General features: G+C 41.6%; 1 protein-coding gene and 1 pseudogene across 1 annotated transcript; one reads left to right on the top strand and one right to left on the bottom strand.

Moving 5' to 3' along the window:
- Window positions 1–24,667: 24,667 nt before the first annotated feature.
- Window positions 24,668–25,831, bottom strand: LOC121449122 (annotated as a pseudogene).
- Window positions 25,832–27,431: 1,600 nt separating this feature from the next.
- LOC121449593 (leukocyte-associated immunoglobulin-like receptor 1) lies at window positions 27,432–41,637 on the top strand. Its single transcript, XM_041654138.1, has 8 exons — window positions 27,432–27,508; window positions 32,753–32,788; window positions 33,975–34,304; window positions 39,825–39,944; window positions 40,039–40,081; window positions 40,167–40,204; window positions 40,376–40,425; window positions 40,823–41,637. The coding sequence occupies exons 1-8, from the start codon at window positions 27,475–27,477 to the stop codon at window positions 40,967–40,969; spliced, it is 798 nt and encodes a 265-aa protein (XP_041510072.1). The 5' UTR covers window positions 27,432–27,474; the 3' UTR covers window positions 40,970–41,637.
- The last annotated feature ends 30,452 nt before the right edge of the window (window positions 41,638–72,089 follow it).

Below are 72,089 nucleotides of genomic sequence, written 5' to 3'. Positions count from 1 at the left end.
TCACTTTAAGAAGAATGAACAAGCTCACAGCAACCTGCCATCTGTGGGGAATTCATTTCAAGGCACCCAACAGATGTCTGAAACCACATAGCGTATTGAATTCCATATATATACTATGCACCCACCACAAAGCTCAGTTTATAAACCAGGCCCAAGGACTACCAGTCGTCCCTAAAAATAAAACAGGACGACCATAAAACAGTGTAATAAAAGTTATAGAGAATGGGGTTCCCCCCTTACATATCTTATTAGCATTGTTTGGAGGGATAATTACTTTGAGCGAAACTTCATCAAACTACTCAGAGAGACACGCGATTGAAAAGGTATAGTCTTTTTACTTCTGGTATTTTCTGGCTATGGTCGACAGTGGCTGATGAGCTGCAACGAAGCACTGCCATGGTAAGGAGGAGTCCTGCTTTGTGTCTGTGGCTTCTGATCTTTCTCCTGTCTGCCTGCAAGAATACAAATGCATCCAGAGTAGGGTTGTCTGTCTGCTGTCTATACTGATGGATACCAGGAGCCTGGAAAAGTATTTGACAGATCACCATATTTTACTAAGTTTACAGAGCACACACACACACACACACACACACACACACACACACACACGCATAGGACTTTAGCAGTTTTAAGACTCTCTCCCCCAATCACTCTTTTTCATCCACCTCTCTCCTTTGTTGAAAACTTTCTTCTTCCTGGCAAGTCTCTCTCTACTTTTCTTTTTTCCTTTTTTAATTTATTTAATTGTTTTTGTTGAGCTATATATTTTTTCTCCACTCCCCTTCCTTCCTCCTCACTCTCCTTCTACCCTTTCCCATGATCCCCACACTCCCAATTTACTCATGAGATCTTGTTTTTTTTTCTATTTCCCATGTAGATTAGATCCATGTATGTCTCTCTTAAGGTCCACTTTATTGTCTAGGTTCTCTGGGATTGTGATTTGTAGGCTGTTTTTTCCTTTGCTTTATGTCTAAAAGCCTCTTATGAGAGAGTACATATGATATTTGTCTTTCTGTGTCTGGGTTACCTCACACAGCATCAATGTTCTCTAGTTCCATCCATTTGCCTGCAAATTTCAAGATGTCCTTATATTTTTCCGCTGTGTAGTGCTCCATTGTGTAAATGAACCACATTTTCCTTATCTATTCAGATTCTGGCTATGACAAACATTGTTGCTATGAACATAGCTGAGCACATGGCCTTGTGGTACGATTGAGCATCCTTTGGGTAAATACCCAAAAGTGGTATTGCTGGGTCTTGAGGTAGGGTGTTTCCTAATTTTCTGAGAAATTGCCATACTGATATCCAACAGGGCTGTACCGGTTTGCACTCCCACCAGCAATGAATGAGTGTTTCCTTTACACCACATCCTCTCCAGCATAAGTTGTCATCAGTGCTTTTTATCTTGGCAGTTTTTAGAGGTGTAAGATAGAATTTCAGAATTGTTTTGATTTGCATTTCTCTGATGGCTAAGGATGCTGAACATTTCCTTAAGTGTCTTTCAGCCATTTTAGATTCATCTATGGAGAGTTCTCTGTTTAGTTCTGTACCCCATTTTTTATTGGATTATTTGTTCATCAAAAGAACGTTTTTTTGAGTTCTTTGTGTATTTTGGAGATCAGCCCTCTCTCTGATGTGGTGTTGGTGAAAATCTTTTTCCATTCTGTAGGCTGCCGTTTTGTCTTGTTGAGTGTGTCCTTTGCTTTACAGAAGTTCTTTTTGGGTGTGCCTGTCCTACTGCAGGGTTGCTTGCATGAGTATATTGTTTGAACAGAAGAAAGTGTAAAGTGGCAGGAGGATTAGGTATGGGAATGGGATGGAGGGGCAGGGGGAAGGGGCAGAATGGACACAGCACTTAAAAGGGATTTTCCCCACTATGGCCATTAGAGGGAGCCCAAGACACAGATTAAGCATTTGCAATGGGAAAGTGGGTGGTGGGGTACTTCAGTCTAGCGACTTTTAACTGAACCTTCTGTCTCCCATAATCCTCTGTTTCTCCATCGATACTATGGAGACTATAGATATGAAGAAACTGCAAAGTTTATTTTGTCTCCACTGGGCATTGAACCTCACGCATGCTGGTTAAGTTCTTTGTCAGTGAGTACACTTCCAAGATACAGTCGCCAGCAGTGAAAGATCTAACGCATAACAGGAGGACCGGAGTTAATAGCAGTGTATTGTATCATAAGCTTTGATATGTGAGTGGATTATTGCTACTTACCTGGGGGAATGGATTACTGTGTAAGAAGATAGATGCAATACTTTCTTCCATTATGGTAACCAATTTGTGGTATATATTTGTTAAGACGTCTTCTTGTATTTATTGTTAATATGCGCAAAATTTATTTATTTATTTATTTATTTATTTATTTATTTATTTATTTATTTGACACAGGCTTTCTCTGTGTAGCCCTGGTTGTCCTAGATCTCATTGTGTAGATCAGGTTGTCCTTGAACTCAGATCTGCACGCCTTTGACTCCCACTTGCTGGGATTAAAGGTGTGCACCGCAGCCACCACCACTTGGCATGAAATTTGTTTTAAAGGCGCTTCATGTTGTAAACGTTAGCTATATACAATGCTTGTCTAAATTTACCAACTTTTATAAACATGTGATGTCAATGTCTCTATCTAATGTAATTTGTAACAGGCTCCCAGACCTTAGCACACTGATTCCATGATGGAAGTACCATTCAGGCTATAAAACTCAGCACATAGACCGCATCCACTGCCAAAATAAAAACAAAGACCTAAACCATCAAAATCCATAATTTTTGGAAAATCTCTAAATGTACTAATTTTGCTTTTTCACCTCTGTAGTTCTGTTTCTGGCTAAATGTTCTTGTTAACTGAAACATGTCAACCTAGGATATGGTTTCTGTGCTTAAAAATTCACCCTGAGAAAGACTCAGGGCTACACTGGGCTCTTGAATACCCAGTATGGTTACAGCCACCTTCTCTGGTGGATACCCCACAACAGTGTTCACACCAATTACAGCTTTGTCCCTTTTGCACTGATCATAATATTCTCTTGGCTGGACCACCAGGAGAAGTATTCCCCCTCTGGCCTGGGTGGAAATGGTTGGAGAGACAGCCCACTGTAGACTTTGCAAACAGTGATGACCGGGGCTGCACCTTCAGGAGCCAGAGTTGTGTGATGACAGCAGGCAGCTGCAGCTGTTACACAGCTTCCTTAAGTTTGTGCAGAGTATTCAAAGTAATTTGTGTTGGTAAAAGGATAGCTGGGCTGTCTGTTTGACTCAACAGTTGTCAGTTAGGTAGTCAGATTGTCCATATTTCCCAGCATGTTTGTTTATTTTTAAGAAAATAAGTATCAGAGGGATGCTTGCAATGTCACATGACTTGACATCAATATTGACTGACATATGCCATGGCATCCAGTTACACATCTTTACTTATATATTTATTTATTTATGCTTTGAGATATGGTTTCTCTTATATAGTTCTGGCTGTCTTGAAATTCACTATGTAGACCTGGTCTGACCTTGAACCCAGAGATTGTCTTGCCCCTGCCTCCTAAGGCTTGAATTAAAGAGGTGTTCCTCCACACCTAGCACTACATATATTTTTCATACTAATTATTTACTCTTTGAAAATGTCATACATGTAAACAATGTATGCAGATCATATCCATTCCCCACTACCTCCATCCAGTTCTTCCCATGATTTCCCCTGACATACTTCCATTCCGGTTTTATGTCTTCTTTTTTTTAAATTTTGTTTTGTATTTAGTTTTTTTGTTTGTTTTAAATCACTAGGTCCAGGTAGTGGCTGCCCATGAAAGAATGGGTGAGAAGTCATTCGCTGGGGCACAGACAGCCTACTATCATTCCTCCATAGAACAATAATTCTTTTTTCCCAAGAAACCATCAGTTGCCAATAACTCCTCAGCTAGGGGTGAGGTCTTGGCAATTTATTTTGTGTGTGAGAGAGAATGCCAGTGTACTATGTGTATGCTGTGGCATGTGTATGGAGGTCAGAAGAAAACTTTCCTGTGTTGGTCCTCTCCTCTCAGCTCAATGAGACGGGGTCTCCCTTGCTGTCTCCTTGCTTATGAAAGATTCTCCTGTCTCCTGGGCAGCTCATCTAAATGTAAAAGTACTGGGATTGCAGACATGAGCAACCATATCTGGCTTTGGGGGATGTTAGGGATTGAACTCAAGGTTGTCCTGTTCCTTAGAAACTTTTGCCCACTGACTCATCTTCCCAGCCTCTCCTTCCTGCTCCTGACAAAGGCTTGCTCTCAAAGGAATGATTTCCAAGAATGACAGACACGAAGTTGGCGCATTGCCCTCTCTCATCTGGTTGAGCACAAACTCAGAGGCAAACTAGGCTGGCACAGTGCATGGGTGTCGTTCCTGGCACCTCATAGCTACTACTTCATCTGTCACCCTGTCTGCCAGGATGGCCCCACTTCTCAAGAGAATTGAGAAATGTTTAAGAGACTAAGTGTGCCACCATATCGAGGATAGATTAAAGGTAAACGTTTTAGGAGAGACCAGGGGGAGTCCTTGCAGTGCTACATGTGATAGGTGAGCGTGGAAGCGTGGAGGGTATAAGATGCATGCCAGCTTTGGAGAATTGTGAGCAGGAATCCACATAGTCTGCTGAGGTATGAGGAAAAGGAAGTTGAGGAGAATAGTGCTATATTTTATTTTAGACTGTAAAATCAGAAGATTGGAATTCTCATCTGACACAGGAAGGACCCTAGGGAGAGCAGTTTAGAAGTGTGCCTGTCTCATTTCCATATTCTCTCTCTCTCTCCTTCCTCTTTCTTCTTTCCTTTCCATCTTCCCTCCATTTATATACATGTAAGACACCACCATGTCTGCATGTCTGATACTGTCTTTGCAAATTAAAACTGATTTTTATGTGTCTGTGTGCCTGAGTCTGAATGTATGTATGTTCAGGTGCTCATGGACTTTGGAAGGGGGCATCGCCCCTGGAACTGCAATTACAGTAGTCACCTGATAGAGTGCTGGGAACCAAACTCCAGATCCCCTATATGTGATCTTAACTGCAGAGTCATCTCTCGAGCGCCATTAAAATGTTTTGGTGCATGGATGCTTTCCTTGCTTGTAGGTCTCCACACTACATGCATGCCTAGTGCTCATGCAGGCCAGAAGAGGACACTGGATCATCTCCAAGTGAAGTTGTAGACAGTTGCATTCTCTGTATGGATGCTGTGAATTAAATCTTCATCCACTGGAAGAATAGCAACTGCTCTTACCCATCGAGCCATCTCCAATCCCCAGTTTTTTGTTTTTTAAAGATGTAACCCAGGATGCCCAACTCTTGATTCTCCTTCCTCTGCCGCCTAAATGATGAAATCACAAATGTAACTGGACCTTTTTGTTCCCATTTTATTTTTATGCCTTAGTTTGAGCACTGTCTTTTGTTTTCCTCTCTAAAACCAAAGAGAAGGATAGACCTTATCTCTGCTTCAATTAGTCCTTTCTCCCCACTTGAGCCTAAGTTGCTGTGAGCCTCACCTACTGACGAAGTTTTATAATTTCAGTGGCTACATTGTTCATATTTGATGTTTCTGCCTATCTAGTTTTGTGCCTTCTATTCCTTTGCTGACACTCCAGGTTCCATTCCTTCTTGGCTCTTTGTCCCTTGACTCCTACTTTCATTTTCAGAAACAGGAAACCCTAAAGCCATTTTGACCCCAAGCATGAACTTCTCTCTGAATTTCCTTCCTTGTTCTAAAATTGCAAACATTTCCTCTGTCTGCCTTGGAGAGACTCCAAGGTACAAACAGATGTTCTGTCTTCTATGTTCTTTTCCCCTATTTTGTCAATGTTGGGAATCAAGCTCAGGGGCTAGAACATGCTAAGGCAACTTGCTTTATCACAAAACTGCATCTCTATCCATTAAAAATAATTTTTATGTGTATGGATATTTTGCCTGCCTCTATGTCTATGCACCACACATGTGCCTTGGTAACCTTGGAAGACAAAAGAGAGTGTTGGATCCTCTAGAACTAGAATTACAGATGGTTGTAAGGCATCTTGTAGGTTCTGGGAATCAAATTTACATTCTCTCATAGAGCAGCCAGTGTTCTTACCTCATGAGACATCTCTCCAGTGCCCCCATCCATTTTATTTTCAACAGTGAAAGGCTTAGTCTAAAGTAAACGAGGGTGTACTTTAGGACCATTAAGATCAAACCACAGGATGGTTAGTCAGCAGTGCCTTTATTGATAAGGGGCAAAGAAGTCAGAATCAAAATGAATTGATAATGAACACAATGGTACAGAAAACCAGGGAATTGTGAATTTAAAGTCAGCTTGAACTATGTAGCAAAACCAACTCAAACAATGAAATAATAACCCCCTTCCCAATGGAGAAGAATGGAGTCTTGGGGCTGGGGATGTGGCTCATTTGGAAGAGTGCTTACTTAGAAGGTATGAAGGAAGCCTTCAGTTGTATCTCTTCTACTGCCTAGAGTGAAAGTCATGGTGAACACCCTAAAGAACTCAGGAGGTGGAGAAGGCAGGAAGACCACAAGTTCCTTGACCACATAGCAAGTTCTAGACCAGCCTGATCCTCACAAGAGCCAACCTTAAAACAAACACACAGGTGAAAAACAAAAACACAGTTACTTGTATTAACCCTTCAAAACTAACTGAAGCAGAGAGGTTCCTAGGAAGTGTATCACATGGTTACTTGATGCCAACTGCAGTCTTCTGACATCTGCTCCTTTTTTTGGTGGGGGGGGGTGTTTCAAGACAGGGTTTCTGTGTGTAACAGTCCTGGCTTTGTGGACCAGGCTGGCCTCAAACTCACTGAGATCTGCCTGCCTGTTTCCCAAGCGCTGTGATTAAAGGTGTGCACCACCACCACCACGCTGATTTCTGCTACTTCTTTTCCCATTTATAGTATTCTTTTAACACAGCCATGTTTCATGAATTTTCACATCATTCATCAGTAGATAATACAAAACCTACAAATTCCCAAGACAGAGACCAAACATGAAAGGAGTCAAGGCAGCCTGGTCTACATAGTGAGTTCCAGGACAGCTAGAGCTACATAGACTAGAAAACTAGCCCAAATCTATTTTGAAATCAGGAGCCATTTTGATAGTCTAGCTTAGTCAGGTTTCTGCTTACTGTAAAACTTAGCATGTATTACATAAGCTGGGAAGCACCCTACCCGTATAGTCATAGACCATTCTGTAACAAATCTTACAGGAAGATTTCCTTAAAGGCCTGGTCTCACTTCTGTAACCAGGCTTGCTTGTAAAATCCCCCATCCCTGTATGCTTTTGGCCTATAAAAAGGGCTTGAGCACTCACTTGGCCCTAGCTGATCTTTTGAACCCTGTCTTAATGGAAGACAACCACTGAACCAGCTCTGGTGTACAAAGAATAAAGCTTGCTTTGATTTGGATATGTGGAGTCAATGGTCTTTCTCCTTGCAAATGTGGGATTAATGGCTGAACATTTTAAGAAACAGAAGAAAAAAAAAGAAAAGAAGAGAGATAGTATCATGACCTAAAAATTAAGAATTCTCTAGGAAATTCTGACCTGTGACATCAGAATTTTCTAATATGGGATAGAGGGGCTGTGTGAGGAGAGGTCTATGTGGGGAGCTGTGGAGGGGAGCTGTGTGAGGGGAGATATGTGTGGGAACCTGTGGGGGCGCTGTGTGAGGGGAGATATGTGTGGGAACCTGTGGGGGCGCTGTGTGAGGGGAGATATGTGTGGGAACCTGTGGGGGCGCTGTGTGAGGGGAGATATGTGTGGGAACCTGTGGGGGCGCTGTGTGAGGGGAGATATGTGTGGGGAACTGTCCCATAGGAAAGGAATTTTTGGTAAAATTTGCATATAAATATTTCATGGATTTTTTTTAGAAATTTCTTTTTAAAATACTCATTATTAATATGCATTCATGCACATGCTGTGTGTGTAAGTCTGCATAGGCGTGTGCCATGGTGCACACATGGAAGTCAGAGGATGGCTCTCAGGAGTCGGTTATCTCCTTCCACTGTGGAATCTGAATAGGGTACTCGGCTTTCAGGGCTCTACCTAGGGCCCTTACCCACTGGTGACTTGTTTAATCTTCTCTAGAAACAGAAGCACGATTGAGGGTATGGTGGAGAGAAATAGATGTTTTTTTTCTCCTTCCTCTTCTGACTAAAACTGTAAACAAATCCATTTCATCTAACACAAACTAAAACTAAAGGAAAAAAATAACCTAATCAGATATTTCTGGGAGCCAAAGCTTCCCCCAGGTTGTTTCCCCAGGCAGGAATGTGTGTGTATGTTTACGTATCCACAGTCACCATCTCAGTTTATGTACCTAAACTCACTACTGGGAGGCAAGGACCCCCTCCCCACTTCGATTACTACTGGTTTCCTCCCTTTCATTTAATAAAGGTAATGGCAGAGTAGTAAAAGGTTAGGGTAGAACGTCCGAGCAGGTTGAAATCCAGTCCCATGTCTTCATGCACAACACAGATCAAATGAATGGACCTTTTGAACTCATCTATAGAGTATGCTCATCTATAAAGGGGATCTAGCAATTGAAACACCTTTCCCAAAATAGAATAAAAATTGAGGTTGGGTATTGTGGTGAATGCCTGTGATCCCACTGGTGTGTGAGAATTGTCTGTATTCTGTCAATCATGTTTTGAATAAATGCTGATTGGCCAGGCATGTAGTATAGGTGGGTCAACCAGACAGGAAGTAGAGGTGGAACAGTAAGAACAGAATTCTGGGAAGAAGAAAGCCCATTTCCCCCAGTCCTGCCCAGACCACAGAAGAAGCCAGATGCAATCTACCCAGCTGAGAAAGGTACCGAGCCATGTGGCTAACATAGATAAGAATAATGGATTAATATAAGCTACAAGAGCTAATAAGAAGCCTGAGCTAATGAGTCAATAAGTTTATAATTAATGCAGACTCTCTGTGTGATTTTTCTTTAGAGGCTTACCGGCTGTGGGAACTGGGCAGGACAGAAACCCCACAAGCCGGCCCCTCATGATACAACCTGGGATGCTGGGAGTGGAGGCAAGACTGTTGTAAGTTTGAAGGAAGCCTGGGTGGTATGGCGTTTTGTAGTGAGATTTAAGTAAACTGCCTGTAGGGGATTAAAATGTACCTGGAATGTAGAAAGAGCTAGGAAACAACAGCTGCTCTTTTTGTTGCCTTCCACAGTTCTGAGTCCATGAAGTGGTGCCACAGATATATTTAGAGAAATAACATGATTGGGCAACATGTTTGCTTAGAATCTCTTTTATTTTCTTAAAGATAAAGCCCAATGGGGGTGGACTGAGAAGCTGTTGATAATAGCACTGGGACCTGTTTCTACTGCATGTAGGCTTTTGGGGACCCTAGTCTATTTGGATGCACACCTTCCTAGGCCTGGATGGATGGGGAGGCCTTGGACTTCCCACAAGGCAGGGTACCCTGCCCTCTCTTAAGGAGGGAGGGGGAGGAAGGAGGGTAAGTGGGGGAATGGGAGGAGGGAAGGAAGTATAATTTTTGAATGAAAAAAAAAAGATAAAGCCAAACCACCAGAGAAGTTCTTTTTAATGCTGTGGGCATCTATTAACATAGAAACATATAACTGACCAAAGTGGTCAGTGTTGATGGACAGCTCAGCCTTCAGTTGGACAGCTTGTCACTCCCTTCAGGGCTCAAGGAACACCACAGAGGGGCTGGAGTGATGGCTCAGCAGTTAAGAGAACTTGCCATTCTTGGTTGAGACCCTCATTTGGTTGCTAGTACTCATATGGTGCCTTCCAACAGCTGTCTGTAACTCTAATTCCAGGGCACCTGATGCCCTTTTGTAGCTACTGTAGGTACTACATGTATGTGGTACGCATAAATGAAGGCAAAGATAAAGATAAAAATGAAGATAAAGTCAAATAAATACTAAAATATAAAGGAACATTTATAGAAGAGGGAGCCCAAAGAATCTAGGAGTCAGAAGATGGGGAAATAGTCACCAAAAGGATGTCATCTGGGTATAGTCTTTGCCTGTGTGTATTCACTGAAGCTATGCTTACCTCAGTTATCCCAGGAATTCCAGATGCCAGTCTTAATTTCCACATGGTGGCTTCACAGTACCAAATAAACAAAGCCCACCTTTGTTTACCTTGTTTACTTAAGATTTTATTTCTGTCTATGCGTGTGCTTGTGTGAGAGTGCATATACATATAGGTGTCTGTGGAGCTCAGAAAGTGGCATCATGCCACTTGGAGCTGGAGTTAAAGGTAGTTGTAGCCTCCTGATGTAGGTGTCCTCTTGCGAGAATAGTAAACATTCTTTATCACTTAGCTACCCTTTCCAGCTCTAGGCTGGTTCAGTTTTAAAGAGTCTAGTACTACTTCAAGTTACATAATTTCTGAGGAAGTTTGTTGTATATCTTTTTCAGACTGAGAGTTTCCTTGTTGCGCATTTCAAGTGTCATGTACAGTGATGATGTAGCCACGACAGTGATGATGTACCAGTTGATCAGAAAAATGAACACATCTACTCAAGGTTTCATGAAAAGGTGGCTTACTTAGTGTTCCCCATTTTATTAGGCATGCTGGCACAGTGATGCAATGTTTAAATTCAACCCTCCTTCAGATTTGGCAAGTAGAATCTCTCTTGGCAGGTCAGGATAGCTAGTGTTACCTGATACTTGCAGAGATGGTGTTCATGGAGGACATGGGCAGGCACAAATATACTTTAACAGAACAGTTCTCTGCTATGTCCCAGTCAAGGTAAGGAGGAACCAAATCAATGAGAAACACTTTCTAAGAAAGGGGAAATGCTTGATAAGAAAACCATAGGTAGTTATGACGGAACACCTGATGGCCATAGCTTGTACAACTGTTGGCCAGGGTGAGGCTAGGGAGACAGCACAATGCTTCCTGTGTTTACTTCCTGGTTTTCCCTTGGTAAAGTATAGAATTATGAGAGTCCATAGGGTGTGAGTTTTGGGCACAGGGAAGATAGGCCCCTAGATCCAAGTGCTGCTTGCGTTCATGATGTTGGGATGCCCTGATTCATGGGGAGAACAGATAGTGACCAAAGGGCAGTATCTATCTAGGCTTCCTGTTCCCCTGACTCTAGCTAGGACCATGCTGAAAAGCCAAATGAAGCCCAGATTTTTGAGTGAAATCCTGTTGAAAGTCTGAATTTCTTTTGAGGGCTGAGTCCATGTAGCTTGAGAACAGAAGGGCAGGCAGGTCCTTAGAATAAGTTGTGAAGGTTGGCTCATATTAGGCAAGAGAGGTGGTGTTAGAGGGACAAAGAGTGATAGGGTGACTGTGGAAATGATCTTGGAGTCTAAACTTGTATTTGGGACTTTAGATTCTAGCTCCTCTCTAGAGTAACCCTCGTGGCCACCTTCTGGGTCCTATGGATTTTGTCTAGATGGAGAGATACTTGTTTTTATGTACATATCTCATTTTTTTCCTCTCCCACTCCTCTTCCCTCCTTCTCTGTTTCTCTCTGTGTGTACCTCTCCATATATGTATCTGTCTTTGTCGTCAATCTGTCTGTCTGTCTGTCTGTGTGTATGCACGCACATGTGTATGTTTTTAGTATCTGACAAGGTCAGAAGAGTGCATCAGTTCCCCAGGAGCTAGAGTTATGGGCGACTGTGAGACACCAAACATGGGCAATGGAATTTGAATTTTGATGCTTTACGTGAGCTGTAAGCACTCTTAGCCACAAAACCATCTCTTTAGCTTTGAAAAGACCATTTCAGATCAAGGGTAACAATGCTCTGGACATCATTAGGGTCCTGAACAATGCCAAAGCCATCCATCTTTTTCCACAACAGCAGACCATTCAGGATTCTATCATGGTGACAGCTGATGTCTTTTAGTTGGACACACCCAGCAGTTGCCCAGCCACAAGTTCGACTCTAATGTCCAGAGAGGGTATGACGATTAGTTTAAATTGTGAACTAGACAAAACCTAGAATCATCTGGGAAGATACTATCATTGATGGATTTTCTACATTGGGCTGGTCTGTGGTCAGGTATTGGGGGCTTGTGTGAAGATTCAGCTGGCAGTGGGTGGCACCCTTCTTTAATCAGGGGCTCCTGAAGTAAGTAAGAGTGGAGAAATCAAACCAACACTGACATTTATTTCTCCCTGTTCTTAAATATAGATATGATGTGACTAGGTGCTTCAAACTTGTGCCACAGTGAGTTCTGAGCTGTGGTGGACTGTAAACTGGAACTGCAGCCTAATATTTAATATTTTTTTCTCCAGATTTGCTTTTTGTCTGGATCTTTAATCATTGCAATAGAAATGGAACTAGAACGGATAGGAAAATAAATTTTCCCATGTAAAAAATTTTCTGTGTTTAAGTACAGAACAAGGGCATTGAGAGAGAAGGCAAAACAAAAAACCAACCAAACAAACAACAACAAAACAACAACAACAAAACAAACCTTATATACAGCTAGTACTCCCTATAGTACAGGGACTACCATTAGCTTCCAAGAGATTCGTGCTAGTTTCTTGGAGGAGCTTGGGTATGTCTTCCTTTGGTGATACTTAGGGTTTCAGGTTGCTAAGTTCCCACAGAGTAAAGGGTCAAGGTCTTAAGGTTAGGTTGTTTGTGGAGAGTTAGAGCAGCATGTTTTCTGTGACTGACATGAGCTCAGGTTTTCAGCACTTGGTGACCAGTGGGAAGTCTATGAAACCTTTGGGATACGGTGTCTTAACTGGTAGACATGGGCCACTGGAGGTGGGCCTTTGAAAGTTATAGCCTGGTATTTCCAGCTATGATCCCAGTTTCCTGATCCACTAAGATGTGAACAAGATACACTGAAAACTCCTGCTATACAGACCTTCAAGTGAGCCCACAACTTCAGGCATGGATCTTGTGATGGGCAACTGGTGACTCTTTGTTGATTGATTTCAGAGAAAGGAGAGTCTCATGACTAAGCTAGTCTACAAGGGGAAGTGACTTGCTTAGGTCACTGAAGCTGTGGGAAACTGAACCAGAGGAGGAACTTACTATAAATATAAATCCCGACTTTAGAGACAGTGTTTCTGTAGCCCTTTTAGCTGTTGATGCTGTTTGTTAGTTTGTTTGTGGAGACAAGGTTTCTCTATGCATTCCTGGCTGCCCTGGAATTCTCTCTGTAGACAAGACTGGACTTGAACTCACAGAGATCTGCTAGCCTCTGCCTCCCAAGCTGCAGCCCTTCTAAAATTTCAGTAACCAAGTTTTCATTGAACACCTGTTCAAGTGATCAAATTCATAGGAGAAGCAACTATGGACAATGGGATGGATGCAGAGTGGTGGGAATGTGGCTATGGGCTGTGAAGAGCCAATGTGGTATGGCAGTTACAGGTACAGTGCAGCTATAGCTTACAAAGGCAAGAATATTTTTTATAACACCAAGCAATCTTTTTTTAAAATTTGTTTTTATTGAGCTATATATTTTTCTCCATTTCTCTCCTTTACTCTCCCCTCCCCTTCTACCCTTTCCCATGGTCCCCACGCACCCAATTTACTCAGGAGATCCTGTCTTTTTCTACTTCCCATATAGATTAGATCTATGTATGTCTTTCTTAAGGTCCTCATTGTTGTCTAGGATCTCTAGAATTGTGAAATGTGGGCTGGTTTTCTTTGCTTTATGTTTAAAAACCACCTATGAATGAGTACATATGATATTTGTCTTTCTGGGTCTGGGTTACCTCACTCAATATGATGTTTTCTAGAGCCATCCATTGGCCCACAAATTTCAAGGTGTCCTTATTTTTTTTTCTGCTGTGTAGTACTCCATTGTGTAAATGAACCACATTTTCCTTATTCGTTCTTTGGTCGAGGGGCATTTAGGTTGTTTTTAGGTTCTGGCTATGACAAACGATGCTGCTATGAACATAGCTGAGCACATGGCCTTGTGGTACAATTGAGCATCCTTTGGGTAAATACCCAAAAGTGGTGTTGCTGGGTCTTGAGGTAAGGTGTTTCCTAATTTTCTGAGAAATTGCCATACTGATATCCAACAGGGCTGTACCAGTTCGCACTCCCACCAGCAATGAATGAGTGTTTCCTTTACACCACATCCTCTCCAGCATAAGTTGTCAGCAGTGGTTTTTATCTTGGCATTTTTAGAGGTGTAAGATAGAATTTCAGAATTGTTTTGATTTGCATTTCTCTGATGGCTAAGGATGCTGAACATTTCCTTAAGTGTCTTTCAGCCATTTTAGATTCATCTATGGAGAGTTCTCTGTTTAGTTCTGTACCCCATTTTTTATTGGATTATTTGTTCATCAAAAGAACGGTTTTTTTTTTGAGTTCTTTGTGTATTTTGGAGATCAGCCCTCTGTTCGATGTGGGGTTAGTGAAGATCTTTTTCCATTCTGTAGGCTGTCGTTTTGTCTTGTTGACCATATCTTTTGCTTTGCGGAAGCTTCTCAGTTTCAGGAGGTCCCATCTATTAATTTTTATCTCAGTGTCAGTGTTACTCGGGTTATAATTAGGAAGTGGTCTCCTGTGTCAACGTGTTCAAGCATACTTTCCACTTTCTCTTCTATGAGGCTCAGTGTGGTTGGTTTTATGTTGAGGTCTTTGATCCATTTGGACTTGGGTTTTGTGCATGATGATAGATACGGGTCTATTTTCATTCTTCTACATGTTGTTATCCAGTTATGCCAGCACCATTTGTTGAATATGATGTCTTTTTTCCATTTTGTATTTTTTGCTTCTTTGTTAAAAATTAGGTGTTTGTAGGTGTGTGGATTGATATCCGGGTCTTTAATTCTGTTCCATTGAAAACCAAGCAGTCTTGATCCTTGCTATCTGCCATCCCCCCGCCACAAAACTTGCTCATTGAATTGGAGAAAAATGTACATTACTAAGTGAAAGAAGCCAGTCTCACATGGTACACAGCACAATATGAGCTACAGATCCTGATGACAGTAATGTGTATCTATATCTTTTTCACAAAGTAGACTACTCTGGTGGGGCAGAGCAGGGCAGGGAGGACACCAGAAACGCTATTCACCTTCTGTTCAGTTTTTCTGTGAACCTCAAGTCTCTATTAAAATGTGGCTGGGACAGTCTGAGGGGCCACTGACAGTGGGGCCAAGATTTATCTTTACTGCTTGAATTGGGTTTTTGGAGCGCGTTCTCTTTGGAGAGATAACTTGCTCAGCCTAGATATATTTGGAAGGGTCTTGATCCTGCTTCAAAGCAATATGGTAGACTTTGTTGACTCCGCATAAGAAGCCTTACAGTCTCTGAGGAGTGGATAGGGGTGGAGTGGGGGGAAGGTGGAGGGAGAACGAAGGGAGGGAGTGGGAACTAGGACTGCTATGTAAAATTTCAATTAAATAATAATAATAAAACAAACAGAATCAAATGAGTCATCTGAGTTTGACACCTTGTAGTGAACGTTTGTTTGGCCTGTGGGGCTTGTGACACAGCAAGAATTGCTCATTGTGTGGAAAATTTCTCAATGTGGTAAGACCAAAGGCAAGAAGAGTGAAATTTGAGCCAAGTGGGTGCTTCTGCTCCTCTGAGAAACCTGCAGAGGAAAAGAGCACACTGCCCTGCCTAGAGCATCATTTCCTATACCTGTTATTTCAAGTCTCAGAAATATAGTGTCTATAGAGTTAGGCCTAGTAAAGATAGTGCTAGTTGGAGTCTTCCTGTGGTGGGAACTGGCCCTGGGCATGTAGACCACCTACTCCTCCACTTAGTAGGGGCTGTGGGAGAAGAAGGATGACAAAACTCAGGTGAGCGCGCTTCCATTACCAGGTTTATGTGCTACAGCCTGGAAGGCTGGATCCATATCTACGAAGGTGTAGCCAAGAGTGGATGGTGGATGAGGCGGGGGAGCACTGCACCCTATTGGTCTTCATGCCCTGTTTCTGGTTTAGCACAGCTGGCACAGGAAAATCCTTCCCCTAATATTTGGAATCTGTTCTCCTTTTATTTTTTTTTTATTTAAAAGTTTCTTTTTTATTTTACATACCAAACACAGTTCTCCCTCCCCCCTCCTCTGACTCACTTCCACCTCCCCTCCCCCCAGCCCCTCTTCCACTTCTCCTTTAGGGTAAGGCCTCCCATAGGGAGTCTACAAAGTCTAGCATATCAAGTTGAGGCAAGGCCAAACCTCTCCCCACTTTACCATGTTTGAGCAAAGAATGTCTCTATAGGCTTTAAGAAGCTAGTTCATGCACCGGTGATAAATCCTGGTCTTATTGGCCCCCACAGGCTGCCCAAGCTACAGCTGTTCTCCTGTCTTAACTCGGAGATCCCACTGCAGTTGGTTAAAAAGAAGAGCTGGTGTGACTGGAGTTTCTCTGGGAATGGCCCTGAAGCTAAAACCAGAAGACATGCTGATCATTCTCAGGGACTTCCCCTAAATCTACGGTTTGAGCTGAGTGTGTGTAACCAGAGAAGCCGTATGTCCACTTGGTGCAGGGAGCTCATAGATCTGTGCGCTCTTCAGATTAGGAGAAGACAGGTCCCTCAGTCAGATTTCTGACACCTCAGTCACATTCAATATAGAGATGCTTATGAGCACGTGATTCATTATCACCTCCTTCAGATTGGTGCTGCTAGTTCTGGGACCCCACCACTTCTCAGCTGCAAGTTCTTCCTCTGTGAACAGAAAAGGGAACATTAGCTCTTCACTAGGCCCATGCTGCCCTCAGAGTCCAAACATCAGGAATCTAAAGGGAAATTCGATTTTTCTGGTGCTCTTGCTACATTCTGGATCACGTACAAGCAGTCTCAGAACACCTACAATTCAGGCTGACTGCCAGTGAAACTCCTCCAGTGCTCTTACAAGTTTAACTTGACAAGACAGAGCCGTCAGTCTCCAAGCAATAACTCATGCTATAGCGGTGAACAGATAGAACAAAGGGCTGTTTATGCATTCTCATAAGTATAAATGCATCATGCAGTAAAAATGACTGCATAACAGAGACATATATGCAGCCCTCTCCATGATGTTGAGTGGCCGCATGAAAGTTGTGATGTTTAGTGTTGTCTACTAGAGAGAATCTGGCATCATCTAGAAGAGGGGTCTCTGGGCATATCTGTGAAGAATTACTGTGATTTTGCTCATTGTGAGGGGAAGAATCACCCACTGTGGATGTCTCCATTTCCTGGATATGATCTGGGAATAAACAAAGAACAAGCTGAGTAGCAGCAAGCATCCATGACACTCGGCTCTCTGATTGTGGGTGCAATGTAACCAGATGACTCAAACTCCTGCCTCTGTGACTTACTTACCATAATATGCCTTGAACTGTGAACTAAAATAAATCCTGTCTCCATTAAGTTCCACTTGCTGAGGCGTGCTATCACAAAAAGAAGAGAAGAAACAAAATGCTTACGACTTCTCTCTTGTGTCCAGTTCTTGTTGGTAACATGTGAATAGAGTCATTCATACCTTTCTCCAGCTGGTGGTTTCATTCCCCACTGAGTCTTGAGTGAATTATTGTGAATGCAGTGGTTTAGTTTGGAAGGTCAGAAGTCCTAACTTTTGTTACTTGTGGGGGTGGGGGGGGCTATCCAACATAGAGTCTCCTTCCTTTAATATCTATGTTCTAGAATCTTCAATGGAATTTAAAAATTATTTTAAAAAGTATTTTTGTATATATGTGTGTGAATTTATGCCAGTTATTCACAGAATATGTGTGTATGTGTGTGTGTGCACGTGTGTGTGAGAGAGAGAGTTTATACAATGTGTGCACAGATGGCTGTGGATATCAACAGAGGATGTTGAATCCCTTAGGCCAAGAGTACAGGAAGCTGTGGGCTGCCCAACATGGATCTCCTGCAAGAGCAGCAAGCATGCCTAACCAAAGAACATCTTTCAGGCCTCCACGATATTAGGATTCAACATGTAAGCTTTGATGGAGGAAGGCACACAACTGTTCAATTTATAAAGAGAGTATCAGAGGAGACCTCAAGAAAAAATTTTTTAAATCAATTTTGCCAGTGACCATGTCAGAGGAGCAGGTGGCAATTGAAGTCAAAATTGTCAGTCAAAGAGGAGGAAAATCCCTGATGGGTGATTCTCAGATAGGCAAGGCCCCCGAGACCACAGACTGTCTTCTGTTTCTGCTGTGCCCTTACATGTTTGCCACTGCTATATTTCTTTGGTATCTGACATGGTGTGAAGGGGTGTGGGGAGATTATCACTGCATGTAATGTAGTGTGCTTATCTCATGGAAACATCCTGTTCTATTGGATATTTTTACCAGTGTATTATTATGATTATTTCTTCTTAAATTGTATTCTCTAATTGATAATAATAATGTTAATTTAAATTGAATTTTCATGATAAAAAGTCAAACAAGGAAGTGACACACACCTACGACACATGAGTTTCTATTGAGGAGCCATACAGACTGTTGCTCAGGTCAATAATTAGAAAAAATAATTGAGTCCCCATAGCCCAGCTAGTTGAAATTCTTCTAGTCTTAATGTTGGGAGGTGTGTTCACAGGCTTTGGAATGCATCATAGCTGAAACAAAGCTTTGAAAATAACTTGAGGTTAGACTAGATATTTTGGTCAAATAGGTTTGAGATGAAAAATCATAGAAAATAATCTAAAATTTACAAGGGCATATAGCTAAATTATAGATCCATTAGGTTAGGGTCACAAACACAAAGCAGCCCAAGTTTTACTAGATGATGTACTTTCCTTGCTAGAATTGGTTCGTGATCAAAGGTGATGATTAATTCCTTGTACCTATTTTGCCCTCAACCTCCTGACATAAGGAACTATTGATGAGTGGGCATGCACCCTAAAGATTTAAAGTGAATCTAAATATTTTCCATATATAAAAGTTTAGATTTGTGATTCCTTTAAAATTTCTTATAAGATTACCTTTCAAGATAAATGATAAAGCTATTGATTCTTTCTTTGTAACTGTAATACACAAACTGCCAACAAAAGAAGCCAGAAGATGGGAGGAGTGCTGTGAAATGCTGAAAAGACAGGGCTATTAGGTCATGAACTTTGGTGACTTGCATAAGATCAAGCCAGTTGAAAGTCCAGTATGGATGGGGGAAAGGCTCTCTAGGTCCCACTTCCAGCTTAGGTTTGATTGGCAATTGATGGCTTCCATGAGAGGAAGAGTAAGTTTACTTTAAGGATGTGATTCATGGTATGTTGACTATGCTCCAGTGGATGTCTCTACATCTATGAATATTTGGGTATCACTAATTTTATTCAGTGTCTATAAACAAAAAAGCAAGCAAAGAAACAAACCCAACACTGCTTGGTGGCACATTCCTGCCATTCCATAACTTGGGAGGTAAAATCAGGCAGGTCTCGAATTCAAGGTCATCTCTGACTATATAGTGAATTAAAGGCTGCCTAGCTATATGACACGATGTCTTTAAATGAAGGAGAAAAAGAAAGAGGCAAAAGAGGAGGAGGAGACATTAAAAAATGCTATTATATATACATATACCATATATACAATTTAGTTTCGTTCTGTAGAGTCTATGAATTTCTCTGTTGAGGCTTGAGATACATGGTAATCTACAGGTATAACAATAAGTCATTAGGAGTTGACTTATACTGCGTTTTTTTAATTTTCATACATGCAGCCAAAACATACACATCTAACAAAATGAAAAATATGTTAAAAAGATAAAAAGTTTAAAGGGTTTAAACTCAACAGTAGAGTTCCTGCCTGGCATGTGGGAGACCCTAAACTTATTCCTTACTACTGAAAGAACCAAGAGAGGGAGTGCAGAAGTAGAGAGTAAGGGAATAAGCGAAGGAGGGAGGGGTAGGAATTCCAAAGTTCGGAAAGTTTCAAGTTTAACAACTCAGCAATTTTCTAGGGACCCCAACTCTCATGTTTGGTTAGTATTTTGGTTAATGTTAATCCATTCTGTTTCACAATGACTCTATGTGTGACTTACGGACATTACATCTTGATGATGTTGTTGCCAATGATAGAAGTAAAGGAGGGCAAAGGTCTTGTGAAACCTCTCCCTCTTTTATTAAGGAATGGATTGATTACCAGTAACCTTCAATGCATAAAATTTACTTCACCATGAGTATTATTTGGCCTTACTGGTCATATGAGATGCTTTGGAAAAGCTGGGGCTGCGTGGTTAGGTAGGACCATTGCAAGATCAAGACTTCTGTGAACCACAGGTTGGACTGTTAAAATGTCTCAGTTGAAATTTCATTTCCTGGGGCTGGAATGATGGCTCAGTGGTTAAGAGCATTGCCTGCTCTTCCAAAGGTCCTGAGTTCAACTCTCAGCAACCACATGCTGGCTCACAACCATCTGTAATGAGGTCTGGTGCCTTCTTCTGGCCTGTAGGCATACATGCAGATAGAATATTGTATACAGAATAAATAAAAAAAAATTTAAAAAATTTCATTTCCTTCCTGTTCATGTTCCCAGGCTCAGAACAGAGCTTCTTACACAAAGCTAGATTTTTATTAGGAGGAATATTGAGCACAAACTGTTTAGTCAGCCACCACCAGTGTCAGGAAGTGGCAAGGTGCACAGGAGTCACCATGCCTGTCTTCAGATGCAGAAGACCTTAGAGATGCTGTGGGAGGATATCTCTCCTCTCCCAGGGCTCATGGCATGCAAAGCGCTACCTTTTCTGGTCTTGACATAAAGGTATCTATCCGACCTCAAACACTAGGTCTGTCTCTTATCTATTCAGTCCCTTTAGGATTTTATGTTACTCTGTCCCCCCTCCAGTTTTTTATTTTATTTTATTGAGAAAAGGAAGAAAAAAAAACAAGTTTCCACCTCCTCCCAGCCTCCCATTTCCCTCCCCCTCCTCCCACCCTTCTCCCCCCTCCTCCCATCCTTCTCCCCCTCCTCCCACTCCTCTCCCCCTCCCTCTCCAGTCCAAAGAGCAGTCAGGGTTCCCTGCCCTGTGGTAAGTCCTAGGTCCTCCCCTCTCCATCCATTTCTAGGAAGGTGAACATCCAAACTGGCTAGGCTCCCACAAAGCCAGCACATTAAGTAGAATCAAAACCCCGTGCCATTGTCCTTGGCTTCTCATCAGCCCTCATTGTTCGCCATGTTCAGAGAGTCCAGTTTTAACCCATGCTTTTTCAGTCACAGTCCAGCTGGCCTTGGTGAGCTCCCAGTAGATCAGCTCGACTGTCTCAATGGGTGGGTGCACCCCTCGTGGTCCCGACTTCTTTGCTCATGTTCTCCCTCCTTCTGCTCCTCATTGGGACCTTGGGAGCTCAGTCCAGTGCTCCAGTGTGGGTCTCTGTCTCTGTCTCCATCCATCACCAGATGAAGGTTCTATGATGATATGCAAGATATTCGTCAGTATTTCTAAAGGCTAGGGTCATTTCCGGTTCCCTATCCTCAGCTGCCCAAGGAACTAACTGGGGACCTCGGCTTGGGCTCCTGGGAGCCACTCTAGGTTCAAGTCTCTTGCCAACCCTAAGGTGGCTCCCTTAACTAAGAACTGTGCTTCCGTTCTCCCCTATCCTACCTTCCTTTATCCCAATCTTCCCCCAAGTTCCCCCCATCCTCCCCTTCTTCCTTTCCTCTTCCCATCTCCCCTTACCCCCATCCCACCCCATCCCCAAGATCCCAATTTTCTCCCCGGCAATTTTGTCTACTTCCCATAGCCAAGAGGATAACTATATGTTTTTCCTTGGGTTCACCTTCTTATTTAGCTTCTTTAGGATCACCAATTGTAGACTCCGTGACCCTTGTTTACGGCTAGAAACCAATTATGAGTGAGTACATCCCAAGTTCATCTTTTTGGGTCTGGGTTACCTCACTCACAATAGTGTTTTCTATTTCCATCCATTTGCATGCAAAATTCGAGAAGTCATTGTTTTTTATCGCAGCGTAGTACTCTAATGTGTAGATATTCCACACTTTCTCCATCCATTCTTCCATTGAGGGGCATCTAGGTTGTTTCCAGTATCTGGCTATTACAAATAATACTGCTATGAACATAGTTGAACAAATGCTCTTGTCATATGATAGGGCATCTCTTGGGTATATTCCCAGGAGTGGTATTGCTGGGCCCAGGGGTAGGTTGATCCCGAATTTCCTGAGAAACTGCCACACTGATTTCCAAAGTGGTTGCACAAGATTGCATTCCCACCAGCAATGGATGAGGGTACCCCTTCCTCCACAGCCTCTCCAGCAAAGGCTATCATTGGAGTTTTTTATTTTAGCCATTCTGACAGGTGTAAGATGATATCTCAAAGTTGTTTTGATTTGCATTTCCCTGATCGCTAAGGAGGTTGAGCATGACCTTAAGTGTCTTTTGGCCATTTGAACTTCCTCTGCTGAGAATTCTCTGTTCAGTTCAGTGCCCCATTTTTTAATTGGGTTAATTAGCATTTTAAAGTCTAGTTTTCTGAGTTCTCTATATATTTTGGAGATCAGACCTTTATCTGTTGCGGGGTTGGTGAAGATCTTCTCCCAGTCAGTAGGTTGCCTTTTTGTCTTGGTGACAGTGTCCTTTGCTTTACAGAAGCTTCCTAGTTTTAGTTGGTCCCATTTATTCAATGTTGCCCTTAATGTCTGTGCTGTTGGGGTTACACATAGGAAGTGATCTCCTGTGCCCATCTGTTGTAGGGTACTTCCCACTTTCTCTTCTATTAGGTTCAATGTGTTCTGACTGATAGTGAGGTCTTTAATCCATTTGGACTTGAGTTTTGTGCATGGTGATAGATATGGGTGTATTTTCATTCTTCTACAGGTTGACATCCAGTTGTGCCAGCACCATTTGTTGAAGATGCTTTCTTTCTTCCATTGTATACTTTTGGCTCCTTTATCAAAATGAGGTGTTCATAGGTTTGTGGGTTAAAATTCGGGTCTTCTATACAATTCCATTGGTCGACTTCTCTGTTTTTATGCCAGTACCACACTGTTTTCATTACTGTAGCTCTGTAATAGAGTTTGAAGTCAGGGATGGTAATGCCTCCAGACAATCCTTTATTGTATAGGATTGTTTTGGCTATCCTGGGTTTTTTGTTTTTCCATATAAAGTTGATTATTGTCCTCTCAAGATCTGTGAAGAATTTTGCTGGGACCCTGATGGGGATTGCATTGAATCTATAAATTGCCTTTGGTAGAATTGCCATTTTTACTATGTTGATCCTCCCAATCCAAGAGCAAGGGAGGTCCTTCCATTTTCTGGTATACTCCTCAATTTCTTTCTTCAATGCCTTAAAGTTCTTGTCAAATAGATCTTTCACTTCCTTGGTTAGAGTTACCCCCAAGATATTTTATGCTGTTTGTGGCTATCGTGAAAGGTGAAGCTTCTCTGATTTCCCTCTCTGCTGCCATATCCTTTGTGTATAAGAGGGCGACTGATTTTTTGGAGTTGATCTTGTATCCTGCCACATTACTAAAGGTGTTTATCAGCTGTAAAAGTTCTTTGGTGGAGTTTTGGGGGTCGCTTATGTACACTATCATATCATCTGCAAATAACGAAAGTTTAACTTCTTCCTTTCCAATTCGAATCCCCTTGATCCCCTTATGTTGTCTTATTGCTATTGCTAGAACTTCAAGCACTATGTTGAAGAGGTATGGCGAGAGTGGACAGCCTTGTCGTGTTCCTGAGTTTAGTGGGATGGCTTTGAGTTTCTCTCCATTTAATTTGATGTTAGCTGTCGGCTTGCTGTATATAGCTTTTATTATATTTAGGTATGACCCTTGTATCCCTAATCTCTCCAATACTTTTATCATAAAGGGATGTTGAGTTTTGTCAAATGCTTTTTCAGCATCTAATGAAATGATCATATGATTTTTTTCTTTCAGTTTATTTATATGATCGATTACATTGATAGATTTTCGTATGTTGAACCAGCCCTGCATCCCTGGGATGAAGCCTTCTTGATCCCCCCTCCTGTTTTATTTCCTCTACAGTATCTTCAGCACCTGAGATTCTTTCTTCTATCTCTCATATTCTGTCAGTTATATTTGTCTCTGAAGTTCCTGTTTGTTTACCCAGATTTTCCATATCTAGCCATCCCTTGGTTTGTGTTTTCTTCATTGCCTCCATTTCAGTTTTCAAGTCTTTTAATTTTAATTTTTATTTATTTTATTCTCAGTTATTTTAAAAGAAAACTATATCTGATAAGTGAAGAAAAGCAACAGGTCTTCTCTAACACCAAACTCCTCAGGAAAAAGGAGTAACCATTAATCTGAGGAGGGTGGATTGCGACGCATTGAGCAATGCCCATATGTGTAGCTGGCTGCTTCTATTAAACATCTAGAGAACAGGCAATGTTTTTTTTCTTTTTTTTTTTTTTTAGTTTTCAAGTCTTGAACTGTTTCCATTACCTGTTTGATTCCTTTTTCTTGGTTTTCTTGGGTATATTTGAGGGATTTATTCATTTCTTCTACCTTTTTGTTAGTCTTCTCATACATTTCTTATATTTCTTTTTCTTTTTCTTTTCTTTTTTTTTTTGAGAGCAGCTACTGATCTTAATTCTGGTCAAGATCTCACAGGCCAACAGCCAACGGGCCAGGCCCCCTTGACCGTGGTCACGGTTGCATATGTGATGTTTAAAAAAATAACTATGAAAAGGCAGCTCTTTCCTGTTCCTGGAGTGGTCTGACAGCAGCTACGTGTGTCTACGCATCTGGCACAGTTCCAAAATTGCACCAAAAGGATCTGGAGGCACTTGGTTTGGTCTGAGACAAAACAGAAGGCCACGGAGGAGGCCGGCCTTCTGGGCTCACATGTCCGAGTCGGCATACATGCCATTGATCAGGTAGTCCACCTGTGTGTAGTCCTTCTTCTTATAGCTCTCATAGGCTTGCAGGGCAAACATCGCTAGGACTGCGATGAACAGGGTCACCAAAAAAACGAGCACTACCAGAAGCAACATTTTGTTCACTAAGGATGGGGTGAGGGGCTCAGGGGTGATCACTAGGTACTGGCCTTGGGTGCTGAGCTGGCACGAGTCTGTGGTCCCCGGAGCTCCTGGGTGTTGGCCCACCAGAGGCAGTACCAGCTGTGGCTTTGGTCTCCACCCTCTCCGTTGTCAGGGGTGTGCCTGGCCCACTTATCCCCTGGGTAGATAATGCAGGGCTTGACTGCGTGATGAGGGTTGTGGCTTCCACTCTGGGGTCGGGCTGGTAGGAGGCACTGGCATTGTGCTGGCAGTTGGCTCCTTGGTTTGTATCTGAGTGGTGGTCACTACTGCCGAGGACGTTGAAGCCACAGAGCGAGTGGTGGTGGGCTCCAGGGTGGTATTTGAAGGACCAGGTGTTGAGCTGCCATGCACTGGCTGTTCTGTTGTCACCTGGATGGTGGTACCTTGGGTTTGGGCACCTGAAGTGGCGATGGGGCTCATGGTGGATGTGTTAGTAGGTGTGCTTTCGGCAGGACTCGGAGTCCTTGTGGAACCGCTTGTGTTTATGGTGCCTGCAGCAACAGTCGTAGTATGTGGGGCCACTGTTGCCACTGTGGCTGTTCTTGGTGATGTGCTGGCATCTGTACTTGGCACTTCTGCATGTGGTGTCCTGTGAGAGGGAAGTCCAGCAGTGGTGGTGTGTGGAGATGGCCCCACAGTCGCGGGCCCTGATGATGGAGGTGGTGTAAGCTAACTGGAGGTCACACTGCCCGTCGTGCCTTCTCTGGTGAGTGCTCGTGCTTGTCCAGTGCGTTGTCATCTCTGCTGTCACTCTGGTCGAGTTCGGGATAGCTGCCCAGGTCCCCGTGGTCGGCGTGACAGGAGCAGGCGGCACTGTGGCTGTTCTTGGACCTGTGTCCCTAGTCACAGTTTGCTTCACGGCCGCACCTTGGTCGCTACTAAGTGTCGCGGCTCCTCAGTCACGCTATGGCTTCTAGATAAGGGCATGGAGGAAGTCCAAACCAGCACCAGGGCTGTCCACATCTTGCTGGCGAGCTGGAAGCAAGGCTGGTGGTCTCTGAGCCAGCCAGCCCTTCAGGCTGTCCACAGTTGCCTTCTGCTTGGCCCAGGGATCAGAGGTATCTGCTCAGTGCAGACTGGGAGGCCAGACTGATGATGTCCTCCTGGGGCAGCTGTGGGCTTGGCATCCTGTACTTCGCATATTAAGTCTGGCTTTGCAGGTGAGAGCAGCTGGGCAGGGCACTCCCAGGCCATGGCATTGGCTGAGGCACATGTAGGACAGAGGCAGATCCTCCTCTGCGGTGCCAGACACACCCGGACGCAGCAGGTGAATATGACTACTTAACATACCTCATGTGAGGGGAACAATGCAGTGCCTTCCCTTCTGAGGTTGTTTACTGGGTCAAGCCGTTTCTTGAAGGTCCAGCCATTCTTTGGACAATTTCCCCATCATAGCTCTTGTGAATAGTGTTGCAATGATTCCATAAGTGCTGACAGCTCACTTCCATACTTTTATTCCCTTACTTGGGTTCTATTTTTAATTTCTTATTTTGTGAAATCTTCATGCTATTTCAACAGAGGAAGAGCTTTCCCCCCTCTGATTTACACATTTTTTCCATCAGTGGCATGGAAGGAAGGCCTCAGGTCCCTGAAAATGATTGTGACTCATTCTCTCAGAGGCAGCTTTTCTTATAGCAGTTGGGGCCCTGGGTTCCTGTTAAGAGCATGAAAAAGATCCAATGTCTCTACTCCTGGCAATATTTGTTATCTTTAAAAAATATCATCTGAGGCTGGAGAGATAATTTAATGGTTAAGAGCACTAGTTGCTCTTCCAGAGGACCCACGTTCAATTCCCAACATCCACCTGACAACTCAAAACTGTTTGCAACTCCAATTCCAGAGGAAGCAGCATCCTCACACGGATACATAGACAGGTGAGACACCAATGCACATAAAATAAAAATAAATCTTAAAAATATCATCTGGGTCAATGAGATTGCCCAGTGGATAAAAATGCTTGCTCCCAAACCTGAAAACTCAAGTTTCATCCCCAAGACCTATATAGTAGGATGAAAGAACCAACTTTGCCGAGTTGTCCTCTGACTGCTACACACACTGTGAAGCACACACACACACACACACACACACACATATACACACACAGACACCAATATTATTTAAGAAGAAAGGCCATTATCTGTAGCAGGGCATATTTAACACGTCAAGTATCTGTTTAGGCTCTTCCAAATACCATAACAACAAACATTTAGGGAAGGCTTTGTGATTTTCATTTTAAACATTAGGAAAAGTGAGCTTTGGGTGTTGAAATGCCCAAGGATCAAGGGTCATTTATTTCTACAATAAGGACTGATGTGTAAATCTTATACTTCTGTGTCTCACATATTTATAGCAAGACAAATATGTTGAGGAATGAATCCAATTGCACCCAAACTCAGAGGCCTGCTGTACTTTTTAGAATCGGAACCCTTCTCAAAGAGGCAGTGACTGAAGGAAAGAGTAGAAAGCTCAGAGGAGAAACCTCTTCCTCTTCATGTGAGGAAACTAATAGAGAAACCTTGTAATGAGCCCCAGCCCATACATCCTGCTTCTTGTGTTCACTGCAGGGCTTCAGCTCCAGACTGCGTCAGACTGCTGAAGCTTGAGTCATGTCACTTCATTCTGCCATGGTGGTGGCCCTCGGTGAGTCCGGGACAACTGGAGGGATGGGGCAGGTGATTTGGGGAAGGGAGTCTATTTCCCACTCAGGCCTGAAACCAGCCAAGCAGATTCCGGAGTCCCCTGGGAGGAGACTCTCTCCACTCTGACCCCTACTTGGGGTTTTCACCGCAGACTTATTGCTAGAAACAGAGATGGGGCATGTGGCCCAGTTCAGCTTTAAAAGGAGTGAGAAAGGGCCTGTTTGGAAGGGAAGATGACCTGAGAGCATTTTTCCCCAGTGTTGGAGCTTGAGCTCAGAGCCCAGTACAGTAGTAAACACGATACCACAGAATCCTATTTCCTAAATCCAAATACTCTTTTTATTTAAGATCACAGATGTTACATACTATTGAGTACCCTTGTTCAGAGATTCTTTTGTTTTTAAGAAACTTTTATTAGTTCTTTGAGAGTTCCTTACTTGACTCATACTGAACTCTTCCAAGATCGACCCCTCTTCCCTACCCACTTAACTTTGTGTCCCTCTTTTTCTAAAAACCTTTACTACCAATCTGTGCTGCCCGAATATTCTTTAATTCATGGTCTAACACTGGAGCATGGTTGACTTAATAGAGAATGCACTTCTGCACTTCTTCATTTTTTTTAAAGAGACGCTGTCTTACTGTGTAGCTCTGGCTGTTCTAGAACTCACTATTGAGACTAGCTTAAATCAGGAACTCACAGAGATTCACCTGCCTCTGCTCCTCAAATGCTAAAGGTGTGTTCCACTACTCCTGATTCCAGGGGCTACACTCTTAAAGAAAACTGAGTCTCCCTCTTCCAGCATCCAGGAATTCCCATTAGCTCCAAGGCTAAAACAGGGAGAATTTGCCTAAATTTCCTTTCAGTTCTGGGATTTTGTCTGGCTTGGTTATACACAGGTCTTGTGCATGCTATGAGTTAATATGTGCTGCTGCCCTCTGTGTTCAGGACACCCTGTAGTCCCCCAAAGACATCTACTGCTTCTGGCTTTTGTGCTTTTTCCACCACCTCTTCCTAAATGACTTCTGAGTCTTGGGAGGAGGAGATGTATGGTGTGTACGCTCCCTTTAAGGTTGAGCATTCTGCAAACTTAGTCTCTACCCCTTGGTCAGCTATGTGTCTCCGTGTTAATCTCCATCAATTGCAAATAAAAGCTTCTCAGATGAGGGGTACGGAATGCATTTATCCATGGGCATAATGAGGAATATATTTTTGCTATTACATATGTTTAAAATATCTTTTTGAGAATTTTATAGGTGCATGCAGTATGTTTTGATCATATCATCCCCATTCTTGCCTGTAACACCACACCAATTCCCTCTCCCCTTATACTCTGTGTCTCTTTTTTACAAACAATAATCCAATGAACATAGTTTATGCTGCTCATATACTCAAGGAAATGGGGCCATCTGCTGGACCCTGGTCACACCCTTAGAGAAAATTGACTCTTCCTTCCCCAGAAGCCACCAACTTTCAATAGCTTCTCAGCTAAGAGTGGAGACCTTATGAACCTTTCTCCCATACAATTCAGCCCTCATTTTACTTTTGCTCATTTTTTTATTTTACTTATGGGCCTTTCATACAGTACATCCTGACAGAAGTTTCCTCCCTCCATCGCTCCCATTTCCCCCACCTACCTCGTCTTCCCCAGATCCTCTGCTGTGTCCCTTTAGAAAAGTGCAGTTCTCACAGGGATATCAACCAAATATGGCACAACAGGATGCAATAAGACTGGGAGCAAACCCTCATATCAAGAGTTGACAAGACAACCTAGTAGGATTAAAGAGTCCTAAGGGCAGGCAAAAGAGTCAGAGGCACATCAGCTCCTACTGTTAGGAGTTCCACAAAAACCCCAAGATAAGCAACTGTAATGTATGTACAGAGGGCCTATTCAGACCCATGCAGGTTCTGAGGCTTCTGCTTCAGTCTCTGTGAGGCCCTATGAGCCCTGCTTAGTTGATTTTGTGGGCCATATTCTTTTGGTGTCCTCAACCCTTCAGACTCCTGAAATCCTTCTTCTCCTCGGGGGTTCTCTGAGCTCCACCTAGTGATTGACTGTGGGTCTCTATATTTGCTCCTTTCATCTGCCAGAGGAAGTAAACAACTGGGCTAGGCTCTGAACTAAACCCATTTTATTTTTGGTTTTGAGACACGATCTCACTAAGATTTTCAGGCTGACTTTGAACTCACTTTGTGGCCCAAGTAATACTTGAATATGTAACTCAGTTGAGTAGCTGGGATGCCAAGTTTCTTTCTCTACCTTAAGGATATTTAATAGTTCTTTCACAAGAAGAAGGAGGACTATACTCTGACATTAATGTTATAGGAGGTTGCTTGTTCATTTCCCAGCTGCTCAGACTCTCAAAATAATCACACATAAACTGTATTAATTAAATCACTGCTTGGCCAATCACTACAACATATTCCTAGCAAGCTCTTACATATTAAATTAACCCATTTCTATTATTTTATATTTTACCATGAGGCTCATGGCCTACCATCAAGGTTCCAGCTAGCAGCTTGTGTCTTTCCCCTCTTGCGGCTACATGGTGTCTCCTGTCTTTGCCTTCTTTCTCCCAGCATTAAGTTTAGTTTCCCCCACCTACTTCTATTCTGCCCTGTACAGGCCCAAAATAGTTTTTTTTTTATTAACCAATGCTATTTACACCACACAGAGGGGAATTCCACATCACCTATTCTTTTTGTTTAAATAAAATGGAAGGTTTTAATTTTAACATAGTAAAATTACATCTACAAAACAGATACCAAACGAGAATTACAGTTACAATATTTGTATCTACTTTATCTTTTATAATAACCAAGGAAAGCTATAATTATAACTATCTATTCTTCAACTCCATCAAAGGCAACAAAAGGATAATAGGAAGTGCATTATAAGCCACTTCCAAAACTCTAGAATTGACAGAGGCATCTTGCTACCTGGACAGTCACACAAAGTTCTTCTGTATTATTGGGGCATCCAATCTTCAGCCTACAGGACCATAGTATCCAGCAGACTTTTACATGAAGCAGGAAATTTCAAAGACAGTTCTGCTTACATTGGCAGCTTGTCAGTCACTTTCTTCTGTGTTCTGCGAAATGTCTTGTAGACTCTTTTATGAAGCAGTAACCCTGAAAGACAATCTCACCTTTAGGCAAGATCAGCAGTCATTTCTCTGTGGGTCCTGCATGCCCAGTTAATACAGCATAACATCAATCAGTCCAGGCAAGAGCAGTTTTTTGCCCAAATGCCTAACCAACTCCATAAGGAGCTTCTTTGATGCCCATCAGCCTCTTGAAGTAATTAGTGCTGGCAAGAGCAGACGTGTCTCATTGTCCTGAAAAGTCTAAGTTATTAAAACATTTTAAATGCCATATTCTATAGCTCTTTGAAGTGGTTGAAGAATGCCTGTCTATCTGAAATATATCTCTCTACATCTAGAAAACCTAGCTAACATGTTTATAAACTTGATTATTATAGATGACTCTCTATGAACCTATGTTTCTTAATTATACATTACATTTTAAAATGAGCTGCACAAACACAATACCTTAATCAAGAGCAAATATAACAAAATAGACCTTAAATTTTAATCAATAGATCAAGATCCATACCAAAGCAAATTATTCATATCTATAGCATATCCCCCTTTAAATGTAAACAAACATTTATAAACAATATTTTGGATTTTGGGCATAGGTCTCTCCAAACTGCTTTCTGCTTTTTGTCGGTCAAAGTATTTTGGGGGTGTTTATGGCAACCTTTCAGGGGGTCTTGATCCACCAAATAACATTAGTCTTGAATTGATCCACAGGTTCTCATCTTCTGTGAAAACAAAAGCAGAACCTATTTTCCAAAGCAACAAATCTTTAGACCCAAATTCTGAAGTCAGGATACTTTTAAAATATATATGTTGGCTTAGCTTAGCCGTCCATACAATGAAATGTCTCTCTCTACATAGCTGCTTCACAGCCAAAAAATATAAGGAAAACACAATAATATACATAATCCAGACTTTCTGTGTGGACATCTTTACATGGCTCATCATTCTTATTCTATTACTTTTTCTACAAGTTTACTCTGTCTCTTTAAAGACTTTGTTTTTTTTTAAATAATTTACTTTTTTATAACTCTCTATATTCTTTTTCTTCTTTCTCTCATGCCTACGTACATTTTTTAAAACACAATGTGACCCATTTTCATCTGAATCTGTCTTTATTGTGTATCTGTAATTATTTTCTGAACAGAACTATTTCTTAAAATGCTAGGTGGGCATGGCTAGGGCAAATATGGCCATGCCTGCTTGCTCTGCCCAGTCCAACATGATGGAGACATGTTTGCTGCCTCTGAGAGTCATGCTCACAGCCCCATTTTTAGGCACACAGGAGGTCTATGTTACAATTAAGCAAGTTGTAGCACTCTGCTCACATATCCCATTGAAATGCGTCATAGCTGGACCTCCTGAAAGAATCAGAGCCATTTGTGCTGGTGAACCAGGAAACTGCTGTTTTGAAACTGAGGGGTTTTTTTTGCTACTGCTGAATCAGGAAGACCTCTCTTAAAGGAATCATGCCTCTGCTTGCTTTTAGCCATCAGAACAAGAAGTTGCATGAAACTCTGTTTGTGTGTGTGTGTGTGTGTGTGTGTGTGTGTGTGTGTATGTATGTATGTCTAGGAGTCCTTTTGAAGCTTTCCCAGGTTTTATGAGTACATATTCAACAATGTTTTTGTGCCAATTTGTTATAGGAGGCTGCTTGTTCATTTCTCAGCCACCCAGACTCCTGAAATAACCATACAGATACTGTATTAATTAAATTACTACTTGGCCAATCATTATAGCATATTCTTAGCAAGCTCTAAAATATTAAATTAAACCATCTCTATTGTTTTATATTTCACCATGAGGTTTGTGGCCTACTGGAAAGTTTCCAGGTGACAGCTCATACCTTTCCCCTCTGGTGGCTACATGGCATCTCCTGATTCCACCTTCCTTCTCCCAGCATTGAGTTTTAGTTTTCTCTGCCTATCTCTACTCTGTTCTGTGCAGACACAAAACAGTTTCTTTATTAACAGCAATTGTATTCACAGCATACAGAGGGTAATCCCACATCACATTAATATGGAAGAGGAATGATTGGGTAATCATGAGAGGCTGTGTGTTCCCACCAATATCTAGTCCTTCTTAGATTCTTATTGCTAAAGAAGTCACGTGGTGAGGATCTTTTTTAATGGGTTTTCTCTTTTAGTGCTGTGCCTGGGATGGACAATTAATACTCAGCAAGGTGAGTCATGTCTTCAGTTTGGCTTTGGAGAGGATCATGTGCACCTGGGAGACCTGGGGGGAGATCCTTGAATATCCCCTGTAATCATAAACACTCCCAAATATGCAGACATCACCTCTTCCTTTTGCCACCTACTTTCCTTTGTTTTTTTTTGATTAAAAGTGTTTTTAATCAACAAATAACAATGGTATATATTTATATTCTGTCTCTCGGGTTTCAGTGCAAGTATCTCTTCTGTCTCACCTTGGGAAGTATTCCTCTGATCTCACCTGTCTCTTGAGATTCCTATGCTCACCCCTTACATTCATCATAATCTTTCTGCCACCTTCTCAGACAATTATTCTCTCAAATCAGCCTTCCCTCCCATAATTTGCCTTCAAATTGAAGATACTATGTTTCTTGTATGTATGAAACCATAGAAACATGGAAGGCATCCCTAGAAGATGAACAAGATATTAAAAATATATGAATAAAAAGTGAAGAAAGGAGATAGGATTAGGAACTGTTTGTCTAAGGGCACAATATCTCATTACACATGGATAAGGGCAGGAAGTCAATTACATAGCATGGCTAGTAACTATGCATTCATGAATTTGTCACAAAAGGTAAGTTTGTGAGTTTATCCATATTGATTAATTTGATCCAGCTGTTCCACAAGGTACAAGACATCACCTTGAACATGGTAAGTTGAGCTTTTTAAATTTGTCTCTTGACATAAGTATAATTATCTGTGGTTTTATGGGGATGCCCTTACATTCAGACAGTTTGAAGCAGGTGAGATTTTAAAGCCCCAATAACACCCTGGAAAGAAGGTGGAGATAAAGGCAGAAAAAGCACAGGTCCCTAGAATAAGGCAGTTCCCAGGGAGGCAGTGGGCTCTGTAGCAGACAAGTCCAGTCTGTGACGTTCTGACATTTCTTTGGATGAATCATTGCTAGACCCACCACATGCTTAGACTTGGGTTCCTTAATGTCATGTGGTGGGCATTCATATACATGTAGAAAGTGGGGATGTTATAAAGCTTCACTTCGATCATGGAGAACTCTAAATTTGGTAAGAGTACAAAATGGTGTGTCTCAATTGGTTTTGTGTTATAACAATGTCTTCATCATGTGCAGTGAGATTTCTGCTCTCTCTCTCTCTCTCTCTCTCTCTCTCTCTCTCTCTCTCTCTCTTTCTCTCCTAGAATCTCTGCTGAGTCCTTCCATTTCGGCTGATCCAGGCCTTGAGATTTCCCAAGGACATTCTGCAAAGTTTGTGTGCACAAGCCCTGTAGAATATGATACATTCCGCCTGGAGAAGGGAAGCACAAAAATAAAGGATAAGAAGAATGATTTGCCTTCTCAAAAACAGGCTATATTCCATCTTGGCCCAGTAAATGAAGACACTGCTGGATCTTATCAGTGTCTCTATGAAAAAGAATCTAAGTGGTCCCAACGCAGTAAGACTCTGGAGCTGAAAGTGACCAGTGAAGATGTCACCCACACTTCTGACCCAGTCCCAGGAGTGGTCTCAGGTTTGTTTCTAGGTCTCTGGACTCTAACACTAGCTTCTCTCCCCTGCCTCAACTTCCCCTGATCTCTCCTAATCCTAATGCTCCCCCCTTCTACCTCCTTCAGCACAGATCTCATCTATCCTTAAACCTCAGATTTCAGGAGCTTTAGTCTAACCAGACACCATGAATGACTAGATACAGTCTTACGGGTAGACCACGGAGTTGTTCCTGATTACTGGGTACTGACTGAGCCCCATCAATGGTGGGAGTTTTCTCTAGGTGATGCATGTTTTTTTTTCACTGGGCATGGTGATTTATCCTGGTTTTCTGCTGAGTTAAAGCCTGTGGTGACTGCAGGAATATATTTCTTCTGGAGTGGTACCATCTCACTAGGCAGTTAATGTGGTCCAGAGAAGGTTGGTGGACAGGCCTGGATTATTCTTTTGTGGGTTCTTTCATATGGAATAGTCTATGGAGTCAGGATACAGAAAATGTTCTAGTCCATATCCTTGTCTTCCCACATCTTACCAGGAGCTGCTCAGTGCTTATTCTGTGAGGCCAAGCAGAGTGAGTGAGGTAGGAATAGAAGGAAGGACCAATATCTAACAGGATGATTTAAGAGGGGCTCTGCCATGTTTTCAGTTTTTCCTGTCCTGTCATTTCAGGTCTTTCCCATGGTCTGTGGCTGAGTGATGGAGCCAATCACCCCCTTTCTATCAATACTTAGGATGGAGAAGGGGCCTACATAGCTCTCCTCATCAGCTCCTAATCCTTCACCCTGCCTCATTGCTGGTGTTGTAGTTTATTACAGGTTATATGCTGGGTTGGTGTTCTGATGTTGGAGCCAGTCATCAAAGTGTCATTAATAATATTTTTCTTCTCTTCTTTCTTTTGTTTTTTGTAGTTGTTTAATTTTGAGATAGGATCTCTCTATATAACCCTTGAAGTCCTGAAACTTGTAACATAAACCATGCTGACCTGAACTCAAAGCGCTCCTCCTGCCTTTGCCCCCTGAGTTCTGGGATTAACGGCATACCCCCAACATGCCCAGAATATTTTAAATATGGAGAAAAGTAACGTTCTTGGTCAAGGATACCAAGATCTGTAGACTCCAGGAGAGAAGCAATTCCAGAAGCGATGCCCCAGACTTCAGTTTCCTACAAGTCTATACTGCCCTCTTGTGGTTTGAGCCTCATTACATTTTGTAATTTTCTATTTATTTATTTATTTAATCATTAAAAATTTCCACCTCCTCCCCTCTTCTCATTTCCCTACTACTCCCCCCACTCCCTCTCCCCCTCCCTCTCCAGTCCTAAGAGCAGTCAGGGTTTCCTGCTCTGTGGAAAGTCCAAGGTCCTCCCCCAACCATCCAAGTCTAGGAAGGTGAACATCCAGACAGACTAGGTTCCCACAAAGCCAGTCCATGCAGAAGAATCAAAACTCAGTGCTATTGTCCTTGGCTTCTCAGTAAGCCCTCATTGTCAGACACATTCAGAAAGCATTTGTTCAACTATGTTCATAGCAGCACTATTTGTAATCGCCAGAACCCGGAAACAACCTAGGTGCCCCTCAATAGAAGAATGGATAAAGAAGATGTGGCACATATACACTTTAGAGTTCTACTCAGCGGAAAACAAACAAACAAACAAAAAAAAACCAAAAAAACAAAAAAACAATGATATCTTGAAATTTGCATACAAATGGATGCAAATAGAAAACACTTTACTGAGTGAGATAACTCAGACCCAAAAAGAGGAATATGGTATGTGTTCACCCATAGCGGATTCTAGCCATAAACATTGGACATTGAGCCTATAGTTTGTGATCCTAGAGAAGCTAAATAAGGAGGTGAACCCAAAGAAAAACATATATTCATCCTCCTGGATATTGGAAGTTGACAAGATCATCAGGCAAAAGTTGGGAGCAGGGGGTTGGGAGTGGGAGTGGGTTGGGGGAAGGGGAGATGGGGAGAGAGAAGGGAGAAGGGGAGGATTGGGGAGAGCTTTGGGGAATGGGATAAATTTCTTTTTTAAATTTAATTTTATTTTTAGAACAAAAACAATCTTTTTTTTTTCATTTTACATACCAATCCCAGTTCCCACTCCCCCCCTCCTCCCATTCTTTCCATCTTTACCCCACCCTACCCCATCCACTTCTTAGAGAGTGTAAGGCACATTGCTTTGAGTAAGAACCAAGGCCCTCCCTTCTATATCTGGGCTGAGCAAGGTATCCATTTAAAGAGAATGGGTTCTAAAAAGTCAGAATAAGCAGTAGAGATAAATTCTGGTCCCACAGCAAGTGACCCCGGAGTTTGCCCCAGACATACAACTGTTACCCACATTTAGAAGGCCTACTTTGGTCCTAGTTAGAAGGATCCATTTTTTCATGTTCCGCTGGAGTTGGTGAGCTCCTATTAGCTCTGGTAAGATGTTTCAGTGGGTATCCCCATCATGATTTGACCTCTTTGCTCATATTCTTACTTCTCCTACTCTTGGACTGGATTTTCAGAGCTCAGCCCAGTGCTCCAATGCAGGTCTCTGCCACTGCTTTTATCTCATCAGTTATGGTGATATTTAAGATAGTCATCAATCTGACTACAGGGCAAGGCCAGTTTGGGCATCTTCTCCACTATTGCTTAGGGTCTTAACTGGGGTCATCCTTGTGATGATTCCTGAGAATTTCTCTAGTGCCAAGTTTCTTTCTAGCCCCATAATGGGTCCCTCAATTGAGATATCTCTTTCCTTGCTGTCTCAATTCTTCCCCCATCTTGACTATCCCACTCCCTCAAGTTCTCCTTCCCTCTCCTCTCCCCCTCTTCTCCTGTCCTTTTTGGGGTTTCATGATCTAAGATAATGAGGAAGACTGACCAGGAGCCAGATCTCATTGCAGATGGTTGTGAACCACCACGTGGTTGCTGGGAATTGAACTACATACCTTTGGAAGAGCAGACAATGCTCTTACCCACTGAGCCATCTCTTCAGCTCCCATTACTCTGTGCAATCCCGCAGATGAGGTCTCTCCTTGCCAGCGCAGGCTCCATGCCAGCTAAATGGACTTTTTCACTGTCTGTGCCTGACAAAGATGGAAGGATCCCTGCAAGGAAAGTGCCTTGGGAAGGGCGTGGTTTGTGAAAGACAGTCAGTCTGAGCTGCTGTGGGATGTAAAATGAGCTTTTTTCACTCCTTGTGTCTCAAGCCGTCAGATTGTGCAGCTCCCTGAGTTCCATATCTACAACCATGTAGGGAGGAGATGTGGCCCTGAGTCATCGTGGTCTCTCTGATCTAGGCTGTGCTACTGTGAAGTCAAGCTCTGAGTTCAGGCAGCTGGGATGGTGGACAGAGACATAGAGGAAGGGAATATAGAGAGTAGCAAGGTGATTTTTCTGGCGGAGCCCTTTTCTGTGCTGTTGTGATGGGACATGTCATGATGAGCTTCCTAGCTGAACATACTGGATCACCATCCTGTTTCTGACTTTTTAAACAATATTCTCTTGTTTTAAACATACCAGTTAGAAACTGAGTCAAACTAGACACTCACAGCAGGGGAAGAAAAATGGCCCTGCCGTTGTGGGCATACTGAAGAGATAATTAAAATGAATGACAGAAACACATTAAAATTTCAGATCTAAAACTAAATTTATATTGAATTATGTAATTTTCTTATAATTAAAATAAACAATATTATTGATGTAACAACACAATGTATCTTTTCACATGAATATAATGCAAGTTAGTCAATTTTAAATAATATCACATGCTATTTCATATTTGTAATTTATAGCTTAACAAAAATCATTTATTAGTATAACACAATATATGTACACATCATTTATTAGGACAGCAATGTATAATTTGTGTTTAGAAGATAACATAAATGTTATTTATATATTAATTTATGTGATAGAAAGTAATATTTTATTTCAAATTTGCTTTCTGGCTTTTTTGTATAGGAATGCATGTTGTGTACTACATGTTCTCGGGTGCTGGCTCACATACATGCTTCTATGTGTGTGTAGGTCTATGTCTGATGCTGAATGTCTTTCTGGAGTGTTCTCCACCTTCCACATTGAGGTGCGATCTCTGATTGACCCTAAGGTTCACTGTTTCAGCTAGTCTGCTTAGCCAGATTGCTCAACAGATTCCCTTTCTCTGTCTCCTGTGCACTTGGATTACATTCTGCCTGTCATGTCCACTTGACTTTTGCTGTAGGTTCTGGGGATCCAAACACTGGTCCTCACTCTTGCACACCAAATGCTTTACTCCTCCATTCATATCTACAGCCCCTTAGCTGTGCTTATTTACATTACGTATGAATATACTGCCAACTGTCACTTAAGAATGGTCCTTTGTTCTGGGATATATGTCCATAGGCCACGTGGTCATGTGACACCTGTGTTCTGAGAAAATTGCATCAGTGGTAGCCCATTGTGTCATAGTATGAACAAGATGTTATTTAAGCCAGCTTAGAAGGCAGAATCCCCTGCATACCTGACCATATGGTGTATAGAGCAAGCAACTTCTAGACTGCAGTCCGGCACAAATGCTATTCTGAATGCTGCAGGCAACCAAAACTTAAGGGCAAGCACAATGCCAAAAAAGCACAGAAAGGTTTCAGCTTAGTTACCATCTTACCAAAGGTCCATGGTTAATTGTAACATCATGACACGCCACGTGTAACTCTGTTTGCATATGGAACATATAACTATAAATATACCATGGGTGTGCATACAATGTATATAATTAAGTTGCAATAAGATACATGGAAGGACAGAATAGCAGGTAAGGTCCTGAATTGGACATGGGCAGGCCGGGTGTTAAGGGAAGAGCCTCTAAAGGGATATTATCTGACTTTCTTTAAAGGACATTGAAGAGTCTGCCTGAGGAGTAAGGAAGGGAAATGGGTACCATCTAAGAAGAGGGGACAGGTGGGGTCCACCTTGGGTGGTTGCCTGTGAGGTGGTACAGTGAGTGAATGGATAGAGAAAGGTAAATGTTATAGGAGAGGAAAGGATGGACACTAAATGCTGCAAGGGCAGCATTGTCTGCAGGGAACCAGGCAACAAGACAACATTGGGACTGAGTTCCTTCCTATCAGTGGCTACCCTGAGGAACATATAGAGATGAGGATTCTTGACCTCAGTGGGAGCCCAAGTGGGACTGTGCTGAGGGAGCCCTGCTTCCTTTCTTGTTGGTTGTCAGTCTCAGCAAAGCTCTACATAGTGTGGTGGACAATGTTCTCCTACATGACTTCAATCACGAGGTGAGGGCTCTTATCTGTGGGAACCAGAGTGGATGTTATTAGTTACATATGGCTGCTGAGTCATTAAATGGCTCTACCAGCGGCTAGTGTGTTCCAGAGCACAAGGAAGGTCAATATTTTTGATGGGTAACATGAAGATAATGATTAAATGTTTCCAGACTACTATGCATGTGAAAATTTTACATATTAACACATTCATGAACACCACCCAGTATGTGTGTGCTATGCAGTGGACATTCAATAAATGCATGTTGCTGTTAACCTGGTTACCATCTTTCCTAGACACATCCTGGCTGAAGACAAACATCATTTATGTTCTCATTGGGGTTGCTGTGGTCTTCCTCCTTTGTCTTCTCCTCTTCCTTCTCTTCTGCTTCCACAGCCACCGTCAGAAAAAGCAAGGTAGGTATCTGTTGTGACACTTGGCTTTGGTGGACTGGTGGGAGTACTGCAAATAAGATATCTCTCCTAAACATGGACTACTAACTATTCTTAGGGCTCCCAAACAGCAAGAGCCAGGAGCACAGTCTGCAAAAGAGGTAAGGTCCAGGAATGACTCCCATGTCCTTGCCCAGTCCTTTGCCCCCAAATAGTCTCCAATATTCATCTATCCTTTCCCCTTAGGCTCAGCCTAGTTACTAATGGCCTGGAGAGCACACCAGGTAAGGAATGTGAGGAGAAAGGAAGGGGTTACCTAGTTTACTGAGAAGCAACGGGGAAGGGAAACATTCAGGAACATAGTAGAGGGTTCTAGTTGGGATGAGATATAATGTGGTCATATTGTCTCCTAGTGTCTACCAAAGAGAACTTATCTTATGTCTTCTTTTCTATAGACATAGTCACAGATGACTTGCTTCCTGAGGACAAAAGAACAGAAACCTTGGTAGGTTTTTGTAGTCATGATCTAGTGATAACTAACAAAATGCTCCCAAATTAGCAGCTTAGTAACAAGGCTTTGGACTCTTGTGTAATGAACCTTGAAGCAGAAGCATTCAGAAAGATTCTGCCGCCACTTCAGGCCTTGACCCGATTGATGTATTCCAATGGCTACAGACAGGAGAGCTCTCCACAGCAGCTAACTTTCCCCAGAGAGAGCATCCAAGATAAGAAAAATTACTTCTGCCTTGTCTATAAGTAATGTAATCCCACCTGAACACCATTGGGAGGGAAACCACAGGATACCATAACTATAACTCATAGAGCCATTGCAGGTAACTTCCCACTCCTCAGCACCTCCACCCCCACAGCCACTCTAACTCTCCTGGGCCTCTCTCTCTTAGATCCCTGATGCAGGAGGTCTTCAGGAGGTGACATATGCCCAGCTGGACCATCATGCCCTCACACAGAGGACAGTTGGAGATGTGACCCCACGGAGCACAGAAACCATGACTGAGTCCAGCACATATGCAGCCATCATCAGACGCTGAGCCTGGGCACACCTGGAGACACACATAGTCACTATTGGAAAAACCCAAAGCAGCCATTAAAAGGTTCCTTTTGGAATCAACCTGGTGTGGAAAGCTAGCCAACCAGTCCTGCTTGAGGCAGAAACTGGACCCTAGAAACCCCTGTTCCCCATCTAGGAGCTGTATTGTGTAGGTGGTAGTATCAGTCCTTGGAAAAGACTGTGTTGCAGTAAGCTTCAAAGCCCCTTTATAATCACCTAGTTGTTTTCAGAGACACAGTTAGAGCCCCTTACCTGTTTCTTCAGACTCTTCCATAGTCCAGATTATTTAATGAACAGCATGATTTCTCTCCTTCTACACCCCCATTTTGCAATGTGCCCAGTGAACTCTAAAGGCTTCCTTGGATCCCCTGCTGGCTCTGGCTGGATTGTACTCATGCAGCTGAGAGCTAAGATGCTTCTCTGCATCAGGCTTCATGGTATGCATCATGGGAAGTTTTGAAGATGGAACATCAAGGGTGCATGATGGGTATTTCTGAAGATGGAACATCTACAATCTGTGCTGGTCTTGAACACACAGCCCCTGAGAACCAAAATTCTGCCTTTATTGGTTTCATAAATGAGGGGAGAAATGGGGGCTACAACGGATGCTTATGATGTCTTTCTTGATTAAAATATATGTATAGTTGATTAAGACTGTGCTTACTGAAGTATGTACTATCAGGGCTTGGTGTGCTGTTGTGTGTAGCCATCAGCACAAATAGTCAGCACAGCTGCCGCCTCCCACTGGATGGTCTGACTTAGACACTGATGACTGAACTTTGGGTCACTGTTTGGAAGAGGAAAGAGGAATCAGGGGGGAGGGGAGGCTAAGAGTGGACAGAGCAGTTGTACCTATACACACTTACACACAAGGTCATACAGGCAGAGTCATACATGCAAATATGCACACACACACATTTGTACATGATTGTATTTGTGCACATGGAGCAGGAGAACAATGAATCACTATTACATGCTATTTGTCAGTGTCTCTTCCCCACACAGGGTCAGGTTCAATACTCCCATACCCATGCAAATATGGTCAAAACTAATTAGACTTAGAGAGCTATCAACAGCAACAATAACCAACACTAGTAATTTAGAAAGGGAACATTGCAGGACACAGTGGCATACACCTTTACTCTTGGTACTTTAGGAGTCAAAGGCAGGCAGGTCTTTGTGAATTTTAGGCCATCCTGGTATACATAGTGTGTTCCAGGCCAGCCAAAGCCACATAGTGAGAATCTATCTCAAAAAAACAGCCCACTTTCCTGCAAAAGACATGAAGTCTGGAGTGAGACAAATAATAAATGGTAGAGCCCCTGAGGAGTTGGAGAGGGGCATTTGAGAGATAGAACCCAAACACACCAAGTTTTTTATATCTGTGACAATTTCAAAAATAAATTAAAATACTAACTAAAAAAGAGAGATACTCATATGAACTTACGGAGACTGAAGCACCAGGCACAGGGCCTGCAGAGGTCTGTAACAGGTCCTCTGCATATTTATTATGGCTTTCAGTTTAGTGGTTTTATCCATCTCCTGAGTAGTTGAACGAGTGGAGCTTTGATTTTTGTGCCTTCTCTTGGGCTCTTTTCCTTCTGTTGGTTTTTTTTGTCCAACTTCAATGTGATGTTTTTATCTTATTATACTTATTTTGTTAAGAAGAAAAGAAGAGAAAAGAAAAGCAAAATATTCAGAGGATCACTAGGGGATTATAGTGTCTCATTTTTTAAAAAAATTATCATTATATTATATATTATTCCAACTTTCTTTTTTATCTTGATGGTGCATCTTCAAAATATATAATGGGCTGAAAGAAAACAAAAGAAACAAAAACAACAAAAGAAACAGTTTCAGTATGCGTGTTTGTTAAAACAAACATCCTTCCCCTGAAAAAAGCCCAATAAGAAATCCTCTCTTGAAGGGAAAACTGGATGGTGTTAATTTGGCGGGACTCAGAAAGGCAGAACTATTAACATACACATATAAAATCATCATAATCTGAGCTGGAGAGATTGCTCAGTGGTAAAAAGCACAGCTATAATGTAGAGGACCTGGATTTGATTTTAAGCACCAACATGGTAGCTCAGAACCATCTCTAATTCCAGTTCCAGGGGATTTGACACCTTTTTTAAAAAAAATTTTTGCATGCATACTGTACACATACAATACATGCAGGCAAAGTAGCCACACATAAAATAAAATAAATAAATCTAGCACACAATGAAAAATAAATATGTACTGTGCTTAATAAATGAATAAATAAGAATATATAGTAATAATAATGTGGGATTCCTCTCTGTATGCTGTGGATACCATTGGTTAATAAAGAAACCTCTCTTGGTCAATGACTTAACAGAATATACCCAGGCTAGAAGAGATACATATAGAGAGAATAGGTAGAGTCAGAGGGAAGTCACGTAACCACCATAGGAGACAGACACTGGATAGAAATTTACAAATAAACCACAATCATGTGGCAATACACAGATTAATAGAAATGGGTTAATTTAAAATCTAAGAGCACTTAGAAATATGCATAATCTAATAGGCCAAACAGAATTGCAATTAATACAGTTTCAGTGTGATTATTTTGTGATATTAATAGGCTGGGAAATGGGCAAGCAGCTTCTGTTCACACAATAAAATAAAAAATAAATAAAAGAACAGAGAAGAAACTAGACTACTAGCCATGTATGTGAACAAACACTGTTTAAAAATATAGGTGTGATGATTCACACCTTTAATCCCAGCACTTGGAAAGCAGAGGCAGGTGAATTTCTGAGTTTGACAGTCTTTCCTGCCTACTGTAAGTCCACCAAGAAGCTCTAACCTATCACCACCAGCAGAGGGCACTCCATTGAGGGCACCAGGAATGTCCTCTCTAGGCTTGGGAACTGCCTGTATCTTGGTTCAGCCTGGCCTACAAGGTGAGTTCCAGGACAGCTGGGGCTACATACAGAGACCCTTCTCAAATTAAACAAGCAAGCAAATAAGTATCTCAACGAGTAGGTCATAATCTTCTGTGTCATTCTCCACACTGCAGAGTCCTCTCCCCTACAAGGGATTGTGGTATGAGCAGGTCATGAAACAAGGCAACTCTGAGGGTCCCCAGATACAGGGTGTCAGAATGTCCTAAACCAGAGAGGCTATGATTTTTTTTTTTTCTGGAAGCCTCTGTTCAGGCTCAGAGGCAGATACCAAACTCCAAACCATTTTATCTATCCATGCTACTATTTTTCTTGACCTCATGATTAATTTCTCTGGATAAGGCATCTAATGACCCTTCACAAGCACATCTCAAAGAAGGGAGACACACAATCTCTACAACCAAAAGCAATAAGAATAACCGGAGTAAACAACCACTGGTCATTAATATCACTTAATATTAATGGGCTCAATTCACCTATAAAAAGGCACAGGCTAAAAGATTGGATACGAAAACAGGATCCAACATTCTGCTGTTTGCAAGAAACACATCTCAACCACAAAGACAGGCACCTACTCAGAGTAAAGGGTTGGGAAAAGGTGTTTCAAGCAAATGGTCCTAAGAAAAAAGCAGGTGTGGCCATACTAATTTCTAACAAAACTGACTTCAAACTAAAATCAATCAGAAGAGACCGAGACGGTCACTTTATACTCATAACAGGAACAATTCATCAGGAGGACATCTCAATCCTGAATATATACGCCCCCAATATAAAAGCACCTACTTATGTAAAAGAAATATTACTAGAACTCAAGGCAGACATCAAACCACACACACTAGTAGTAGGAGACTTCAACACACCTCTCTCTCCAAGGGACAGGTCAATCAGACAGAAACCTAATAGAGAATTAAGAGAATTATTGGAGGTAATGAAGGAAATGGACTTAACAGACATCTATAGAACATTCCACCCAAATAGGAAAGAATATACCTTCTTCTCTGCAGCTCATGGAACCTTCTCAAAAATTGACCACATACTCGGAAACAAAGGAAACCTCCACAGATACAAAAATATATCAGTGTCCACCTGTGTCTTATCAGATCATCACGGATTAAAGTTAGAAGGCAACAACCACGCTGCCCCCAAAAAACCGACAAACTCATGGAAACTGAACAGTCAACTACTGAACCACACCTGGGTCAAGGAAGAAATCAAGAAAGAAATTAAAGTCTTCCTTGAATTTAATGAAAATAAAGGGACAACATACTCAAACCTATGGGACACAATGAAAGCAGTGCTAAGAGGAAAGTTCATAGCACTAAGTGCCCACTTAAAGAAAACGGAGAATGCATACATTGGGGACTTAAAAACACACCTGAAAGCTCTAGAAAAAAAAGAAGCAGACGCGCCCAGGAGAAGTAGAAGACTGGAAATAATAAAACTGAGGGCTGAAATCAACAAAATAGAAACACAGAAAACAGTCCAAAGAATCAATGAAACAAAAAGCTGGTTCTTGGAGAAAATCAACAAGATCGACAAACCCCTATCCAAACTAATTAAACGACAGAGAGAGAACACGCAAATAAATAAGATCAGAAATGAAAAGGGGGACATAACCACAGACACAGAGGAAATTCAGAGAATCATTAGATCTTACTACAAAAGCCTGTATGCCACAAAACTGGAAAATACAAAAGAAATGGACATTTTTTTAAATAAGTATCATATACCAAAGCTAAACCAAGACCAGGTGAATGATCTAAATAGACCGGTTTCTCGCGAAGAATTAGAAATGGTTATCAAAAATCTCCCTTCGAAAAAAAGCCCAGGACCAGATGGTTTCAATGCAGAATTCTACCAGAACTTCCAAGAAGAACTAATACCTATACTCCTTAATGTATTTCACAATATAGAATCAGAAGAGTCATTGCCAAATTCCTTTTATGAAGCTACAGTTACCCTGATACCAAAACCACAAAAAGACCCAACCAAGAAAGAGAATTACAGACCGATCTCACTCATGAACATCAACGCAAAATTTTCAATAAAATACTGGCAAACCGAATCCAAGAACACATAAGAAAAATTATCCATTATGATCAAGTAGGCTTCATCCCAGAGATGCAGGGCTGGTTCAACATACGCAAATCTATCAATGTAATCCACCATATAAATAAACTGAAAGAAAAAAACCATATGATCATTTCACTAGATGCTGAAAAAGCATTCGACAAAATTCAACACCCCTTTATGATAAAGGTCTTGGAGAGAATAGGGATACAAGGGTCCTACCTAAATATAATAAAAGCTATTTACAGCAAGCCAACAGCTAACATTAAATTAAACGGAGAAAAACTCAAAGCCATCCCACTAAAATCAGGAACACGACAAGGATGTCCACTCTCTCCATACCTCTTCAATATAGTGCTTGAAATTCTAGCAATAGCAATAAGACAACATAAGGAGATCAAGGGGATTCGTATTGGAAAGGAAGAAGTTAAGCTTTCGTTATTTGCAGATGATATGATAGTGTACATAAGCGACCCCAAAAATTCTACCAAAGAACTCCTACAGCTGATAAACAGCTTTAGTAACGTGGCAGGATACAAGATCAACTCCAAAAAATCAGTTGCCTTCCTATACACCAAGGATAAGGAAGCAGAGAGGGAAATCAGAGAAGCATCACCTTTCACGATAGCCACAAATAGCATAAAATACCTTGGGGTAACCCTGACCAAGGAAGTGAAAGATCTACTTGACAAGAACTATAAGTCTTTGAAGAAAGAAATTGAAGAAGACACCAGAAAATGGAAAGACCTCCCTTGCTCTTGGATTGGGAGGACCAACATAGTAAAAAATGGCAATTCTACCAAAAGCAATCTATAGATTCAATGCAATCCCCATCAAAATCCCATCAAAATTCTTCACAGATCTGGAGAAGACAATAATCAACTTTATATGGAAAAACAAAAAACCCAGGATAGCCAAAACAATCTTATACAATAAAGGATTGTCTGGAGGCATTACCATCCCTGACTTCAAACTCTATTACAGAGCTACAGTATTGAAAACAGCTTGGTATTGGCATAAAAACAGAGAAGTCGACCAATGGAATCGAATAGAAGACCCTGACATTAACCCACAAACCTATGAACACCTGATCTTCGATAAAGGAGCTAAAAGTATACAATGGAAAAAAGAGAGCATCTTCAACAAATGGTGCTGGCAAAACTGGATGTCAATCAGTAGAAGAATGAAAATAGATCCATATCTATCACCATGCACAAAACTCAAATCCAAATGGATTAAAGACCTCAATATCAGTCTGAACACACTTAACCTGATAGAAGAGAAAGTGGAAGTACTCTACAGCACATGGGCACAGGAGACCACTTCCTATGTATAACCCCAGCAGCACAGACACTAAGGCCATCATTGAATAAATGGGACTTCCTGAGGCTGAGAAGCTTCTGTAAAGCAAAGGACACTGTCACTAAGACAAAAAGACAACCCACTGACTGGGAGAAGATCTTCACCAACCCTGCAACTGACAAAGGTTTGATCTCCAAAATATATAAAGAACTCAAGAAACTAGACCGTAAAAGGCTAATCAACCCAATTATAAAATGGGGCACTGATCTGAACAGAGAATTCTCAACAGAAGAACTTCAAATGGCCAAAAGACACTTAAGGTCATGCCCAACTTCCTTAGCGATCAGGGAAATGCAAATCAAGACAACTTTAAGATACCACCTTACACCTGTCAGAATGGCTAAAATAAAAAACACCAATGATAGCCTTTGCTGGAGAGGTTGTGGAGAAAGGGGTACACTCACCCATTGCTGGTGGGAATGCAAACTGGTGCAACCACTCTGGAAAGCAGTGTTTCGGTTTCTCAGGAAATTCGGGATCAACCTACCCCTGGATCCAGCAATACCACTCTTGGGAATATACCCAAGAGAGGCCCTATCATACAACAAAAGTATATGCTCAACTATGTTCATGGCAGCATTGTTTGTAATAGCCAGAACCTGGAAACAACCTAGATGCCCTTCAACGGAAGAATGGATGAAGAAAGTATGGAAAATATACATATTAGAGTATTACTCAGCAGTAAAAAACAAGGACTTCTTGAATTTTGCATACAAATGGATGGAAATAGAAAACACTATCCTGAGTGAGGTAAGCCAGACCCAAAAAGAGGAACATGGGATGTACTCGCTCATATTTGGTTTCTAGCCATAAATAAAGGACATTGAGCCTATAATTCATGTTCCTAGAGAAGCTAAATAAGGTGAATCCAAAGACAAACACATAGGCATCCTCAGGAATATTAACCTTCATCAGGCGATGAAAGGAGACAGAGACAGAGACCCACACGGGAGCACCGGACAGAAATCTCAAGGTCCAAATCAGGAGCAGAAGGAGACGGAGCACGAGCAAGGAACTCAGGACCACGAGGGGTGCACCCACACACTAAGACAATGGGGATGTTCTATTGGGATCTCACCAAGGCCAGCTGGCCTAGGTCTGAAAAAGCATGGGATAAATCCGGACTAGCTGAACATAGCGGACAATGAGGAATACTGAGAATTCAAGAACAATTGCAGTGGGTTTTTGATCCTACTGCACGTACTGGCTTTGTGGGAGCCTAGGCAGTTTGAATGCTCACCTTACGAGACCTGGATAGAGGTGGGCAGTCCTTGGGCTTCCCACAGGTCAGGAAACCCTGATTACTCTTCGAGCAGATGAGGGGGGGGACTTGATCAGGGGAGGGGGAGGGAAATGGGAAGCGGTTGTGGGGACGAGGCAGAAATCCTTAATAAATAAATAAATTTAAAAAATAAAAAAAAATTTCTCTGGATAACTGCTTTTCAACCCTGCTCTCATATCTTCATGTTATTCTCTGATATCAGCCTGTCTCACAACCTTCTCCTTCTCTCTGTGTCTGTTATTAATTTTCAACGTGTTCCCTGGAGGTTCTGCCAAAGTCATGTGGGGAGAGGTACCCAGATGACAGAGTTGTTCTTAGCAGAGACAGCAGCATGGACAGAGTGGACCTGTGGAGCCCCCACAAATGCTGAGTAGAACCATGTCTCATTCAGCCAGTACATGTAGCAAGGCTTCTGGGAAGGCAGGACAGAAATTGCACAAAAGGAGAACAGTTTCCTTTTTTGAGAAAAGTAGGGAGGGATTGATGGAGGGATGAAGGGTAGGAGGAAAGAAAAAAGGGAAGGAAGAAAGGAAGCAAAGAGGGAACGAGTAGGGAGCAAGGGTGGGTTATAAAAGTAAAGCATAATTCATTTTGACCTTTTCTTCTCTAACCTTTAGCTACTTGACACATGGACCAATTACAGGTAACTCCCAAGTCAAGAAAGGCCATCCTTGGCATCCTCATTGGAGTGCCTCCTGCAGGTGATGTTAGGCTAGAGTACCTTGGTGTGGTTGGAGTAAGCAGGGGAGAGAAGTAGTCAACTGAAGCCCCACTTCCCAATTCTCCAGAAGCATATAGAACCACTGGTCTCCTAGAATGAGAGATGTCATCTGCCTAAATAGGCAGAAAAAGATGCTCACAGATCCCTGTACCTCTAGGACAAAGTGAAAGTTCACCCATTGAGAAATATCTCCAGGTTTGAGGAAAATGAGAAAGAAGGGATAGAAGATCGTTGGACAGAGACCCAGTGCAAGACCCTGGAGACCCAGTAAAAGAAGACGTCATATCTTAGTGACAACCCTGAGACCTTAGGCATCTTGGACTTAAAGTCCATGGGGAGAAAGCAGACAAAGTCTCTCAGACAAGAAAAAGGGGGAATTAGTGGGTGAAAAAGTGGTTTGGGGTGAGACTATAAGGTTACCCTGCTGTATACACTGAGCTCTTGTTCTGTGCCATAAAGGGACCACAGGAAGTGCAGCATTGTTGTAAAAGAGAAGAAGTCATTTTATCAGATTCACCTTGGTGTTTTTAAACTGGGCAATTCAAAAGCTCTTCCCATCAGCACTTGCCCAGTAGAGTTTCAGTGCTTTTGGGTCTCCAGAAAATGGCTCCCAGCTCATAATAAGGATATTTGAAGGTCACAACCTCTATCTTTAGTTACAGGAGCAGGGAAGCATGGAGGGCCAGCTTGTTAATACAGGGGGAACTTACCTAGAGAACATAAACCAGGAATGAGTTCTCCATGTATCTAATAACCCTGTGATATGCAAGTGTGTTAGATAAAACAATAAATTTAACTGTCATTTATTAATTATACAAATATAGGATTTTATGACACTTTTATCTACACATTAACACATTCTTATCCTATTCACCCCACTGTTCTCATTATTCCCCTCTCATCTATTTCTCCACAATAATAAAAATATTTTATGACTTTATTTCTTCATTATATAAATGATTAAAATCATGTAATATTTGTCTTTCTAGCTTCCTTCATTTACATAATAGCTATGATAATATATTCAGCCATAAGTAAAATGTATAGTTTTCTCTTTGCATGATAGATAGAAAAATGTGTCACATGAGTTTTTTAGAGTTTAGTCAGGAAGGTTTTTGTCCCTATTCTATCCCTCTTATGTTACTAGCATCCATTTATCCATCCTCTCACCAATAAATTCATCCACTCTGATATCCATTCATTCATCTATCCATCCAACAAACATCCATGCATCAATCATCTTCCATTCATCCATCCACACAACACTCAATCTGCATATCCATGCAACCCCTCTCAAATTAGCCATGACAATGCATGCTCATACATATATACACACATCATTTATCACCTATCCACTCATCATTCCCCTCTCCAATGACTCATCACCCATTTGTTATTAATAGTTTCTTATTTTGCCACCCATCAATATAGAAAGATAGTTATTGATTAGTATTGTAACAGTGCACCACTTATATACTCTGTGTAGATGTATTCAGCTATGACAAGTCAGCAGTATTTAAGTTTAATATACACATTGCTTCAACATATTTGTACAATATATCTATCTATGAAACCAAGAATTTCTATAACTCACTTGGGGAAGTTCCAGTGGATTACAGCACCTCCTTTCCTGTAATTTGTAGGCCTGTAAGCTCACTCTGCCTGAGTGAAGAGTCTGTTCTCCTACCACAGGGCAAAGAGCAGGCTGAGACATTGGGCCATGCCCCCACTGCATCTCCATATCCATCTTGGTCTTCACTGAGTATGTGAATGAAGACAGATCAGAGAAGCAGGAAGGGTGGGAGACATAGGTCTAAGATTCCATTCACTCTCTAGCCCAGAAGTGCATTCAGCCCCACAGGCATCCACCAGCCTAATGTCCTGAGCCAAACACAAGGACACCTGAGATTTCCAGTGTGTCATAAAAATTGGGGACAGAGTGAGTCCAATGGGGTTAGGTATGAGGTCCCGTGGGCCTTGCCAGTACTCTACTACAGAGGAGTAAACTGCCTCATTGAGAGGCAACACTGATTAGAGAGTTTGCAGGTATCATGTCACCCTTATTCTCTGACCCGTGATCACATTTGAAGGAACCTGAGCAGTAGATGTTTTTCTAACTCGGATTTCTCTTTTAGTGTTCTGCCTGGACCAGATGACCCTCATGCAGGATAGTGAGTCATATCTACAGGATTTTTAACACCTTCCCATCAATGACCACATTAGATGGGAGTCATGCAGATTTGAGGAAGGATTATAACCCACTTTAAGTCATTAATTTCCTCATCCAAACATACCCTAAACTTTGCATGTTTCTCATCCACTCATATCTGATTTTTTTTTATCCTGGTCTTTGGTACCATAGTAGATAACAAAATGTCTTATTTGGTTCACTCTGATGTTTACCATCATTTATTAAAAACCAGAATCTAACTAATCTTGCCATAAGTATTCTCTTCTTCACCCATTTTCCTTGCCAGTCACTTTCCTCCAAAATCTAAAGCTTCAACGGTGATCCTGCAACTCCAGGTTCCCAGAGATGTAGCTTCCCTCTTTCTTTCCAGTCTCTTTTCTTGGTCACTACATCTTTTATTGTACAATATCACTGCAACTCCAACCATCACATGAGTCTGCATAGTTGTTGGAGAGTAAAGACATTTATGAGTTGTTGGAGATCTCCCCTAGCAAGGCTCCATTTCTTTAGCACAGAGATCACACAGCTGCACAGTATGATAGTGGACTTTCCAAATGTCACCACCGATCTCATGAAACACCAGTTAAGCAGTGCTGTGCTGCAAATGGGAAGTAGATTTCAGATGTGGTGGAGGATGTGGGTAATGTGCTATTTCCTTCCTACCCTTTACCTAAAAGGAGAAAAATGTCCTCATCCTATACACAGAGTCCTACTATGCTCCTTCCTAGGGCCTCTATTCATACCATACATCTTTGCTGAACCAGACAATGTTCCCTAGAGGGATACCGGTGGTCATCATGTACAGGAGCCCTTCTGGATTTGAGCACTTCCACCTGGAGAAGGAAAATGTCAGAATCATAGATGTGACCAACACCTCATCCTTTAAGATAGCAGCCAGGTTCTCCCATGGTCCAATGAGTAAAGACACTGATGGAGGCTATAGCTGTTTCTATAAGATAAAGAACACCTGGTCCCCATGCAGTGAGATTCTGGAACTGGAGGTCATCTGTGAGGACATCACCTGGGCCTCTCTTCCAGTCTCAGAAGTGACTTCAAGTTTGTTCCCAGGTCGCTGAAGCTCCAGCTTGATTCATCATCTTGATTGTCTAGGCTCTGTTCTATCCTAGGCTGAGCACAAAACTAGCTTTTCTAGCTGGTTAGGGACTGGTGTTCAAACATGGTTGGGGACACTGATTCTCTTCAATGGAATGCTTTACAATTGGTGTGTTGTTATCCTTTCTTTTTCACTGAACCAGAGACCATAGATGGCAGAGTAATATGTGATTCCTGGTATGGTTTCTTACCACTGAGCTTGTCACATGGTCCAGAGATGGTCTTTAGTTCCAGGACAGAAACCAAAAGCTACGGAGAAACCCTGTCTCGAAAAATCAAAAAAACAAAACAAAACAAAACAAAACAAAAAAACAAAAAAAAAACACAGAGATGATCTTTGAACAGAACTGTACAAACTTTGAATCTTAGGAGTGAGAAGGTTCTTTCCCAGTTTGTGATCAACTCCAAATGTCTGGTCCACATCAGAAAGAGAGGGGGTCATTCTTGGTTTCAAAATCTTTTTCCCATTTCTCTTCCACTACTGTGACTTAGGCATCCTGGGTGTTTAGGGCTGTCTCCATCACCCAGGTTTTGGAGCATCCTTCCAATTTATGGGGGGCATTGACAAGACCCCAATATCCAAATGAGGCAGTGACTCTCTAGGTCAGGCCATAATCCAGTGCTTTCTGACTCTGTAGTCTGCTAAGGAGGCTCTCTCATCCATGGGTATCCTTAAAACAGGGCTGGCTATGTTTTATAAATGTTGCAGAATAGGAAGAGAAAGTATGCCATCCTTATACTAAAGGTTTTTCCATTTCTTGGTTCTAGATAGACTATCTGCAATTAAAGGTGCACAGAGAAAGGGACAGATGGGGCTAGAGAAACCATTGTAGGTGAAAATAGGAATAACTTGACTTTCTGCCATTCTTTTTCTTTTTTACTAGGCCCAGGGCTTGCAGGCTTTTTGTGTCCATGTGTTTATGTGTCTATATTTATTTCCAGCAGATGAACAGAGAAGACTTTAAAATATGACCTCAGGGAAGCGGATATAAACATCACAGGCCCTTTAGAGGATGCTGCCTCAGAGTGGGAAAGGGTCTCCAGACAAGGGAGAGGCCAGGCTGACCCTCATCGCACCTCTTATTCTTAGACTGTCACTACTACCTCTGCTTCCTTGTCCACATGATCAGTTTAGTGGTATCCACTCTAGATCTCCTTGTGCCCTACGCTTGGTGAATTTCAATCTTACCGTATTCCTCTAACATTTTTTGAAGTTGGTTAAGTAAATATTTTATTTAGTCTATTATCAATCCCATTCAAAGAGTTTAAGGTGAGAAAGGATGTTAGAAAAAGGCAGTTGAGGGTGGGGAGAAAGAGAGTAATGTTAGGTTCAAATTCTCACCTCAATACTTTGTATATAAATACAATTTCTAATACACTTAGAATCTTGCTGATCATTGCCAGTACAGAAAGTCAGTGCAAACGGATACAGTGGGTCCAAAATCCCCCCATAAGACACGCCCAGCCCTTGGGATCCTGATATTCCTCAATGTACACTCAACACTTGACACAGTATAAGGATGCAGGAGAAATACCAAGGGAAGGGCTGAAAAGATTCATTCTTCTTGCCTCAGGGAGGAAAGACAGTCTTCCTGATGTCATCCATATTGATGATACCAACCAAGACTTCAGAAATGAGATGGAGGATGGAATACCTGCAGCAAACAAAGAGACAAAGGGCTGCATGAACAGAGCAGAGACAACTTGGACCCTGACATTTCCAAGCTCTTCTTCTATATCTAGTCAATGTCAGGGACCTGGATACAGGAAATCATAATGGCCATCTAATACATTCCAGCTTCCCACCTTACTGATTAGTTCTCACCAGGCCCTACACTCTCACTGTGTTGTTGTACGACATCAGGAAAGTTTATCCTCAGCTTGCTCTTGGGACATTTGAGGTACACAAAGGGGTTAACGCTGTCTTCCAAATAGCTGAGTATAATCCATTGCCTGTGTAAATTTTCTGGCTGGTTCTGTCCCTGGGACCCATTTTCTCACTGTGTGAGAGGTTGAATGTGCATCCTGTGATTTAAGGGTCCTGGGAACTGGAATGAGGACATTCAGAATCAAAGTGACATCCACGGGAATGGTGACTGATGCAAAAAGTCAGGAAAAGGACTCAGGATGCCAAGGTCAGCCCAAATGGAAGAAGAAGCTTCACACTCCTTCATCTCTTTCTTCTGTCCTGGTAAACTGCTTTCATTTATAATCAGTTCCCCGAAAGGTAAGGGAAATCAGTGATGATGCCTTCTTACACCCAAATGTATTAATAACTCCTGTTTCAGGATTACTAGGTTAGGTCCTGTCTACCAGAGAATAACTATTCATTCTTGTCTTTTCCTTTTCAGTCCCTACTGTCCAGAGTTACAAGGTGTGGAATGATGTTCTCATGGCCCTGGCTTGGGTAGTCTTGCTGGTCCTGGGGACGTTCATTGGAGAAGCTTGGTACAACCAATAAAAGTCTACGGATAGCTCCAGAACCCAGGAGGACACAACCAAGGGGACTGGGTTTCATCTTGGTGTCCAAGAAGACCAAGGGCCCATACTGGTCTATGAGCTACATGGATCTAGACTCTGTTGTCAGAAAATAGTTCCAAATTCTGATGATACATGCTATTCTGTAGAGTCTGACATTTGTCTTGATGATTTTATTAAACACATGATTACACAGTCAGGCTCCTCTCTGCACCTTCTTCCTGGGTCTTTCTTGCCCTCTAGATCTTTTTCCATCCATTAACTTTCTGCCTATGTTGGTCTTTAAAGACAAAGTGAGGTTCATGTTATATATGGATTTTACTTTTTTTTTATTTTAATTAATTTATTTATTTTTTTATTGCGAAAAGAAGAAAAAAAACATAAACAAAAAACAAGTTTCCACCTCCTCCCAGCCTCCCATTTCCCTTCCCCTCCTCCCACCCTTCTCCCCCTCCTCCCACCCTTCTCCCCCTCCTCCCACCCTTCTCCCCCTCCTCCCACTCCTCTCCCCCCCCTCTCCAGTCCACAGAGCAGTCCGGGTTCCCTGCCCTGTGGTAAGTCCTAGGTCCTCCCCCCTCCGTCCATATCTAGGAAGGTGAACATCCAAACTGGCTAGGCTCCCACAAAGCCAGCACATTAAGTAGGATCAAAACCCCCTGCCATTGTCCTTGGTGTCTCATCAGCTCTCATTGTTCGCCATGATCAGAGAGTCCTGTTTTATCCCATGCTTTTTCGGTCACAGTCCAGCTGGCCTTGGTGAGCTCCCCGTAGATCAGCTCCACTGTCTCAGTGGGTGGATGCACGCCTCGTGGTCCCGAATTCTTTGCTCATGTTCTCCCTCCTTCTGCTCCTCCTTGGGACCTTGGGAGCTCAGTCCAGTGCTCCTGTGTGGGTCTCTGTCTCTATCTCTATCCATCACCAGATGAAGATTCTATGATGATATGCAAGATATTTGTCAGTATTGCTCTAGGATAGGGTCATTTCAGGTTCCCAATCCTCAGCTGCCCAAGGAACTAACTGGGAACCTCATCTTGGGCACTAGGGAGCCCCTCTAGGGTCAAGTCTCTTGCCCACCCTAAAGTGGCTCCCTTAACTAAGAATTGTGGTTCCGTGCTCCCCTATCCACCTTTCCTTTATTCCAATTCTCCTGTTTCCCCAGGTCCCCCCTCCTTCCCTTCTACCTTTTCTCTCCCCATCTCCCCTTACCCCCATCCCACCCCACCCCCAAGATCCCATTTTCTCCCCGGAAATTTGGTCTACTTCCCTTAGCCAAGAGGATAACTATATGTTTTTCCTTGGGTTCACATTCTTACTTGGCTTCTTTAGGTTCACCTATTGTAGACTCCGTGGTCCTTATTTATGGCTAGAAACCAATTATGAGTGAGTACATCCCATATTCATCTTTTTGGGTCTGGGACACCTCACTCAGGATAGTGTTTTCTATTTCCATCCATTTGCATGCAAAATTCGAGAAGTCATTGTTTTTTACCGCAGCGTAGTACTCTAGCGTGTATATATTCCATACTTTCTTCATCCATTCTTTCATTGAAGGGCATCTAGGTTGTTTCCAGGTTCTGGCTATTACAAATAATACTGCTATGAACATAGTTGAACAAATGCTTTTGTCATTTGATAGAGCATCTCTTGGGTATATTCCCAAGAGTGGTATTGCTGGGTCCAGGGGTAAGTTGATCCCGAATTTCCTGAGAAACAGAAACACTGACTTCCACAGTGGTTGCACAAGATTGCATTCCCACCAGCAATGGATGAGGGTACCAGTTCCTCCACAGCCTCTCCAGCAAAGGTTATCCTCGGTGTTTTTGACTTTAGCCATTCTGACAGGTGTAAGATGATATCTCAAAGTTGTTTTGATTTGCATTTCCCTGATTGCTAAGGAAGTTGAGCACGACCTTAAGTGTCTTTTGGCCATTTGAACTTCTTCTGTTGAGAATTCTCTGTTCAGTTCAGTGCCCCATTTTTTAATTGGGTTAATTAGCATTTTAAAGTCTAGTTTCTTGAGTTCTCTATATATTTTGGAGATCAGACCTTTGTCTGTTGCGGGGTTGGTGAAGATCTTCTCCCAGTCAGTAGGTTGCCTTTGTGTCTTAGTGACCATGTCCTTTGCTTTACAGAAGCTTCTCAGTTTAAGTAGGTCCCATTTATTCAATGTTGCCCTTAATGTCTGTGCTTCTGGGGTTATACATAGGAAGCGATCTCCTGTGCCCATCTGTTGTAGGGTATTTCCCACTTTCTCTTCTATCAGGTTCAGTGTGTTCAGGCTGATATTGAGGTCTTTAAACCATGTGGACTTGAGTTTTGTGCACGGTGAGAGATATGGGTTTTCATTCTTCTACAGGTTGACATCCAGTTGTGCCAGCACCATTTGATGAAGATGATTTCTTTCTTCCATTGTATACTTTTAGCTCCTTTATCGAAAATGAGGTGTTCATAGGTTTGTGGGATAAAATCCGGGTCTTCTATACGATTCCATTGGTCGACTTCTCTGTTTTTATGCCAGTATCACACTGTTTTCATTACTGTAGCTCTGTAATAGAGTTTGAAGTCAGGGATGGTAATGCCTCCAGAAGATCCTTTATTGTATAGGATTGTTTTGGCTATCCTGGGTTTTTTGTTTTTCCATATAAAGTTGATTATTGTCTTCTCCAGATCTGTGAAGAATTGGATTTTACTTTTTAAAAACTGTTTGACTCCTCCATTGCTGGTGGGAGTGCAAACTTTTACAGCCACTTTAGAAATCAATGTTGCAGTTTCTCAGAATAATTGGGAACCAATCTACTTCAGGATATAGCTATATCATTCTTGGACATACACCCAAAGGATGCTCAATCACACCAAAAGGACACTGGCTCAAATATGTTCATAGAAGCTTTATTTCTAATACCCAGAACCTAGAAACAATCTAGATGTCTCTCAACATATGAATGAATAAAGAAAATGTGGTACATTTACATGATAGAGCATTACACAGCTGTTAAAAACAATGACACACTCAAAAAAAAAAACAGAGGAAAAATATCCCTGACAACCAAACCAAAAGAGCAGAAACGCGCATACACACAAACACACACATACACACACCTCACCAGCATCACCACCACCACCACCAACAACAACAAAATAATGAATCAAAAACCACTGCTCATTGATATTCTTCAATGCTCTCAGATCCCCAATAAAAAGACACAGTAACAATGGATGTATAATCAGGATCCATTTTTTTTTGATACATGCAAGAAACCCAACTTAACATCAATGATAGACATCACCTCATGGTAAAATGATGGAAAAAATCTTCCAAGCAAATGGACCTAAGAAGCAAGCTGGTATGGCTATTTTAATATTTAACAAAATAGACTTCAAACCAAAACTAATCAGAAGAGATAGGGAAAGACAGTTTAACAACAGAAAGGACATCCAGACAAATACTAATCCAAAAAATGTTGGATCATATAGTTGTTATAAATCAAAAGAACCGAACTGATATATACAGAACATATCACCAAAACACAAAATAGTATACCTTTTTCTCAGCACTTCACAGAAACTCATACAAAACTGTCAAAATAATTAGACAAAAAACAAGTCTTACCAGATACAAGGAAATCAAAACAACAGCTGGCAGCCTAGCTAGCCACCACTAATTAGAGCTGGAGATCAACAACAGAAAGCCTACAAACTTATGGCAACTGAACAACTCTCTGTTAAATGAAAAATGGGTCAGCATAGAAATGAAAGAAATTCTAGAATTGAATGAAAATGAATATACAACATGATGAAGGCCATAATGAGAGGCAAGCTCACAAGACTAGGTGCTTACATAAAAATCTGAGATCTCATGCTAGTAACTTAGCAGCACACCTGAGAGTTCTATAGGAAAAAAGAAATCACACCTAAAGAGAATAGACAGCAAGACATAATCAAACTCAGTGTGAAATCAATAAAATAGAAACAACAAAAATGTAAACAAAAATGTAACGAAGAGTTAGTTCTTTGAGAAAATCAGTAAGATAGGCAAACCCTTAATCAAAGTAACTAAACGGTAGAAATTAGAAATGAAAAGAGAAACATAACAGACACCAAAAGCAATACAGAGAGTCATAAGGACATTCCTTAAAAACCTGTATTCTACATAATTGAAGAGCAGAAGGAGGGAGAACATGAAAAAGGAAGTCAGGACCACGAGGGGTACATCTACCCATGGAGATGGTGGGACTGATCTAATGAGAGCTCACCAAGGCCAGCTGGACTAGGAATGAACAAGCATGTGATCAAACCAGACTCTCTGATCACAGCTGTCAATGAGGGCAGACTGAGAAGCCAATGATAATGACACCAGGTTTTGATTCTACTGCATGTACTGGCTTTTTGGGAGACTAGTCTGTTTGGATGCACATCTTCCTAGACCTGGATGGCGGGGGGAGGGCCTTGAACTTCTCACAGGGCAGGGCACCCTGACTTTTCTTAGGACTGGAGAGCAAGGGGGAGGGGGAGTGAGGGGAGTGAGAGGGAAATGGGGGATGGAAGGAGGTGGAAATTTTTAATAAATAAAAAATAAATAAATCTAAAAGAAATGAGTAATTTTCTCAATACATACTATTTGCCAAAGTTAAATCATGATCAGATTAACAATTTTAATATACAATTACTAGTTAAATAGAAGCAGTCATTAAAAGTTATCCCAAAAAGCCTAGGTCCAGATGGGTTAAACACAGAATTCTCTCATAGTTTCAAAGATGAATGATTGTGAATACTTCTCAAATTATTCCATAGTGTAGAAACAGAATGCATGTTGCCTAATTCATTTTATGAGACCATGGTATCCCTAATATGCAATACGTCTAAAGATTCAACAAAGAGAATTACAGACCAATTTTCCTTATGAACATCAATGCAAAAATAGTCAACAAATACTTTCAATCTGAATCCAAGAACACATAAAAAGGTCATTGTGTTGCTTACTATACCCTTTCAGTTAATTTAGGTAATATTATATTCCTTTGGTATCTTTGATGAAATTAAAAAAGATAGTTATAATTTTCCTCAGTTATGATAAAAGATTAAATAGATAAAAATACTGTAATGATAATTCTTGCTTTACAACTGTTTTGTTATATGTAACATTGCTGTGTTAATATTAAAGTCCTCTTTTTTATGTAGACATAAAATGGGAGGTGATGTAGGATTTCCCTTAGTATAGTGTGAGTTTGTTTATTACTATTGGTTAATAAAGAAGCTGTTTTGGGTCTATGGCAGCACAGAATAGAGCTAGTTGGGAATTCCAAGCAGAGATAGAGGAGAAAAGAAGGCAGAGGCAGAGAAACACATATCAAAAATACTTTGAGATTTCATCTTACATGCTTCAGAATGACTGAGATCAACAAAAATACAGGTGATACCTGTGATATGGTGAAATTAGGAAAACAGTTGTCCAAAGCTGCTGAAACTACCTATTTATGTAGCCACTATGGAAATCAGTGTTTTGTTCCCCAGGAATCTGGGAATCAATCTACTTCAAGAATCATTTATGACAGTCTTTTCTTGTTCCTGATTTTAGTGGAATTACATTGAGTTTTCATTTAATTTGATGTTATCTGTCGGCTTGCTATATATTACTTTAATTATATTTATTTATTTATTTTTTTTAAATTTATTTATTTATTAAGGATTTCTGCTTCGTCCCCACAACCGCTTCCCATTTCCCTCCCCCTCCCCCGATTAAGTCCCCCCCTCATCTGCTCGAAGAGCAATCAGGGTTCCCTGACCTGTGGGAAGCCCAAGGACTGCCCACCTCTATCCAGGTCTCGTAAGGTGAGCATTCAAACTGCCTAGGCTCCCACAAAGCCAGTACGTGCAGTAGGATCAAAAACCCACTGCAATTGTTCTTGAATTCTCAGTATTCCTCATTGTCCGCTATGTTCAGCAAATCAGGAGCAGAAAGAGACGGAGCACGAGCAAGGAACTCAGGACCACGAGGGGTGCACCCACACACTAAGACAATTGGGGTGTTCTATTGGGATCTCACCAAGGCCAGCTGGCCTAGGTCTGAAAAAGCATGGGATAAATCCGGACTTTAATTATATTTAGATATGATCCTTGTATCCCTAATCTCTTGAAGACCTTTATCATAAAGGGGTGTTGAAATTTGTCAAATGGCTTTTCAGAATCTAATGAAATGATCAAATGTTTTTTTTTCTTTCAGTTTATTTATATGATGGATTACATTGATAGATTTTTTTGTTTGTTTGTTTGTTGAACCAGCACTGCTTTTCTGGGATGAAGTCTACTTAATCATAATGGATGATTTTTTTGATGTGTTCTTAGATTCGGTTTGTCAGAATATTATTGAAAATTTTTGCATCGATGTTCATGAGTGAGATTGGTCTGTAATTCTCTTTCTTGGTTGAGTCTTTGTGTGGTTTTGGTATCAAGGTAAATGTAGCTTCATAAAAGGAGTTTGGCAATGATTCTTCTGTTTCTATTATGTAGAACACATTAAGGAGTATAGGTATTAGCTCTTCTTGGAAGTTCTGGTAGAATTGTGCACTAAAACCACCTGGCTCTGGGCTTTATTTGGTTGGTAGGTGTTGCGTCCCTAGAGGACAGGCCTTCGCATCCCCACTTGTTCTGTTTTGTACTCTTGAGGTTGGTTGAAAACAGGAACAAAAATGGGAACAATCTGTTGTTTTCAGCAATGTTGCTAAGGATGTTTACCCCCAAGCCATTGAGTTATGGTGATGAGCTTCCTGCTATTGCTGGTTTGTCCTCCCCTGCTGAGGGCTATATATACTTGTGGGAAAGTGGAATAAAAGGCTTGTCTGCTAGACCTGGATGGAGCCCCCATTTAATAAAATGAATGTTTTATGAAAAAAAAAGGCTTGTCTGCAGAACCTGAAGTTTTGTTGCCTGTTAATCCTGACATCCCTCGCTCAGAAGAACGACAGTTGTCATGCTGGCAAGGCAGGTAGGTTTTTGATGACAGCTTTGTTCACCTGGTCTTGATTTAATTTTGGTATATAGTACTTATCTAAAAAAAATGTCCATTTCTTTTACATTTTCCAATTTTGTGGCATACAGGCTTTTCTAGTAAGAGCTAATGATTCTCTGAATTTCCTCAGTGTCTGTTGTTATGTTCCCCTTTTTATTTCTGATCTTGTTAATTTTAGTGTTCTCTCTCTGCCTTTTGATTAGTTTGGATAGGGGTTTGTCAATCTTGTTGATTTTCTCAAAGAACTACCTCTTTGTTTCATTGATATGTTGGATTGTTTTCTGTGTTTCTGTTTTGTTGGTTTCAGTCCTCAGTTTGATTAATTCCAGTCTTCTACTCTTCCTGGGTGAGTCTGTTTTTTTTTTTCTAGATCTTTCGGGTGGTGCACACTCCTCTCGCACAGGAAGTTAGTTTTCATTTATTGGCACCCACATCAGGTTTCTCACAACTGCCTGTAACTCTAACTCCAGAGAATGTAACTCCCCTGGCCTTAGCAGATGCATACACAAATACATAATTTAAAATAATTGTTTTATAAAAAGAAAATCAAATAGTTAGAGAATCGGTGCCATCTGTTAATCTGAGTATTGAATATAAAGTACAAGGAATATCAGAATTTTTACACAGGTGTGCTAGAGTCACTTGCAAGAATGTTCATAACAGCACTCTTTGCAAATTTTTTAGTTTATTTTTTGTTGATTTTATTGAGCTATACATTTTTTTTTGCTGCCCTTCCTGCCTCTCCCCTCCCCTTCAACCCTCTTCTAAGGTCCCCATGCTCCCAATTTACTCAAGATATCTTGTCTTTTACTACTTCCCATGTAGATTAGATCCATGTATGTTTCTCTTATAGTCCTCATTGTTGTCTAGGTTTTCTGGGATTGTGATTTTTAGGTTGGTTTTTTTTTTGCTTTATGTTTAAAAACTATTTATGAGAGTACTTATGATAATTGTCTTTCTGGTTCTGGGTTACTTCATTCAAAATCGTATCTTCTAGCTCCATCCATTTGCTGAGAATTTCAAGATGTCATTTTTTTCTGTTGTGTTGTACTCCACTGTGTAAATGTACCACATTTTCATTATCCATTCTTTGGTTGAGAGCCGTTTTGGTTGTTTCTAGGTTCATGCTATGACAAATAATGCTTCTATGAACATAGTTGAACATATATCCTTGTGGTATGATTGAACATCCTTTGGATATATACCCCAAAGTGGTATTGCTGAGTCTTACGGAAGGCTGTTTCTTATTTTTTGAATAATTTCCATACTGATATGCAAAGGGGTTATACTAGTTTGCACTACCACTAGCAATGTGTAAAAGGAGCAGTGGACCACTTCCCACTGCCCAGCTCCCCAGCTAGTTTACACCCAAAATAATTACATGGAAACTGTATTAATTTAAACACTGACTAGCCCATTATATCTAGCCCCTTCTTGGCTGACTCCCACATCCTGATCTAACCCATTTCCATGTATCACGACAAAGTCGTGGCTTACCACGATAAGTCCAACCGATATCTCTCTCAGAGAGGAGAGCTATGGTGTCTGCCTCACTGCCTTCTTTCTCCCAGCATTCTGTTCTGTCTACTCTGCCTATCTAAGCCTGCTGTCCTATCAAAAGGCCAAGGCAGTCTCTTTATTTAACCAATGAAAGTATCACATAAACAGAAGAACTTCCTACATCAGTAAACATGCACGAGTGTTCCCTTTACCCCACGACCTCTCCAGCTCTGGAGGCATCTCAATCCCTGACTTCAAACTCTACTACAGAGCTACAGTACTAAAACAGCATGATACTGGCATAAAATCAGACAGGAGGACCAATGGAATAGAAATGGAAACCCAGATATCAATCCACACACCTACAAGCACTTAATTTTTGACATAGAAGCAAAAAATATCAAATGGAAAAAAGAAAGCATATTTAACAAATTATGCTGGCATAACTGGCTATCAACATGTAGCAGAATGAAAATAGACCCATGTCCATCACCATGCAGAAAATTCACGTCCAAATTGACCAAAAACCTCAACATTAAGCCAGTCATACTTAAGCTCATAGAAGAGAAAGTAGGAAGTACACTTGAATGCATTGGCACAGGAGACTGCTTCTTTAAATAGCACAGACACTGAGAGAAACAATGAAGAAATATGATCTCCCGAAACTGAAAAACTTCTGTAAGGCAGAGGGCATGGTGAACAAGACAAAATGGCAGCCTACAGAATGGAAAAACATCTTCACCAATCCCACATCAGACAGAAGTCTGATCTGCAAAATATATAAAGAACTCAAGAAATTGTTCATCAAAAGAACAAATAATACAATAAAAATGGAGTCCATACCTAAACAGAGAACACTCTTTGCAATTTTAGAGGGAAAAGACAAAGAATGTATCCATGAAAAATCACTAAAAGTAGATGTCTCAGTCAGTGTTCTGTTGTAGAGACACCATTTCTAAGGCAAGTCTTATAAAGGAAAACATTAAGTTGGAACTTGCTTATAATTTTAGAGATTTTAGTCCATTCTTATGGTAGGGATGGTGACATGCAGGCAGGTATGGTGCTAGAGAGGTTTACATCCAGATTAGCATGCATCAGGAAAAGACATTAGACCTGGCTTGGGTCCATAAAACCTCAAAGACATAACCTCCAGTGACACACCTACTCCAGTAAGGCCACATTTCCTAAATCATTCTGCAATGATCAAACATTCATATCTATACGTATATGGGGGATGTTCTTATTTAAACCACCACAGCAGCTATAAGTGTTCTACCTTCAAAAAGCACAAAATTGTGAAACAACATTATTAATATTTGGTTATAGTTGGCTATTCACGGTGCACGACCATCACTTAGGCTATTATATATATATATATATATATATATATATATATATATATATATATATATATAATTTTCATGTGCCAAATTATGTAACCAATTATTTAAAAACATTTTCAGGATCAAACTTCTTTACTATTCCAGTATGACTAGGAGATGTGTTTCTGAGGGTCCACCTCTAACTGAGAATCTATTGGCAGTTGATGGCTGCTGGGTAAGGGAGAGTCAGTTTTCTTCAGAGATGTGAATCTTGGTGCCCATACTTCAGTAAATAGGCCCCCACCCATGTGTACATGGGCAACAATATCTGTACTCAGAGGACATGAAGTTGGAAGAAAAGAAATGTGTTGGGTGGGATAGAGGAGTAGTTGTACAGAGAAATAGGGATGGATATTACCAAGAGAAATTATTTACATATATGAAATTTCCAAAGTATGAATGAAAAATAGATTAAAGATGATTTTAATTTCATTATGTCTATTATGTGTGAGTCTCTCTCTCTCTCTCTCTCTCTCTCTCTCTCTCTCTCTCTCTCTCTGTGTGTGTGTGTGTGTGTGTGTGTGTGTGTGTGTGTGTGCATAGAGTTGGCCTAAGAGTCCAGAAGAGGGCATGGTAGCTCACAACTTGTAACTCCAGTTCCATGGGGATACTGAAAACTGATCCCAGTTCCTGTGCAAGAGCAGTAAGTGCAGTTAACAATGGTGCCATCTCCCCAAAGAGACATTCTAAAGGAAAAACTGAAAAGACTGAAGATAAAACATTGTTGATTTGAATGCTTAGAAACTGACATGTTCTTTTTTTCTTTTCAGTATTTTTTCTTGAAGTCTAGGATTTTTTTTTTTTTTGGAATTTAAAATTGACCACTGGCAATTTTATTCAACAGGATAATGTTAAGTGAGTAGTGGGAAATTATGTTACAAACTGATAAACAGAGAAAAAAGAGGATAGAGACACAGAAAGAAGAGAGGAAGAGAAAGAAAAAGGATTGGATGACCCCTGGATCATAAATTTCAGATGTCCTGCAAACATACATGTTTTGGTCTTTTCTTCAGAAGTGGGCTTTTATAATTCTCAGCAACTACATAATCAGTTGAATTGGAAATGAAGTCATTATAATCTTTTTTTTTATTGCGAAAAGAAGAAAAAAAAACATAAACAAAAAAACAAGTTTCCACCTCCTCCCAGCCTCCCATTTCCCTTCCCCTCCTCCCACCCTTCTCCCCCTCCTCCCACCCTTCTCCCCCTCCTCCCACCCTTCTCCCCCTCCCCCCACTCCTCTCCCCCCCCTCCCTCTCCAGTCCACAGAACAGTCCGGGTTCCCTGCCCTGTGGTAAGTCCTAGGTCCTCCCCCCTCCGTCCATATCTAGGAAGGTGAACATCCAAACTGGCTAGGCTCCCACAAAGCCAGCACATTAAGTAGGATCAAAACCCCCTGCCATTGTCCTTGGTGTCTCATCAGCCCTCATTGTTCGAATCTTAACCAATCTAAAAGTATTACCTTAAAACTCATGTTGATTTACACGTAATGATTATTATATTAAAAGTACTCATTTGATTTTTGTATACTACGGAGGAAGAATATTTAAATCTTGTATAAAAACACCTAAAGATACAGTTTTGAAATAATTACCTTATTTTATGGCTCCGAATAAGAGGAATTTGAGTCAAGACATGTTCCAGTATGGTCATGGTAAAAGTCTGCAAAGCAAGACTTGGAGTCTTGAGAATTTTCTGGAATCCTTTATGATTTTTAAGCCACAAACAACATACAAGTAGCCAATAAGTATCTGTTTTCTCAGCTGTGGTCAACCAGTGAAACAGATGAGTTGAGTCTCTCAGGAAATCCTGTATGGTTTTATTGGGGAACTACCTGCTGTCAGCAGAAGCAGTACCATGCTGCCTATGGTCCTTAGCCTGGTGTGTCCTGGTAAGTTCTCCTGGGAAAGAATGATGTGGAATATAAGGGTGGAAATATCAGCTAGGGATGCTGGATCTGTCCACAGCAGATAGCCTGGCTTCCATGCAATGGTAGAAGTTGGTGCATGAGTTCATCTTCACTGAGTGGGCTCTGACTTCTAATGTACAGAGACTCAACAGGGACAGAGGAGCAGAAGGAGACAGCTCACCTCTTAAGTGTCTTTTCCTCCAGGATTCTTGCTGTTGCAGAAGACGTGGGCACAAGTGGGTGAGTCTAACTCCAAATTATGGATTACTTCCCATGCTACATAGAACGATTTTTCTGTAACAGGAATGCAGTCAGCACAGGGATTGGGCTGGTGTAAAGATTAACAGGATGGCCTGTGACTGACATCTTATAAGTTGAAAGGTGAAAGACCTGGAAATAGGTTTTCTGATTCTGTCCCAGAGACTCACAGATTCTCTTTCCTGTTGTAATATGAGCGGCGGGGCTGTGTTCCCAGCACCCCAGCCGCCTGGCTAGCTTATGCCCCGAAATAACAACACACAAATTGTATTCTTTTAAACACTGCTTGGCCCATTTCTATCTAGCCTCTTCTAGGCTAATTCTGATATCCCGATCAACCCATCTCTATTACTCTGTGTGCACCGGTCTTACCGGGAAAGATTCTAGTCTACGTCCATCCTGGGTAGGAGCTTCATCGCATTTGTCTACCAGGGAGCCGGGAGCATGGCGTCTCTGCTCCAGAGAACAGAGCTGTGGAGTCCGAGTCTGAGCTCACTTCCTCTTCCTCCCAGCATTCTTTTCTGTTTACTCCTCCCACCTATGTTTTAACCTATGAGGGCCAAGCAGTTTCTTTATTGCTTAACCAATGAAATCAACAGATTGATATATGACACTCCCACATCACTTTCCTTGGTTGAATAAGTCAACATTGGGGACTAGAAAGAACCAGAAGAGTTCTGAGTGTCTAGGAAAAGTGATGTCATCTGTGTAATAGGGGAGGACTCACAGCTTGGAACAGTCATCCCTCTCAAGGACAGATGAGGATGCAATCTCCCCAAAAATATCCAAGATGTTGGAGCATGCAGAGGTCAGCTGTTATTGTACCAGAATCGGTAGGGAGACTTTTTACTGTGTCCTGGACATTCCAGATTATTTTAAACAGACTCAGCTGCTTAATGCTTTTCTGTACTCCATTCCTGGACTGTCTGCCCCAGGCAGGCACACACTTACCCCTCTGGATGGACCTCTTCAGCACAGGAACACGGACTCCTGGTGGGCCAAGGACCCTACAGATTAAAGGCCGGACTTGGGGGTGGCAGGGTTGTGTGGAACAAAGAAGCTCCTGCAGCAGGAGCTGGAGGTGCCCTGCACTCTATTCTGGGGACCTTCCAGCCTGACAGACACACACTTACCCCTCTGCATTGATCTCCTCAGCACAGGAGCAGGGACTTCTGGTGGGCCAAGGACCCTGCAAATTAAAGGGCAAACTTGGGGCTGGCAGTATCGTGTGGAACAAAGAAGCCCCTGCAGGAAGAGTTAGAGGTGCCCTGCACTTCCTTCCAGGGACCTTCTGGCTTGGCGGGCACACACCCCTCTGGGTGGATCTCTTCAGTCAAGCTTGCCTTTTCTGGTCTTGACATAAAGGTATCCATCTGACCTCAAACCCTAGGTCTGTCTTTTATCTATTCAGTCCCTTTATTATTTTATGTTACTCTGTTTACCCTCAAGTTTTAATGGTACTGCATGAATATAGAGAGGGATGGAGAGAGAGATGGGTAGATAGGGAAAGATGGAGAGAGGGGGGGACAAGTAGAGAGGGATGGATAGAGAGAGAGGGAGGAGGAGGGAAAGGTAAAGTGAGAAGGAGAAAAAAGGAAGAGGGAGAAGGAGACAGAAAGTGAGAGGGAACAAGAGAGAGAGAGAGAGAGAGAGAGAGAGAGAGAGAGAGAGAGAGAAGGGAGTGAGAGGGATAGGGAGCTGGCTAGTGTTTTGTCAACTTGACACAAACCACAGTAGTTTGGGAAGAGAAAACCCAATTAAGAAAATGCACCCATCAGATTGGCCTGTGGGTAAAGCTCTGAGTCATTTTCTTGATTATTGATGGATGTGGATGGCCATAGCCCACTGTGAGAATGATAGTTCTGGGTTGTATAAGAAAGAAGACTGGGAAAACCATAAGAGCAAGACAGTAAGAGTCTCCACAGTCTCTGTTTCAGTTCCTGCCTCCAGGCTCCTGTCTTGAGTTCCTACCCTGACTTCCCTCAGTGATAGTGTTTCCTGGAAGTCTAAGATGAAATAAAACTCTTTCTTCCCACATTACTTTTGCTCATGATGTTTTATCACAGCAATAGAAAACCCAGTTAATATAGAAAAAAATGATGAAATCAGTTCTCTTAACATTTTAACTGTGCAGTTCTGTTTTATTGACTGTGGTATTATGTTGTCTTAGACTTATTCTTACTGATTGACTAACATTTTTGTCTATTGATAGATACCTTCCCCACTTTTTTCCTTCTGGTAGACAGCGTTCTAAACTTTGCTTTTATGAATTTGACTTCTTTAACTATTTTATTGTTTTGAGACAGACTCTTGCTATATAGCTCAGACTGGTTTAGAACTCACTATGTAGTGAAGATTGGCCTTGCACTCATGGTAATCTTCTGCTCATCCTCCTAAGTGCAGAAATTGTAGGCATGGATCAGAATGTGAAGCTTGAATATGACTACTTAATATACCTCATGTGAGGGAACAATGCAGTGCGTTCCCTTCTGAGGTTGTTTACTGGGTCAAGTTGTTTCTTGAGGGTCCAGTCATATGATTTTTTTCTCATGCCATCATCATTATAATCTCCATTCCACTGTACATATATATATATGTATATATATATGTATATATATACATATATATGTATATATGTATATATATATGTATATATATGTATGTATATATATACATATATATGTATATATATATATATGCACACGGAGGCATATATCTATATAGATATAGATATGGAGGCTTCTTTTCATGTAGAAGAAAAGTAACCATTATTTTGCCCCAACCAAAGCCTTTTATACCTCTACTGCTTCTGTGGAAAACCTCAGGCCAGAAAGAACAAAAACATTCTTATCAATTACAGACCACAAGGAAGTTCTGCTGTCAGTCAGGGGGAGTGAGGGCAGCTAGATCACAACAATTCCCCGTTTTATTTTATTTTTTTTTAAATATTTATTTTTTATTAAGTATACAATATTCTGTCTGCATATATGCCTGTAGGCCAGAAGAGGGCACCAGATCTCATTATAGATGGTCGTGAGCCACCATGTGGTTGCCGGGAATTGAACTCAGGACCTTCGGAAGAACAGGCAATGCTCTCAACCGCTGAGCCATCTCACCGCCCCCCCCCCCCCCGTTTTATTTTATAAAATAATAGTTGCCTGTCTTATTACTTTGGTTGGAATACCTTGCCTGTCATTGGGAATAGCCCTCTAATATTGCATGTCTTAGGTGGCATCCTGCCCCCAAAATATTGCCTGTCCATGGCTACCCAAACACATAGCCCTAAACCAAGTATTTCCAGGCCGGACAGCGCCAATGAGCCAGACTGGCACTGCAACCATCCAGCATGCACTAACTGAGTTGTAAAATATTTCAAACCCCTCTCATAACAGTAGCAGAAGCATGCAATACAGTGCCATGAGTATCACTTAACATGATAAACTGTTGGAAAGTCCAAAGATACTTGCTCCTGAACCAGAGCCACTTGTTGGTTCAATGTCAATATGGCCAACTGAATATGTCACTTTGAATATCCAAAGCATTGTTGACTCTTCAGCTAGCTAGCTGACAGTCTCAGCCATCTGCACAGTCTGGAAAAGAGCAACTCAGGCAGGAATATCTGTGATAGCAGAGATATCAATAATGGCAATCACAGCTGCGGTGATTCCAAGGTCTCTCTTCTGCATATCTACTATGGTCCAACAATTCTTGCCATATTTCCTGATACTCTTGACACGGCTGCAGTTTCCCCCAGGCCAGACACTGACTGGGTCATGGTAACATGCCTTTTGCTGTAGCCACCTATCAAAGCTCTGCTCCAGCTGCCTTCTGGCCCCAGATGCACTCACTCTGGGTCGAAACTGCTGCATGGAGTAGAGCAGAACTCAGGGAACCATTGAAGGGGCACCACTTTAACAATCTTTTAGGGAATTTGGGCATCATCAACCTGTCTGGCTACTTCCTGCTGAGCTGGGGTGCTGCATTCTTGGGAGTATTTTACATCAACATTTCAGGGGGTCTCAGTGATTCAAACCACATAAATTTGCAATGAATCCACAGGTTCTCATCCTCTGTGGAGACAAAAGCAGAACCTCTTTTCCAAAGCATCAAATCCTTAGGCCCATATTTTAAAGTCAAAATACCTTTCTTAGTGTTGGGTCCCTAGAGGACAGGCCTTCGCACGCCCACTTGATCTGTTTTGCACTCTTGAGGTTGGTTGAAAACAGGAACAAAAACAGGAACAATCTGTTGTTTTCAGCAATGTTTCTAAGGATGTTTACCCCTAAGCCATTGAGTTGCGGTGATGAGCTTCCTGCTATGGCTGTTTGGCCTCCCCAGCCGAGGGCTATATATATTTGTGAGAAAGTGGAATAAAGGGTTTGTCTGCAGAACCTGAAGTTGTGCTGTGTGTTAATCCCGACATCCCTCGCTCAGAAGAACGACAGTTACTGTGCTGGTGCGGCACTTAGCAGTTCCCGGAATCAAATGCCTTTCTCCAGTCCAGAACAAAAAGACAACAAAATCAGCACAATAACATACATCTGTACACATTGTTTTTGAGGCCCTCAATTCACCCTCCTACCTCCTCTATATTACTTCCATACTGGCCAATATTTCAGAGGGCATCGCTCAGAGCATCTCTGGGGATGAAGACACACATACTCCTTTTAATCTGACTTGGCTTGTTCCCAGTCTGGAACATTTAAATTCCCTCGTATACAAAATCTTCAGCTGTCTTCCTTGTTACTTTCAAGCCTTGTTGCTTTAAGAGTTTCAGGTACATTTTGAGGCCTTCCAACACACCTTCCTGACTCTTCTTTATACTTGTTTGGAGAGTGTCCCTCAGAGTATCTCTGAGGATGAAAAAAAAAAAACACATTACCTTCCCCAATACGCTC

The sequence above is a fragment of the Microtus oregoni genome, unplaced genomic scaffold (assembly GCF_018167655.1).
Source record: "Microtus oregoni isolate MIOR12 unplaced genomic scaffold, Mior012 000006F_ref0000085, whole genome shotgun sequence".
Lineage (NCBI taxonomy): Eukaryota > Metazoa > Chordata > Mammalia > Rodentia > Cricetidae > Microtus > Microtus oregoni.
Note: the sequence above shows the minus strand (reverse complement) of the source record. Positions and strands in the feature narration are given on the sequence as shown.

Bases quoted from the DNA above. Each gene is read 5' to 3' on its own strand.
- LOC121449593 (XM_041654138.1), top strand. From the start codon at position 27,475: ATGTCACTTCATTCTGCCATGGTGGTGGCCCTCG. The intron at 40,082-40,166 runs GTAAGGTCCAGG...CTTTCCCCTTAG, and splicing joins GAGCACAGTCTGCAAAAGAG to GCTCAGCCTAGTTACTAATG. The intron at 40,205-40,375 runs GTAAGGAATGTG...TCTTTTCTATAG, and splicing joins TGGCCTGGAGAGCACACCAG to ACATAGTCACAGATGACTTG.